This window comes from Triticum aestivum, chromosome 7A, assembly GCF_018294505.1.
Source record: "Triticum aestivum cultivar Chinese Spring chromosome 7A, IWGSC CS RefSeq v2.1, whole genome shotgun sequence".
In the NCBI taxonomy this organism is placed as follows: domain Eukaryota; kingdom Viridiplantae; phylum Streptophyta; class Magnoliopsida; order Poales; family Poaceae; genus Triticum; species Triticum aestivum.
Genome location: NC_057812.1, coordinates 21,615,396 through 21,683,525, shown reverse-complemented (window position 1 = coordinate 21,683,525; position 68,130 = coordinate 21,615,396). Strand labels below are relative to the sequence as shown.

Genomic DNA, 68,130 nt, shown 5'->3' with positions numbered 1-68,130 from the left:
AGTGTCAAGTATCTCTTCCTTCGACCATGAGATCGTGTAACTCCCGGATACCGTAAGAGTGCCTTGGGTGTATCAAACATCACAACGTAACTGGGTGACTATAAAGGTGCATTACAGGTATCTCCGAAAGTATCTGTTGGGTTGACACGGATCGAGACTGGGATTTGTCACTCCGTATGACGGAGAGGTATCTCTGGGCCCACTCGGTAATGCATCATCATAATGAGCTCAATGTGACCAAGGTGTTGGACACGGGATCATGCATTACGGTACGAGTAAAGTGACTTGCCGGTAACGAGACTGAACAAGGTATTGGGATACCGACGATCGAGTCTCGGGCAAGTAACGTACCGATTGACAAAGGGAATTGCATACAGGGTTTGATCGAATCCTCGACATCGTGGTTCATCCGATGACAACATCGAGGAGCATGTGGGATCCATCATGGGTATCCAGATCCCGCTGTTGGTTATTCACTGAGAGCGTCTCGGTCATGTCTGCATGTCTCCCGAACCCGTAGGGTCTACACACTTAAGGTTCGGTGACGCTAGGGTTATTAGGAAGACTAGTATGTGACTACCGAATGTTGTTCAGAGTCCCGGATGGGATCCTAGACGTCACGAGGAGATCCGGAAGGGTCCGGAGGTAAAGATTTATATATGGGAAGTTGTCAAACTGACACCGGGAAGTTTCGGGGTCATACCGGTATTGTACCGGGGCCACCGGAAGGGTTCCGGGGGTTCCAGCGGGAGGGGACACCCCTCCCGGGGGGCCACATGGGCTGCGTGGGGCAGGGAGCCAGCCCCTGGTGGGCTGGCCGCACCCCCTCCCTTGGGCCCATGCGCCTAGGGTTGAGGGGGGAACCCTAGAGGGGGCGCCCCCTTGGCTTGGGGGGCAAGCCACCCTCTCCCCTCTCCCCTAGGCCACCGCACCCCCCCTAGATGGGTTCTAGGGGGCCGGCCCCCTTCTCCCTTCCCCCTATAAATAGAGGGGTGAGGGGAGGGCAGCCGCACGACCCTCCAAGGCGCAGCCCTCCCCTCCCCAACACCTCTCCTCCTCCGTTGTGTGCTTGGCGAAGCCCTGTCGGAGTACTGCCTCTCCACCATCACCACGCCGTCGTGCTGCCGGTGGAGCTGTCTTCCTCAACCTCTCCTTCCCCCTTGCTGGATCAAGAAGGAGGAGACGTCTCCCGTCCCCTACGTGTGTTGAACGCGGAGGTGCTGTCCGTTCAGCACTTGGTCATTGGTGATTCGAATCACGTCGAGTACGACTACATCATCACCTTGCAAGCTTCCGCACGCGATCTACAAGTGGTATGTAGATGCAAACTCTCTCCCTTGACTCGTTGCTTAGATGAACTCATAGATGGATCTTGGTGAAACCGTAGAAAATTTTTTATTTTCTGCAACGTTCCCCAACAGGTTTCTGCATCAAAGTGGACACCACTGTTTTGGTTGGTGCTCTTCTTATCTTGGGCGATCATGTAAAATGTATTACCATTTATCTCGTACCCTTTGAAAGTCACTATATTACAAGATGGTAACTGGGACAACAAGTACAGGTCGTCTTCAATAGAGGCGTCATGCATGATACGTGTCTGCAACCAGCTGGCGAAACTCCTGGTTTGTTCACGTGTAATCCAGTCATCAGACCGCTCCGGGTGTTTGGAGCGTAGCAAATTCTTGTGTTCCTCCATATACGGAGCCACCAAGGCGGAATTCTATAGAACCGTGTAGTGTGCTTCAGTGAGAGAATGTTCGTTCATACATATTATTTGATCCCCTCCTAGCGTGCCTTTTCCATTCAGTCTGCCCTTATGCCGCAATTCAGAAACACCAATCGGCTTAAGGTCAGGAATAAAGTCAATACAAAACTCAATGACCTCCTCATTTTCATGGCCCTTGGAGATGCTTCCTTCTGGCCTAGCACGGTTATGAACATATTTCTTTAAGACCCCCATGAACCTCTCAAAGGGGAACATATTGTGTAGAAATACAGGACCCAAAACGTTAATCTCTTCGCATAGGTGAACTAGGACGTGCGTCATGATGTTGAAGAAGGATGGTGGGAACACCAACTCGAAAATGACAAGACATTGCACCAAATCATTCTCTAATCTTGGTATGATTTCTGGATCGATTACCTTCTGAGAGATTGCATTGAGGAATGCACATAGCTTCACAATGACTAATCGAACGTTTTCCGGTAGAAGCCCCTCAATGCAACCGGAAGCAGTTGCGTCATAATCACGTGGCAGTCATGAGACTTTAGGTTCTGAAACTTTTTCTCTGCCATGTTTATTATTCCCTTTATATTCGATGGGAAGCCAGACGGTACCTTAATACTGAGCAGGCATTCAAAGAAGATTTCCTTCTCTTCTTTGGTAAGAGCATAGCTTGCATGACCCTGATGTATGCCATCTTTTCGTGCATACGTTGCTGGTCCTCCCGTGCCTCAGGTGTATCTTTTGTCTTCCCATACACGCCCAAGAAGCCAAGTAGGGTCACACAAAGATTCTTCATCACGTGCATCACGTCGATTGCAGAGCGGACCTCTAGGTCTTTCCAATAAGGCAGGTCCCAAAATATAGATTTCTTCTTCCACATGGGTGCGCGTCCGTCAGCGTCATTCGGAACAGGTTGTCCACCAGGACCCTTTCCAAAGACCACCTTCAAATCCTTGACCATATCATGTACATCAGCACCAGTACAGTGGCGAGGCTTCGTCCGGTGATCCGCCTCACCTTTTAAATGCTTGCCTTTCTTTCTTACGGGATGCCTACTCGGAAGAAATCGACGATGTCCTGGGTACACATTCTTCTTACAATTAGCCAAATATATACTGTCGGTATCGTCCAAACAGTGCGTGCATGCGCGCTATCCCTTGTTTGTCTGTCCTGAAAGGTTACTGAGAGCACGCCAATCATTGACGGTCACGAACAGCAACGCCTTTAGGTCAAATTCTTCCTCCATGTGCTCATCCCACGCACGTACACCTGTTCCATTCCATAGTTGTAAGAGTTCTTCAACTAATGGCCTTAGGTACACATCAATGTCGTTGATGGGTTGCTTAGGGCCTTGGATGAGCACTGGCATCATAATGAACTTCCACTTCATGCACAACCAAGGAGGAAGGTTATACAAACATAGAGTCACAGGCCAGGTGCTATGGTTGCTGCTCTGCTCCCCAAAAGGATTAATGTCATCTGCGCTTAGACCAAACCATACGTTCCTTGCGTCATCTGCAAACTCCTTCCCGTACTTTCTTTTGATTTTTCTGCACTGCGACCCGTCAGCGGGTACTCTCAACTTTCCGTCTTTCGTACGGTCTTCTCTGTGCCATCGCATCGCCTTGGCATGCTCTTTGTTTTGGAATAAACGTTTCAACCGTGGTATTATAGGAGCATACCACATCATCTTGGCAGGAATCTTCTTCCTGGGGCGCTCGCCCTCGACATCACCAGGGTCATCGCGGCTGATCTTATAGCGCAATGCACCGCATCCCGGGAAAGCGTTCAAATCCTCGTACTCACCGCGGTAGAGGATGCAATCATTAGGGCATGCATGTATCTTCTGCACCTCTAACCCTAGAGGGCAGACGGCCTTCTTTGCTTCATACGTACTCTCGGGCAATTAGTTGTCCTTTGGAAGCATATTCTTTATCATTACTAGCAACTTTCCAAATCCCTTGTCAGATACACCATTCTCTGCCTTCCATTGCAGCAATTCCAGTGTGGTGCCTAGCTTTTTCTTGTCACCTACGCAATTCGGGCACAACAATTTTTTGTGATCCTCTCACATGCACTGCAACTTCTTCTTCTCCAAATCACTTGCGCAGTTTCTCTTTGCATCGGCAATGGCCCGACCTAGATCATCAACGGGCTCATCCGATGCCTCTTCTTCAGCTTCTTTCCGCATTGCCGGCTCAGCTTCTTCCTGCATTACCGGCTCAGCTTCTTCCCCCATTGTTGTATCATCGTATTCAGGGAACCCATGGCCAGGATAGCTTTCATCGTCCTCTTCTTCTTCATTGTCTTCCATCATAACCCCTCTTTCTCCGTGCTTGGTCCAAACATTATAGTGGGGCATGAAACCGAACTCAAACAGGTGGACGTGAATGGTTCTTGACGTAGAGTAATTGTGACCATTCTTATAGCCAGCACATGGACAAGGCATAAAACCATCTGCCCGCTTGTTTGCCTCAGCCGCAAGCAGAAAAGTATGCACGCCATTAATGAACTCGGGAGAGCATCGGTCATCGTACATCCATTGCCGGCTCATGTTCAATACACAGCACCGAAAAGACCAAATTAATACAATACATACAGTTCATACAACACTTAAATGCAACACACAAATAACTCTCTAGCTAAAGCATTTAAATGCAACAACAAATGCGATCAAGATCGCAACTAAGGTAACAATTGATCCAACAGCATAATGATACCAAGCCTCAATATCAATGGCATATTTTCTAATCTTTCTAATCTTCAAGCGCATTTTCTCCATCTTGATCTTGTGATCATCGACGACATCGGCAACATGCAACTCCAATTCTATCTTCTCCCCCTCAATTCTTTTTAATTTTTCTTTCAAATACTCGTTTTCTCTTTCAACTAAATTTAACCTCTCGACAATAGGGTCGGTTGGAATTTCCGGTTCACATACCTCCTAGAGAAAAATATCTATGTCAACTTGATGGGCATAATTTGTCATAAACACGAAATGCAACAAATAGTTTTAAAAGAGAATATACCACATCTGAATCATAACAAGGACGAGGGCCGACGGGGACGGATATCAAAACCATGGCACTATGTATAACAAACAACGTACGGATAAGATAATTATACGAGTAACTATATATCCAAATCACACAAACATCAATTTTTTATATAAAATTTCATGAACAAGAGGCTCACCACAAGGTGGTGCCGACGACGGGACGGTGCGGGCGATCGACGGTGGTTACGACGGAGATTTAGAAGGCACTAAGTAAACCACACCTACATATGCAAACTAAGTGTTATTTTGACCTTAGTTTGCATATAAATCAAATACTACCACATATAATTCCTCCCAAATTACTAAAACCCACAATTAATCACTATATAAACCAATGCAAGAGCTAATCTAGCAATGAGAGATGAAAGGACAAAGTTCCTAACCTTTTTGATCATTTGAATGGATGGGGGTCTGCAAATCTTGACAAATTTGGGGCAAATTTTGTGATGAACTCGAGAGGAAGAAGGGAAGAACAGAGGAGAGGGAGAGGGGAAAGGGGGAAGAACAAAGTGCTGGTGGACGAAGGGTTTATATAGGACGACCTTTAGTACCGCTTCGTGGCACGAACCGGTACTAAAGATCCTGGAGGGGCCCCACTCTGACAACATCCTGCCACCATTCTCATTAGTACCGGTTCGTGGCACGAACCGGTGCTAAAGGTTCTCCACGAACCGGTACTAAAGGTCTCCTCCCGCCTAGCCGTTGGAACCGGCACTAATGGACACATTAGTGTCGGTTCTGTTACAAACCGGGACTAATGTGTCTCACATTTGACCCTTTTCCTACTAGTGCTCGCTACTACTAAGTGGTGTCTACCGTGCCACCCGGGACGTGCCATAGTAGTAGCAAGGGGTATAAACCCGCGCTACTACTAAGTTGATAGTAGTAGCGCGGGTTTATACCCCGCGCTACTACTAAGTACATGGTTTTTGAAGAGCCCTGAAATCCCCATCTCCTCCCCCAAATCCTTCCTCTCCCCTGTCACTCTCCCCCCTCTCTCTCCCTAGGCTCTCACATGGCCCTCCTACCCATGTGCGCCTCCTCCTCCATGGCACCAAAAGAGGCCGCCGGTGTCCCGGAGCTCGCCGGTCTTCCCCGCATCTCCATGCCACCACGCGGGAGCACCTCACCACAGGCGACCAACCCCGTTGCTACCTCCATCTCCTTCCTCTCTCCCTCGTTTTTCTTTTTTCTCTCTCCCTCTGGTTTGACTCACCCTCCCATGTCCTTGCCCGTGCAGGTCATCGCCATGGACGACCATCGGCTCGCTGCCTTTGCTGCGAAGAGGAGCCCCACGCCGCCGCCTTGCTCGGCCATGGATCCGGCCCTCTGTAGCAGCCGTCGCTGGATCTGGTCTACCGCTGCCCTTCCACACCTCCGGTGACCCCTGCCATCGCTAGATCGAACAATTGCTCCCATTGACAGCATGCACGGGCTCGAGAATTTTTTTTGTTTTTGAAATTAATAGTAGTAGCGCTGGTGGCAACCACGCTCCTACCAACAGACATAGTAGTAGCGCGGGTGCACCCGTGCTACTACTACAAGTTAGCTGTAGCGTCGTTACTAGACTTTTCCCTAGTAGTGTCACTGCCCTCCTCCCCCTTGCTTTTCATTGACACCGCACCGGAGAGTGGTTTTTCTAGCGGTCCGGGTTTCTACCGGGTACTCGGATGCCACACGATATAGCATTGAGATTCGTGCAGTATTCGGCGGTCAACATGTATAGGGCATGTTGTGTACCATAGCGCAACACCTGTGTGCATCTGTACATGTTGCACACCATTAAATTCAATACAATATCGGTTGGTTGCGGGGCCAGAAGTTGTCTAGGTCAATAAGTATTTGAAAAATATTGAATAAGTATTTGAAAAATGTTAATCAAACATTCAGAAAAATGTTGAATCAGAATAGAAAAATTCTTGATCATGTATTAAAAAAATAATGAATATTTTTGGTCATGTATACAAAAATGTTAATCAAGCATTTTGAAAAAACAATGTTGAACAAGTATTTGAAAAATGTTAATCAAGCATTCGAAAAATGTTAAATGTGTATAGAAAAATGTTGACCATGTATTAAAAAATAATAAATATTTGATCATGTATATAAATATGTTAATCAAGCATTTAAAAACATGATGAAAAAATGTTTGAAAAATGTTAGTCAAGCATTTAGAAAATGTTAAATGTGTATAGAAAAAATGTTGATCATGTATTATAAAAATATTAATCTTTTAATTTGAAAACTGTTAATTAAGCATTAAAGAAATTTTAAAAATGTATAGAAAAAAAGTTTAGCATGTATTCAAAGAATGTTAATCATGTATTTAAAAAATATTAATGAAGCATTTGAAAAATATTTAAAAATGTGCATAGAAAAAATGTTGACCATGTGTTACAAAAATGTTTAATTTGTATTGAAAAAATGTTAGACGTGTATTAGAAAAATATTGTTGACATGTACAAAAAATGTACTCCCTCTGTAAACTAATATAAGAGCGTTTAGATCACTACTTTAGTATTCTAAACGCTCTTATATTAGTTTACGGAGGGAGTACAATACTAAAAAAAGTACAAAGAAATCTGAAAAAAGAAACAAATAAACAAAAGAAAATTTGTAAGCGGTGACTTATTTGTAAGCCCGAAATTATGTAAAATCACGTTTTCATAAGTCGGACTTATTTGTAAGCCCGGATGTGTGACTGGGGTATGATATGTTGTAGGCAGTTTCAGATTTTACGGCAGTGATGTTTTCGACCATCGATCTGCTGCTTGTTCTCTGCTCCGGTCTCAAACCTGAACCGGTTACTGGATGTGTTTATGAGAGTGTGTTTGTTTTTTTAATTTTGATTTTTGGATGTTGCAGAAGGTGTGATTATGGCCTTTCATCCGTGTGCTTTACTTTTCTTCCGAGCATTCTAATCAGGATTTTCTTTAAACTTTGCCACTCTGAAAATCTGTCTCCAAAGAATCTTTTACTGTTCAGTGGAAAATGGCACTTGGTTCATATTCAGTCTTCATGTTGATCTCTGGTACTTCTTCATCTTCTTTGTGGTCGCAGCGGCAGATGCTTCCTCTCTTATAACAGGTAACATCTGGGCCATCAAACAATCACTATGAACAGTGAGTGTACATACAAAATCCGAGTCTGAGAACATATTCTAGCATCAACAAGTAAGAGATCCCCAACAAGTAATCTCGCTCTGCGCCCTGAGGGTTTGTTCGGTTAATCCCCAGCACGAGGGGATTGGAGATGATTGGCGGGCATTGAGGTGCGTTTTGACTTGTTGGGGATATAAGCCCCTTCAACCTCCTTGATACCCTTCAGAACCGAACGAGGCCTAATACAACATCTTACCATAGCCCAGAGCTATGGGACTATCAAGGTATTATTCTCCTCCATACATACATGCTGCAGGCATGTAGAGCATACGTACATCAAAATTCTGATGCATCTAATGTTTGCATAGACCAGCTATCTATTTTGTGCAGACAACGTGTAGCGATAACATATGTACGTAAAGTCAAACTCACCGAAAGAACTTGAAGCTTGGTATCTAACATCATCAAATTCCTTTCTTTTCATGACACAAAGCGTAGCATTCAGACCATAGCATCAAGTATTTACAGACCTGGGGTACTCCTAAATGTCGTAACTTGCTCTATCGCACACACACACACAAAAAAAAAGATCGAATCTGGGCATAGATCAAGAAGCCGCTAAAATACAAGATGGGCACTTCCTGACTTAGCATCCGGTCCGGTGTCCACTTACCTTGGTTGACAGAAGCAGCAAATGGCAGGTGTGGCAGAGGACAATGTCAGTAGTGGCCTTCTCCCTCTTGATAGTAGTGGGTATCCAGGCAGAGATAGCGTGCATGCGGTGAGATCATGGGCTGCCTGTGCCGTGGTGCTGCTCACAATTAACATCTGAGCATATGAATCACAAACAAAGTCTTTTATTTAACAGCCACAGCTGAAGCAGGCGATATCGTACATAGTTCACAACCAGCGCACACGAATAGAAGGAAGTAGTTCAAACAGGTAACGCAAAGGGGAAAATAGTCTGAAAATGAAAACACGTCATACAATAAGTGGCATCTAATTATCATGCTTGACAAGAAGCACCAGAAGTAGCAGGAGCAGTGGTAAACGCAGGCAGTAGCAGCATCAGAAGTGAACAAGTCCGTACACGTCTTGAAAAAGCAGAGGAAGCGCTAGGCCGCTAGCTGAAGTTTCATCTTGTAAACTCAGAGTAGCAGCAGCAAACACAGGCAGTAGTACGTCTTGTAAACGCAGAGGAAATCCAGACCGTATTGTAGTATATATATCGGCAGCGGCACGAACTTATAACTGACTTAATCGAATCTGCATAACCAACACCCTATCTTAATTCTTAAAGTAGTAAGATTAAAGACGAGGGAGGAATCAAGTAGTGGTACTAGTTGGTAATAGCTTGCACGCGTACCTACGCATTTCACGACCAGTGTGGCAGGTCAATCTCGGAGAGTATACCACCACCGATCCCCTCCAATTGCAGAACAGCGCAGCTCCGCCAAGAAGTCAATGGTTATTTCGCGGAAGTTTAGATACTGGAGGGGCAGGAGGAACTCAATGCCAGCTGGGACCTTCGTCATGCTGCTGAGTTTGCTTAAGCATAATGCCTCCAGGCTCTCCATGGCACCTTGCTGTATCTCTAGCCGACTCAGATTAGGCAGGCCGCCGAGATAGAGAATCTTTAGCTTGGGAAACCACCCCGTGAGAAATGCCAGCTGCTCTCCGTTGTATGCTCTGGTAAACTGTAGATATGTCAAGTTTGACAACCGAGAAAGGGATTGCAGGGGGTCTTCTCTCAGTTGTGACCATAACAGACAATGAATACAAGTTCTGCCCCCCATCAGCTTGGAAGAGAGGAGACTCGTCCAACACCCCTTCCGCTAGTCGCCCCATCAAACGTAGCTTTTGCAGGTTTGGCAGGCAGACATTCAACAAGAGAACCTCACTATCGTCACTTGCATTCAGATCTAGGCTGGACAAGTACCGCATCTGACCTAGAGACTCACTGATGCGTCCACAGTAAATTCCCTTCACATTCCATAACCTCAAGCTTCTCATTTGCCTCAGCTCCCCTAAATGCCTAAGAGACTCATCTTGTGCTTCCAATGCTTGTAGCGTCTGCAGGTTTGTTAGATTTCCAAGACCATTGGGGATACGCACACCATATTTAGAAAAATTTCCTTCTCGATGAATTACTATCACAGCAAATAAGTGCCTAAGCTTCTTTAGTTTCACAATCCCACTGGGAAACTTATGTATGTCAGATTCATAAAGGTCGAGTGTCAACAAATTTGAAAGGTTCTCAATAGTCTTCGGGAGCATCTTCACCTTTGAACCCCGCAAACCCAAATGGCGGAGATTAAAAAGATCCCCAATAGCATCTGGAATCTTCTCCATGGGTAGACCACTTAATTCTAGCACTGTCATATATCTTGACTCTGTGCATAGCAGAGGTAGTAAAGTGAATGATGACTTGCTACCGCCCAGTGTAATGACAGTACGAAGTTGGTGCATATTGGAAAATGGCTCCTGAATATCCTTCTTCAGTTTGTGAAGCACCAACCGACGTCCATCCATCTCAAGAGACTCCACACACTGATCCTCATAACTAACACCAAAACAGTTTTTCTTGCACAAATCAACTGCCAGTTCACGTACGAGATCGTGCATTCTGAATTTCTTCATCCTACCAAAGTGGTTCCTCTCAATAAGTTGTAGCATGTTTCTGTCAGTCAACTCCTTTAGATATCCCTCCGCCACTTCTTCTAATGTGCATTCACCTCTCTCCTGGACGAACCCCTCTGCGATCCATAACCGCACAAGTTGTTTCCTTTTCAAAATATAGTCTTCTGGAAATAAGCTGCAGTACAGGACACAACTTTTCAAATGTGTTGGAAGATAGATAAAGCTGAGATGAAAAACATTCCTGATGTGATCGAACTCCGGATTATTAATCAGCTCCCAATTTAATTGGGAATTTATTCTTCTCCATTCTTCCACAGTTTTCTCATGCACAAGGAAGAGGCCACCAACTAGCACAATAACAAGAGGCAATCCTTTGCACTTGCTAGATATTTCATCAGACAAAGGCTTCAACTGCACTGGACATTCATAATTCGTATCTCTTGAAAAGGCTTTCTTACAAAAAAGATCCCGTGCCTTGTCTTCGGGTAAAGCTTCGAGTGTTAAGATGCACCCTTGAGAGGCAAGTGCAGCAACACGGCCTACCCTTGTTGTGATTAGCAGCCGGCTGCCCTTCTCATTATGAATACATATCCTAGATAAATCATTAAATACTTCTGGAGTCCAAATATCATCCAAAATGATCAAATACTTGTGTTGCTCCAAAAACTTCTTTAGCGTCTCTTGAAGGCATGTGATGTCCATATCCGCAGTGTTAGATAGAACACTGTCTTTATCTCTAGAAAGTTCCTTGATTATATTCCTTAAGACATCTTCTCTAGAATAAGTTTGAGAGATGGAGACCCATGCATGGCACTGAAATTTCTCCCTCACATTCCTGTAGACATTTGCAGCTAAAGCTGTCTTACCAAGCCCTCCCATTCCAAGCAGTGCTATCACGGAGCGTTCCAAATGATCACCTGCCAACCACTGCTGAAGTAATTCTCTATTCTTGTCGACCCCCACTAGATCTTCCTCCTCAAGGCGACGTGAAATGTTTGCTAGCTCTTGGGACCTCTTGACAATGTAGTCCGAGCTGCTTGTATCCTCATTGTTCACGAGAACCCAACGGGTTTTTCTCTCTGATAGGTGTGAAAGGTCTTTCTCTATTTCCTTCACCTTAAAAGCTATCTGGTTCAAAGAAAGTAGAGATCTTGGCTTTTTGAACCCATTCTTCAGGAAAAAGAAAAAACCAACATCATGTTCCTGACCAACTAGATACAAGTACTCATCCACCATGTCCTCCATCACATGTGCTACTTTCCGTACCTCCCCCAACCAGATCTCATATGCTTTTTTATTGCGGTTTCGAATGTCCATTTGACACAGAAATTCATGCATTAAACGAAGCTCCCTCACAACACGATCCATGCCACGCTGTAATTCTAGTAGTTGCGTGCCGTACTTCACAAACAGTGCACTGGCTTGGTTTGCCGCTCCATTTGCTAAGGCAATTCCAATCTTTTGAATGGCTAGAAGAATCACAGTCTCCGCCATTATTTTCTGATATGTGCTAACGTCTCACTGTTGGGTGGTGGCCTAGCTGTTTATTCTTCCTCAATATAATTAGGATGGCAACTGAAAATGAGGTAAATGATGTACTAATTAAACTTTAGCGTATCATGCTAGCATTTGCCAAAACACTTTAAAAATCTGCAACCACGGTAGAAAAGTGAAATAAGAAAAACCTTTCAAAGTAATCATCCTAAACTCTTATTTCATGATGTTAGCCTATCTAACTACTCCCTCCGTTCCTAAATATAAGTCTTTTTAGACATTTCAAATGGACTACAACATACGGATGTATGTAGACATATTTTAAAATGTAGATTACTCTTTTGCCTCCGTATGCAGTCACTTGTTGGAATCACTAGAAAGACTTATATTTGGGAACGGAGGGAGTATAACCCACGAAATCAAACAAAAGAGTACATACAACAGGCAGGTCCATGAGAATTTTAAAAAGCTCAGGACTATGCTATAATCAACTGCAGCAAACTTAATTTCATTAACTGACAAGAACAAGTGAAACTCGACCAATAACTGACCATACATGATCTGCTTTTGTATAGGGACATCTCAAGTTCCCAAATGTTGAAGTTTTAACAAAGTAAGGCAAAGAGGGACCAAGATAACATACCTGCCAGTTCGCTAATATGAACGTAGGCTAATGTGACAGTTCCAGGTAGCTTACTTCCATATTTTTCTCAACACCCATCTAATAGTATATCCATATGTATGAAGAAACAAATAGCTAGAGTTGTTGATTAAGCTGCAAGAAAGAAAGATGTAGCGAATCAAGAAAATGAATAAGTAAGCAAAGTTATAATGTCATAGGAGTCATTAGAAAAAATCAATATACTATACCGTAACTAAAACGACCTTAACTCAAAGGAGCAGTCATGCTCACTTTAGTATATCTTCGCACGACAATAATGTTTGACTTTAGGAAGCTAGATATTCACACACTAGTGTATCCACGATGCAAGTGCATAAGCCAATCAGGTGCTAAGCATATCGCCTCTAACGAGCATTATCAGGCTTGCAAATTTAGAAAAAATACATCAAGAATGGTTTTTGATTCACACAGAGGGAGATTGCTCTAAGTACAACCTAAGATGGCCAGAAAACTAGGTGTGCAGTTCTGAATGTGAAAATATCAAGATAGTCTCATTGATCCTCAAAAAGAAGAGAGAGAGAGAGAGAGAGAGAGAGAGAGAGAGAGAGAGAGAGAGAGACCTCTGTTCTTGTTGTCATTGAAGCTTAGTCATAGAGATCCTGAACTGTCGACATGACCGAGACTGTTCTAGCTTGTTGGTGAACACAAGTAGCTGGCTTTGATCTTCAGCTTGAGGTGTCCTCCTTGTTCTTCTTACCCATGAAACCGCAGAACAAACCACCTACATGGTTTGTAAAACTGATCATTTTTGCATCGACTTATAGCTATAATATTGGCAAGGGAACTAGGTAGGAACGCACCTAGACGGTAAGCGGTGTAGATCTGGAGCTCCTCCTTGTGCGCTTCAGGACTTGAAATTCTTCAAAACTGTGTCATGGCTTGGTGATAGTATGGAATAATACTAGTCTTGTTGCCGAAGCCGTCTCAAGAGAGGCAGCTACTAAACCTGCAAGTCAAGTCAGGTCAATGGTAGGTGTGGCTGAAGCTACTTAGAAATTGCTGTTTCTTGGGTGACCACGCAGTTCTAATCGAGCCAAATGGAGCCTTATCTCTGGCAATCTGTAGCAGCATCCAGATCCACTCATCTGGTCCAACTTCCATCCACGGAATTCTACACCACATCCCTTTCTCTCTCGATCGTGAAAGCAATCGCTGAAATTATTGGGTACTAGTAAGAGTGCTTGTGTCACCTACACATTCCATTGGGTGGTGTACTAAATAAAATAATTTTCTGCAAATTTTCTGGCAAATTCCATTTGGTAGTGAGTAATTATGGGTGAGCAGGTCAGGTGATAACTAATTACTACTCCCTAGCTCCATCCGACAATATAAGAGGTTTTTGCAAGCTAACATAGCTTGCAGACTAGAGAATTATGTACTGGGGCTCAGCATGCTGTCTGAATCTAGATATTTTGCAGGTCATCTTGAAGCCGTCTCAATGCTGCTCCTCTTTGTGGTTGAAGCTGTCTGCACTGAAGCTCAATTGTTTTCCGGCCCCATGTATGCATTATTTGGAAGCACATTCAATCGCCGCAACGATCACAAACCCCATGCCTTCCTTAATGGTGGTAGGTTCTGAAGACATCAAAAGAGGCAAGATCAAGTCAATGATGTCCTTCTTGTGGCTGAAATTACTTTGATCCTGCTGTCTCTCTGGTGTGGTGTCCGCGCAGTTCCAGTCGAGCCAAACAGAACCATTATATTTAGCCAAACAGAACCATTACAAATATTGTCAGAAAGTATTTGGAGTCAGCTTCTATTGCTACTCCAGTATATATCCTTCTTTCTCTGTGGCCATAGTGAAGATACAGCTGGTCTATTTTTGTTCAAAATTTTGGTACTTGAGTTGAATTTTGAAAAACCCACTTACCGGTGGTTGCCCTGACAAATGGGCGATAATAGTGGTTGCTACAACAGGACCAGCAGAATTTTATATGGGTTCAGATTTGCTCTCTGGATCTATATATTTTGCAGGCCAGTGTCCTTAACTAGCTTAAAGCTGTAGATAAATCTGTAGAAACAGCAGTTTTAGGGTTGGTTCAATCTGAAACCAATCTGAATTTTGTAACGGGATTCAGTCTTCCTGTCTGAATCTAGTTATTCTGCAGGTCGGTGTCATTATTAATTAGATTAAAGCTCTAGATAAATCTATGGGAACAGAGATTTTTCTTAATCAGTGCATTAAACAATGCTAATTAATTGCTGGTTCTTCAGGAGTAGGAGCTTGAGGAATATGCAGAGAAGTAAACAATATCTGGACGTACACAACTAGGAACAAGAGCAAAGTGGCATACTGTTGCTAATTAAATACAGTATATTTTCTGATGAAATCATTACCCAGCTAGCGCTTGAGATATAATGATACATGCATGTCCTGCGATCTAATGAAACAATAAGCACCAAGGGACAGTTTAAGGAAACCAATCTTACATAAATCGGGCTGCTGAATGCATTGTCTGTGAAGCATAACATGGTTTGGTACAGCTTCAACTGCAACCCCCCATATCATCTAGGAGTAGAAAGTAATTTGATTACATCAGCTCACCCATCGCCTCCTCCATGTGTCCACGTTTTTAAAAAGGAAAATCTTAAGGACATGTATAAACAAGCCGTGGGCTTTCCAAAACAATTTCACTGCATATTTCTCAAGAAAACAAGGAACGTAATCCAAGAAAGAAACAACATTCACAGATGTCCAAAATAAGAGATAATAAAACGGGACACAACAAGGCTAGCAATAAAACAGACAGGCAACAACCATAGTGACAACAAAAATGAATGCCTAAGCAATAACTAAGAATCACAAACTGAGTCTTTTATTTATTTAACAGACACAGCTGGAATATGTTCAGAACATGAATGCACACGAAATAGCAGTATACAGTTCAAACAAGTAATGTGAAAATTAGTCTGAATATGAAAACAGCACTCGCCTTTAGCCACAACCAGAACAAACCAATATGAAAGATTGTCACACTTGACAAGGAAAAGCACACCATGGCACGAACAGTGGCGGAGATGGAACAAGCAACAAATGGTGCGTGTTGAATAAAAGCAGAGGAAACCCAGAAAGTATGCACAATCAGCAGCAGCACGAGCGTACACTAACATTGGAATCGGATACTCCTTTTTCCTTGATCTAAACATCATAGCGAAGCATCTTCGTTTCCGCCGGTGACCTACATAGCCAACATCAGATCACATCAACACATTACAGAAGATTATAAGAGACAAGGGAGAAAGCAAATAGTGGTACACTGGTTCTAGTTGGCAAGTGAGTAGCTACTGCTTACTTATGTACATACACATTTCCAAACTAGTCTGGGCATGTCAATATCGGAGAGAATACACCGCATGGGCCCCTCGAATTGCAGAACATTCGCGTAACAATGTCAAGAAGTCATCGGTGATTTCCTGGAAAACCAGACGCTGGAGAGGCATGAGAAACTCAATGCCAGGTGGGACCTCCATCATACCGCTGAGGTTGACTAAGACTAATCTTTCCAGCCTCGCCATGGCACCTTGATGTATCTCTAGCCGATTCAGATTAGGCATGTCTCTTAGAACGAGAATCTTTAGCTTGGGAAACCACCCTGTGCAAAATGTCAGCTGCTCACCGTTGTATGCTCTAGTGAATTGTAGACGCGTCAAATTTGACAACCGAGAAAGGGATGGCAAGGGGTCTTCTCTCAATTGTGATAAAGATAGATTCAATACATGCAAGTTCTGCCCCCCAACAGCTTGGAATAGAGGAGACTCGTCGAAAGCCCCTTCCACTAGTCGTCCTCTCAAATACAGCTTTTGCAGGCTTGGCAGGCAGACATTCAACAAGAGAACCTCGTTCTCAGCACTTGCATTCACATCTAGGCGCATCCGAACTAGAGACTCACCGATGCGGCCACAGTAGTTTCCTTTCACATTCCATAACCTCAAACTTCTCAGCTGCGTCAGCTCCCATAAATGTCTGATAGACTCATCTTGTGCTTCCAATGATTGTAATGTCTGTAGGTTTGTTAGATTTCCAGGACCTTTGGGGATACACATACCACTGCAACATTGAATCTCTCTCCAATCTGGGTCAATTATTTTCTCAGCAAATAAGTGCCTAAGCTTCTTCAGTTTCCTGATCCCACTAGGCAACTCATGTATATCAGATCCATGAAGGTCCAGTGTCAACAAATTTGAAAGCTTCTCGACAGACTTCGGGAGCACCTTCACTTTTGAATCACGTAAACCCAAATGGCGGAGATTAAAAAGATCACCAATAGCATCTGGAAGCTTCTCGATAGGTAGACCACTTAATTCTAGCACTGCCATATATCTTGATTTCTTACATAGCAGAGGAAGTAGAGTGAATGATGGCATGCAGCCATCCAGTATACTGACAGTTCGAAGGTGGTGCATGCTAGAAAATGACTGCTTAATATCCTTCTTCACTCTATGCATTACCAATCGACGTCCATCCATCTGTAGAGAACCCCCACACTTATCCTCGTATATAGTACCAAAACAGTTCTTCTGGCACAAGTCAACTGCCAATTCACGTAAGATGTCATGCATTCTGAATCTTTTCATCCTACCAAAATTATTCCTTTCAACAAGTTGCAGCATGTTTCTATCAATCAACTCCTTCAGATAGCCTTCTGCCACTTCTTCTAATGTGCTATCACCCCTTCCATCGATGAACCCCTCTGCTATCCATAACCGTACAAGTTGTTTCCTTTTGAGAAGATAGTCTTCTGGAAATAAGCTGCAGTACAGGAAACAACTTTTCAAGTGTGTTGGAAGGTAGATGAAGCTCAGATGCAAAACATTCCTTATGTGATCAAACCTTGAATTGTTATTTAGCTCCCAACTCAATTGATCATTAATTCTTCTCCATTCTTCCACAGTTTTCTCGCGCACACACAAAAGGCTACCAACAAATACAATAACAAGGGGCAAGCCTTTGCATTTGTTAACCATTTGTTCGGACAAAGGCTTCAACTCCAAAGGACATTCATGATCAGTATCTCTTGGAAAGGCTTTTTTACAGAACAGATCCCATGCCTTATCTTCTAGTAAAGGTGCTAGTGTTAAGATGTGTCCTGGAGAGGCAAGTGCAGCAACATGGCCTTCCCTTGTTGTCATTATAATTCTACTACCATTATCATTATTAGTAAGCACCCTAGACAAGTCATCAGATGTTTCTGTAGTCCAAACATCATCCAATATGATCAAATATTTTTGTTGCCCCAGAAAACTCTTCATTGTCTCTTCAAGGCATGTGATGTCCATAGCTGCAGTTTTAGATTCTGTACAGATGGATGATGCGGATTCTGTACCGCGGATATCAAATAATGCATGATGTTCTCTGTCACACTGACATTATCTTTGAAAAGTTCCTTGCTTATATTCTTCAAGACATCTTCTCTAGAATAAGTTTGAGAGACGGAGATCCAGGCGTGGCACTGGAATTTCTCCCTCGCCTTCTTGTACACATTTGCAGCTAAAGCAGTTTTACCAAGACCTCCCATTCCAAGCAGGGCTATTACAGAGTGTCCAAAATCATCGCCTACCAACCACTGCTCAAGTTTTTCTCTGTTTTTATCTACCCCCACTAGATCTTCTTCGTCAAGGGAACGTGAAATTTTTGCTAGATCTTGGGACCTCTTGACAATGTAATTAGTGCTGCCACTATCCCCGTTGTTTATCATGGGAACCCAACGGGTTTTTGTCTCTGACAGGTGAGTAAGGTCTTTCTCTCTTTCTTTCACCTTGACAGCTATCTGGTTCATAGAAAGCAGAGAACTTTGTTTTCTGAACCCCCTTTTGAGGTAAAAGCAAGACCCTGTATCATGTTTCTGTCCTACTAGATACAAGTACTCGTCCACCATGTCCTCCATCACATGTGCTACTTTCCGTACCTCCTCCAACCAGCCGTCATATACTTGACTGTTGCGGTTTCGAATGTCCATGTGACAGAGAACATCATGCATTATGCGAAGCTCCCTTGCAACACGACCCATACTGCCATGTAGCTCCAATAGTTGTGTCTTGTACTTTGCAAAGTGCACGCTGACATGGTCTGCCGCTCTAGTTGCCAAGGCGATTCCGATCTTTTTAATGGCTAGAAGAATCACAATCTCCGCCATTTCTTTCTGAGAATTGCTAATGTCTCACTGTTGGATGGTGGCCTCCCCTCAATATTGTCAGAATGAGCACTGCAAAATGGAATAAGTGATGTATTAGTTAAACTGCTAGTCCACTCAGCTAGCAGTAAGCACCTACGGGAACACTTGAAAACTCTCCAACCACAATGGTAAAGTACAAAGTTGAGAACACTTGTGACTGCTATAGCCAACTGCGTCAATTAAGTGGTATTAACTGATAAGAACAAGTGGGCCTGAACCAAACTGAACATACATACTCTGCTGCTGTATAGGGGTATCAGAGGGTTGAAAAATGGCCCCAACTTTCCTAAATGTCGATCTAATTGCATCCCAGATGTATGGAGAAACAGATATAGGCAGTGTTGTCGATTAAGCTGCAAGAAGATGTATCCGCGATCAAGAAAATGAATAAGAAAACAAAGCTATAATGTGATAGGAGCCATCACAAAACATCAATATATTATTGCCGTAATTAAAAAAAAAGGCATCATATTCACTTCAGGAGATCCTCACATAACAAGAATGTTGAATCCCTACATTGTCGTAACTTCTATGCAAGAGCATATGCATTCCACTATGTGGTAAGTATGCCACATTGACAATATTACCAACAACTACACTGCAGATTAATTCCAGATATTTTGTCAAAACAATGAAGAACAGGGAATAGGGAATATCAATGTATTACTGCTGTAATAAAGGAGGAATGCATAACTAATAGTACTGTACAGTATATTACTGCAGACTAAATCACGCAAATGTCTTCTAATTTAGCTGCTAGGCACAACAGAATCTGTATAGGTAGTGCCACACTTCACATCCGTCAGTAGAACAAAACATCAGATCAAATCGGACGATTTCAAAGCCATTATCTCAAGATGGCAATGCTTAATTGAGGATTAAGCTCATGTACGCGGAGAATAAATCATACTGTACTCTGCAGGTTGGCTTACCTCGTCGTCGCCGCCGGGGGTCTACTTCGCGGCGGCCACGGCGAGCAAGGGGGAACTTGGCCGGGGCGCCGGGCAGGGAGGCACTGCCGCCTCGCTTAGCGCTGGGTGGGACTCGGGCGGGAGGGGCGGGAGGTTTGGCCGGAGACGAAGACCCTAACCCTCGCCGGCGGCCATTATCTTGTGAGTAGAAGAGGACAGAGCTTGGCCTTGGCGTCGTTGCAAGAGTGAAGTAGAGCGTTGACCCACGCCTGGCTAACAAATCTAGGCAAAAAGAAAAGAAAAAAAAAGATTTTTTACACAGTACAATCGCACCACAAACGCCTCATAATCAATGAAAACGTCTCCTAAAAAGAGAAACCTCTAAAATAATAACCCAAGTCCCAATTAAATTTAGAATTACAACCCTGATAGGTACTGAATGTTAGTCCTCTATGCACGACGGCAGAGGACTCGAATCACATCTTCTTCTCCTGCGTGTCCGCGCAATTCCTATGAAGTTGTTTTCAGAAGGTGGCCGGCGGATGTTGGTGCAACAATAACTTCCCCGACCTTTTCGCGAAAGTCCTAGCTCCCTGCTTAGGCTCTACCACATTAGGTGGATGTGTATTAGGGTTCTTGCATGGATGATTTGGACGGCCCACAATAAACTTGTGATCCAGCGGGTGCCTCTTCGACGTGCTACTGACGCGATTTTTAAAATGTGTAGATATTTGCAGCTTTGGCGGCCACTTAGCCGCCCTCAGGACCGAGACGACATCAACATCCACATCGCCGATTTTCGAGCGTTGGCTCGTCACTTGGCGCCACCGCTCCCTCCTCCACCACCCCGAGCCGGATTAGCCACTTGGTGGCATGTGCCTCTTTTTTTTTTTGCTTTTATTTAGGGTTTGTTGAGTTGTGCATGCCCTCAGTGAAACTCTTTGGTACTTGGTTGTGCTGCTTGTGTGTGTGCGCGCACGCACGGTGTGAACCTTTATTGGACCTTATGGTTGGTGGTTTGCTTTATGTATAAAGCGGGGCGTAAGCCTTTTTGGTAAATTGTTATCCAAATGTGATTGGAATTACCATCAAAAAACGTCAGGCCCGGAGTCCCACTCACCTGGCGTGACGTGTGACACTTATAATTTTGGTGAATTTATTTTCTCTACACTTTGTATATCTTTATATAGTTGGGTTTTTCTAATTTCTGTATCTCTATATATATCTATATCTATATCTATTAATAAAGCAAGGCACGTTTCTTCGATTTTTCATCCGTTCAGCGACGAAAAGATTGTTTTTACCCGAGCTGGTACTAAATTGTTGTGCGTTCATTTGCTACAGAAGAAAAACGGTTTATCCAGGATTTCGTACGTGGGCCGCGCGCCGAGGCCCAGCGAAGCCAGACTGCTTATTTTCCAGCCCACACAGCTGGCAAAACCCTATTTTCCACATGGCCCGTGAAATACCCAAAGTACGCGCAGGTCGCCCATTACTAGGCCGACCCATTTCCGTTTTATCTTGTGTTGTTTTTTCTGTTTATTTCTCTTTTTCTTTCCTATTTCTTTTTTACTTTTTCTCTTCCAAGTTTAATTTCGTTTTTTCCTTTGTAGTAAATTCGAAATTTTCAAAAACCTCAGAATTTATTTTTTTGTTTGAGCTTACGATAAATGCTTCAAATTCTAAACAAGTTTCCTTTTTGAAAAATGTTAAGAACTTTATTTTTTTTCTCAAATTTGTTCAAAATAAAACAAATGTTTCCACTTTTTTAAGAAATGTTTTTATTTTCCATAATTATTCATGATTTCCAATATTTCTTTTTGCATTTGAACAAATGTTTCAAATTTGAAAATTTTGTTGTTTTAGTGAAATGTTTATGAAACTAAAATAATTTTATGAATTGAAAAAAATATTTTCAAAATTGTTTTGATTATTCAAAATATTTTAATAGAAAATGTACAGGTTATTACAAAAGGTTAATGTTCTCATAAAATGTTTGTGAATTTCAAAAATATTCCAATTTAAAATTTTGTTAATGTTTTTTGGAAATATTCAAAATTTTCAAAAAGCTATTTGGAATTTCAAAATTGTTCATGTTTCGAAGAATATACGCAAATTCATTCTAATTTTTTATGATAAGTTCGAAAAATTTCAAAAAAAATCAAAACTGACGCAGCATTATGTTCTAAAATATTCACGCTGGTCATTGGTAATTAGGATGCGTTTCTTCGACTAGCTAGCAGCATGTCGTCGGGTCTTTGATTTATGTGTTGCAGTTAGTAATACATCCAATTACGCCATGATAGGAGACGCCGACCAACCCCATCAATATCAAGATCTCGTACGCCACACATGACCCGCGAGAAGATCGCAGCTCCTACCTCTGTCGGCCACCACTGCGGAGACGTTTTTCAGACACATCATTTCTCTTCCGTTGCTTCTCGTAATAAATATTTCTCCCATTATGACGCACGGGCATATGTGCTAGTAACTACCAAGGTGAAGTAGTCAAACATCTTTATTTTCTATCTTTTTTCGGGGAAACATTCAAATTTTTACAGGCCTAGCCCTATAAGGCTATAACTGAACACCTAGGCAGAGGCGGAACCAGGATTTCTCAAAGCCTAGGGCTAAACTTAACTGACTATCTCAAAAAAAAACTAACTGGCTAAATATAAGTCAAATACTCCCACACACACCAATGTGCGTTAGAAGTATGCCACAAATTCACATGTAAAATGAAATACAAATTTATTATTATCATGAGAGGAAATTCCTTAAAACAAATAGTTTAGCAAATTGCATTGTTGCAAACATGGTTTGGTACCTAATTAGGGAGGACTTGCTTAATCCGAGGTCATCATTTCTTCACCAGCAATACCAGAAGGACTTGGATCTGCAAACATAAAATCGCATATCTAAAATCAAGACACTTGACATAGACTAAGTCAATTGTTCGTATGAAATTTGCAAAAAATAAAAAGAGAGAACATATTATACCATTAAAACGAAGACCATGAGGTAGTAGCCCCTTGCGTTTCCTCATTTTTTGGTAGCAGTGTATAATCTTAATATCATCAACGCTTGCAAATACATCGCGTTTAATATAGCACACCAATGTAAGTTTGGCTAATATAAAGGAAATAGGGAAAACAAAATTAGAAGATAGGCTACAAATTACCTGGGCAGTGTGCGGTGGGTGGGTGCCTCTGTGCTTGTGCTGCAATTTAGAACTAGATCAAAATGGAGAAGAATAAGAGGCGGGTGGTCAGGACGCCGGACCCGGCGGCCGGCGCGGCGGGGAATCCCGTGTTAACGACGGCGGCGGCGGCGCAAGGCATGGGCGCTCCTTCGAGCGAGGCGAGGCGAGGATTTCTCTGTTGCCGATCAGGCGTGGAATTTTTTTCTTTCTTGACTTTTTTGAGCGGCTTTCTTCCTTGACTTGATTGACTAACGATCGGGCTATGGATCACAGATCGAAGCGTCAAGCGTGATCGGTTCTTGTTCTGACCGATTGATGGAGTTGGGCTAACGGGCTGAAGGCTTGTACATCTATGTGAAGACTGGGGCTGAGCTTCTGTGTATGACAATTTCTGAAAAATTTGCTGCTATGTTATACGTACTAGTTGGGCTACGCCTGGGGCTACAGCCCCAGTTGCCCCAGGCCTGATTTCGCCCCTGCACCTAGGCCTATAAGGTTGACAGCTTCTCGTTGCAACTAGTAAGCATGCACGTGCAACGCACGTCCCATTGTAATTCAAAAAAAGTTAGATGTGCAAAGCACGTCTCGGTGTCTTGAATGTTAGTTATTGCGACATACCCAGCAACAGTTATGCACAAATCATAGTTAGAAACAACATACCCCATGCCTTCATGTATTTTCCAAACAACATACTCCATTGCCTTTATGTATGATTACCATGTCAGTTTTATCTATACACATAGTTAATCAAATCCAACATCTCTAGGACTGCATGTCAGTCGCTCAGTTCTCTATCCACCTTCGTCAGCCCCTACTGCTACCACCCTATTACCCCGCCTTGTTAGAGAGCTCCCTTCCAACTTCTCGCCATATTCTCTTTGGTAGTCCTGCTCCCTTCGTTTCAGGCGACACACCATGCTCCAACATGCCAAGTGGAATCCACCTTGCAGACTGGGCAAATACTTTTTTAATATTATATAGTCAATGTGTGGTAAACTCAACATTCTTATGAAATAAAATGTTGAACCGTACCATACGTAAGTTTCAGTGTTGTTGCAACTACAAAATCTATTTTCCCCACAAGTGACATGAAATTAAATTTTCAACATTGTCGATGCAATACTTCTACACAAGAAAGAACATACATCATTCCAAATCTCCTCGTGAAGGCATACAAAGATTTAACATGGGTTCTTAAATTACATAAATATTCAGTTGCTAGTGTGGACATGCAACAAACGACACCGGAAATATAAAACATTAGAACCACATGAATGATACAACTTCAATAATTTGCCCATGCAAAATAGATCCAACAAATGCTTGACAAACGATTGACTGTACAACAATATACTGTAGAAACAAAAAAGTTGAATATAGATAGAGCCAGAGAAGGCAAGGCAACATTCACAACATAGTGTCCAATACTGGATTGAGATATAAATCATCTGACATTTCAGTCATATAAAATATGATTCATAATTCCAGGAGAGATAAATTGATACATATGATAAATTCAATTATTTCTAAAGTACCACTACACTGAGAACATTGAAGCCATAATTCAGTTGTTACAGCCTGAAGACGTTACCCTTGCTGCTAGGTTGTACCTTAGATCACGTTAGAAAGTGTGGCCACCAGATTGTTGCCTGAGTGCACTGTAGCATCCCTCTTAACCAGAATTTACTGGTCTATGACCATATGACTTTACAGGACCATCAGTTTAAGAATTCTGCAAAATGGTTCTCCACAACCTCACTATTTTGAAAACCTATACCAAAAAGGATATGCTACTACACACATTAAATGGAACTCTATGTAGTATTGGCAATGCTATTAATGATATGTTAAAACAATAAACTGTACTAACAGATCATGACCAATGGTTTCACAAAGTGAAAATCTTCATCAAATTTGATGGTTGTGTTATCAATTAAATTCTACAGCTGAATATGACATTCACAAGATGCACTTTCCAAAATTCAGTAGAGCCATACTAATAGCACTGAATATAATGTTGGGACAAACCCCGGACCAACTTGATCTCACACTCGCTCGAACATAGGTGGAAGAAGGAGAGGGACACAAGTATTTCCAGCGCACAAACGCCCCGCCGCACGAACGGCGCCTCGGCCGCACGAACGGCCTCACTTTACTGGGCACATACCTCGAGCTCGGCAAGAAACTGCAGCCTATCCAGAGGAGCTCCCGTCATCGTCGTCGCCATGGGCCTCCACTACATTTGATGCAGCCTCCATGCTCTTCTTGGGCGACACACGCTGAGCTCCTCCTCCACCGGCGACACACGCCTGATGTTCCGGTGACATACGCCGTCGATGCCATCGCGCACAAACGCGAGCCTTCTTGGACACCGCTTCATGCCGTCGCACCGCGCCGCTGCGGCCTCCGCCTCCGTGCACCACCTCCATGCCGCCACGCCACACTGCAGCGCCTCCGGGACCGCCACGCTCGCCGCGGACTAACCGCGTGCCGTCTCTGCGTCCGTCATGGCATCCACAACGCCGCGCACCTCCATAGGCCGACACATGGCCCGAAGCTTTGCACAACTGCCGACAAACACCGCCATCGCCAGCACACCTCCGATACGACGAACCACGCCCAAGCCAACCAAGCTCATGATACCAAATGTTGGGACAAACCCCGAACCAACTCGATCTCACACTCGCTCGAACGTAGGTGGAAGAAGGAGAGGGACACAAGTATTTCCGGCGCACAAACGTCCCGCCGCACGAACGGCGCCTCGGTCGCACGAACGGCCTCACTTTACTGGGCACATACCTCGGGCTCGGCAAGAAACCGCAGCCTATCCAGAGGAGCTCTCTCTCACAGCCGACCGGGCGCACACCACGGTCCGGCGGAGACTACCTCATCTCTGGCCCTAGGCTCGGCTCATACCGACGCACCTTGATCATTACATGGAGTGGGTATTTATACCCTGTGCGCACACACACCTAGCTAGCTACCATGCAGGCCACCGCGCGCACGCACGCATGACCCTGCCACCATCGGCCACTAACTCAACTAACCCACATACGCATGACCTGCTAACAACACGGCCACTAACCGCATGCATTAGCTACTTCTACATGCACGTACTGGTTGGCCAAGCTAACAAAATTTTGACTTGATCTTCTCCTAGACTCACTCCAGGATCCAACCGATCCAGCACACATGTAGCTATCTAACTTGACCGGCACACTCGCCACGACCATCAACGCAGCCACGCACCGGGGTCTGGCTCGACGCGCACACAGTCGTGGCTTATCTCTAACATATAACACTCACAAGATGCAGTTCGCGAAAACTCATTAGAGCCATACTACCACAATTGCATACAACATAAAAAGTCCGCTGGATCCTTTGACTTATGAAGTGAAATCAAGGGAGCTACAGTAATCTGACTTCACTTCTCTCTAGCTCCATGAAGGGTACTCATTTCAATTTTCAAAAGACCAATTTCAATTTTTAAATAATCAATTTCAATTCGCACATACCAATTTCAATTTCAAAAGACTCATTAAAAAAACTAATTTCACTTTTTTAAGAAGATCAATTTCAATTTCACAAGGTCTCTCACTTGCCTTATCTTTTCTATACAAGGAGAACGCTGTAGCTCCCTGACTTCCCTCGTTCAAGTCAGAGATTCCGGCTCCCAAGGAGAGAGGCAAGTTTGTATAGCCAAAACTAACTCCATAATAACATAGACCTAATTAGGTTGCAGTAAAGGAATTTGCACAACATAGGTAGCATCATGGCATAATCAAACTGTGTACCTGATACAAGGTTGCCATGTAAGGTCAACAATCCGTGACTTCTTTTCCGCCGGCAGGATCACCATACCTTGTTGTGACTGTGATTTACACCTATAATTAACAGCAGAAAGCAACCTCATTGAGCAACCGGTTACAGAAGAATGAGAGAATTAGGAGTTAAACATAATCAAATACTCCCTCCATAACAAAATATAAGACGTTTTCTATGCCCTATGCAAAACCAAAAAAGTCTTATATTTTGGTATTGAGGGAGTAGGTTGGTGAAGCTGCATAATATGCAAATCAACATTGCATCATAATTTCATTCCTTTCACAACCTAAAAAGATAGATAAGAGATGGTATCACCTCAGAATATATCTCAAGGCACCAAAAGCATCATGACAATATACAATAGATAACTTGTAAATTAGCAAGTGCCCGGGTAAATAAATGGCAAACCAAAATAGGGAAAAGGCTAGAAACATGTATATGACAGTACATTTCTATTGCTTTACGACACAAATGCTTGTTAGTTTCCATCAACACTTCAAAAGTATGGCACCAACATCTGCCATTTATCTTGGGTCTTTTATAATATGTATTCTCAAATTCGCTAAATCCTTTCAACTTTGTCTTGTCCTGTGAAAAAGGAGCATAAAAAGTCACTAATAGCTAAACTGATCGTTCCAATCCCAGTTCCCTATCCCCATGCCTCACAAAGGTTTGCCTTCCCAAGCACTATCTATTATTCAGGGATGCCTACAGCTATGGAAATCACATACTTTGTTTAACATAGATAGTTTAGTAGTAGACCATAGGTAAAAGCACATACGCATTCTGGACCATTAGATAAACGTAAGAAGCATGAACATTGTTGCTCACAATAAATAAAAAATCCTATAAAACAATTCTCAAATACAGAAGGAAGTTGGTACTATGGCTTAGCTTTATCAATAATTGGTCTTCTAAGTACTCCATCTGTAAACTAATATAAGAGCGTTTAGATCACTAAAGTAGTGATCTAAACGCTCTTATATTAGTTTACGGAGAGAGTACTGCACTGCAAGTATGAATTTGCTGATTATTTACTGACAGAACCATGCACTTGATAGAACACTGAGAAACAAAGTGTGAACTAAACTTGATGTTTGCACATCAATACTCAATAGACTACAGCCTCGGCAAATAACACTTGCGAATATTTAGCAGTACCATGGGCTGCTATGGAGCAACAATTTTTTTATTTTTTGACAGCAACCATGAAGGAACAAATATATACATACTGAAAGTGGAATGCAAGTGGCTACACTATATATAACTAATAAACAACAACATTAGTACTGGCATAATTGAGAAGGGAATTACATCGATTGATTCTGCAGGTATTGTGCGGACACAATTGTTCTTGATGCAACATAGTAGAATGGTCATGTGATGAATGTCAGGCACGAGAATGCTGCCGCTAACAAAACATCAGGAGAGATGGTGAATGAAAAGCAACCAGGTCATGTTCTAACGAATTCTAATACAAGGTATAAGCAAGGTACCTAAATTACAGTGCCAACAATTGGTGTCACAAGTAAAGGCTTATATATGCAAAAGGGCATCATAAAGGGCTGCCTCACATAAAAAGTGCAGGTCGTGTGCTTGTGGATATTGACAAATCAAATCCCATGTATTCTGAACCAAGCTGTGATCACCGCAGTCACCTACAACAACATACACCAAGTAAAATTGATGGAGCAACTGGATGCAAGAGGATTAAGCGCATATGTTTTCCCCATGAGTCTTGAATCATGAACAACATTCGCTTAGCAGATGCATGTACCGTCGCCGGTGATGGGGGCAGCCAGGAAGGATGAGCAGAGGGCGGGCGACTCTTCCTCCCAGTCTCGCTGGAGACGTGAAGCCAGCGCCGGTCCTGGGGTATCGGAGGCCTTGGGGCGAACTCAAATGAATGTCTCCAGCGTCGACATTGGGGAAAAATTGATTCCATACATCGATAGAAAAAATTCTTGCAAAGCTATAGTAAACAATGATAATTTTCGATGGTAAATAATATATCATAATAGTGTCTTACTTCAGATATAAATACAATATCATAGAATTTAGAGCATAACAAAAAAAGAAGTGACATGCTAATGAATTCAAGCCTCTGGTAGTCATGAGAAATAGCTACTTCATGCATTTTTTATGGAAAATCATTAATGATAGTGTCAAGATCAATGTTGGCCAACACATCCTTCTCAATACAACATATTGCCAGACCATTCAGTCTTTCTTGAAATAGTTAACCTCAAATAATTTTCCATTAGCTTTCAATTTTGAAAAAACATGTTCAACTATTGCTCTAATAAACTCAAATATATGATCAGCTGGCATGAGTGTATTTGATAGTGCCATCAGCAACACTTTCAATTCAGAAACAAAATCATCTAAAACATCATGTGCTGAGTGAGTAGTCATGAGAAAAAGTCTTTGCAAAATTAGGACAACATCTTCTAGATTAAGATTGGAGGGTTAAGAGAAATTCATCGAGGGATTTACCTCTGCTATTCCTTGTAAGCAGGCCCTACATGAGAGCATCCGGTAGCCGCTGCAGCAGAGTCGAAGATTCGCGGTCACCCGATCTGTACGGTACATCGGCGTGCAAAACTGCAGATTGGAAAAGGGCAGAGAGCGCAGATTCACTCGCCCCGTGCGGGCATGCCCGCTCGTCTTCTTGATTTCTCAGCCACCGCGGAGGCGGTTCCTGCCCGTACTTCAACGGGGTTGGGTGGCGGCAAAGGAGGCTCCATTTAATACTTTCGCGACTACACAGGGTTCAGGTTGGGAGCTCGAAGCCGTGGCGGAGGGAGGAGCGGCGACTTGCTCGTAGTACAGGACAGTGGCTACATCCTACATGGGAGAGGCAGTGGAGAGGAGGAGCAGCCTGCTCGGGCCGGCCGGTGGCTAGAGGGGAGGGGCAAGGGGGAGGAGGATGCGTGCGTAGGTGCTCGGGGAGGGGGTTACGGTCAGGGGCTCAGGGCGAAGGGGTACGGGATAAGGGGTCGTGGGTTAGTGGCTTCGTTAGTAGCCCCCTTCGTTAGTGCGCTCAATATGCGTGGCTTGTTAGCGTTAAACACCGGAGGATTAGAGACCATTAGATATTGTAGATGAATGGGTCTGATTGTTTGGATCTGCCCCTCTCGTGCTTTTATAGGGGTAGTAGATGGAACGGTTAAGCAAATCGTAACCTTCAAAGGCCAAGTCTTTGGCATGGGCTCTTGTGGCGTGCTCTTTGCACTGGACACCAGCAGAATTTGGAGCCATTGTCGAGGAAATCAAGACTAGAGCAACTACCTTTATTTCATGTTCGTTTACTCATGAGTATAGGACCTCCAATACGGAGGCCCATAATCTCGCAAAGCATGCGTTATCTTTAGGGTTTGGCCGACACACTTGGCTAGGACAACCCGGCGATCTTCTTTTTGTACCTATGAACATTATGATTCAGTAATAAAGCTTTGTGAGATTCTCAAAAAAAAAAAAAAAAAACCTCTGATTCACATACTGAGGATGCAGGTTCCTGAAGAAATCGGCATTCACCATCTTGCTAACATATATCTGGTAGCGTGTGGTGATATGCTTGTCTTGGTCGGGTGGGGGTTGTTTCTGGCAAGTGGGGGATACCTTTGAAGCATTTTGCCTTGACCAGTCAAGTAATCGTCCAAAGTGGGTGAAGATGAAGGAGTTGATGAATTGGGCGATCTTCATCAACAACGATAAGAGAAGCCACTCGTTATCTTTCATGAACCCGGAGAGGTGGGGAGGTAGGAGTAACTGTGTGTACCGCTATTCCCATGATTCTGAATGTTGGGCCGCATTTGAGCTGGGCAAGCCCGCTTCCAATCTAAACAACTTTGTTTTCATGAGCCGTGGATGCAGCCTATGTGGGTTGGCCCCAGCATGTTCTCTGATCTGTGTCTATGATGGCTGTGCATTTGTACACGGCTCCTATTTGCCTGAAAATGTTCTGAAATCTCTGTAGGAAAATTATCTAATCATTGACAGGGACTTATTTCTAAAACCGGATGTGTGATTTGATTGGAGTATGGCATTTTGTACTCAGTTTCGGATTTTACAGATTAGGGATCTGCTGTTTGTCCTCTGTTTGTGTGGCCGCAACCTGGATTGATTACAGATTACTAAAGCTGTTAATTCCAGTGTCTTCTGATTTTTTGTCTTGGGTGTTGAAGCAGACATGATTTTTGGCGTTACATTAGTGTGCTTTTGTTTTGTGAATATATTTTCAGGAGTTAGACCGCCTGTTTATGAATTTGAAATCTCGCTATCTTTTGCATAGGATTCTTCAGCTAGTTCCTGGACAGTACACACTTGCATGCAGTGGTCGAGTAAAATTGCATGTAACATTTCCAGCCTTTGGATCTAGAATTGGATGGTAAATAGGAGTGGCAAGTCAGCCCCCTGACTTCGGCTCAAGCAAGTTAAGAATCTGCGGCCCCTCACCAGGGTGCTAAATGACACAATCAAGATGTACGCTTGCAGAATGCTTCCTGCCGATAACAAAAACAACAAATTGTAGAGCTAGACTGCTAGAGCTAGACCAACAAATTGACAAAAGCAGCACTAGTTGGCAGATCAAAAGCCTATGCATCCGGAAACAGGCAGTTTCAGCACTTGCAGAGGTAGCGTCGTATGGTAAACATCCTGCATCAAGAATTTCCAGTCAATGCTACATGACAATCCCATATCATGTCAACATGTCAAACTAGTACGATTAACTACAGAGGGGGAAGCACGCAAGTAAAGGTACACTTGTTAATTGGCGATAGCTTACACGTTTCCTGACCAGAGTAGCAGGTCAATCTCGGAGGGAACACCCCACCCGTGACATTATGCCTTGAATTGCAGAACACTGGCGCAGGGATGGCAAGAAGTCCCTGCTGATCTGGTGAAAGCCTAGATACTTGATGGAAGTGAGGAACTCAATGCCAGCTGGCACCTCCGTCATGCTGCTGAGGTTGGTTAAGAATAAATTTTCCAGGCTAGCCATGGCGCAATACTGTATCTCTAGCCGATTCAGATTAGGCAGGTCTCTTAGGGAGAGAATCTTTAGCTTGGGAAACCACCCCGTGAGAAATGCCAGCTGCTCTCCCCTGTATGCTCTGGTGAATTGTAGATAAGTCAAGTTTGACAACCGGGAAAGGGATGGCAGGGGGTCCTCTCTCAGCTGTGACCAGAATAGAGACAATTCATACAAGTTCTGGCCGCCAACAGCTTGGAACAAAGGAGACTCGTCCAACGCCCCTTCGGCTAGTCGTCCTCTCAAAGTTAGCTTTTGCAGGTTTGGCAGGAGAACATTCAACTGGAGAACCTCATTCTCATCACTTGCATTTACATCTAGGAAGGACAAATACTGCATCCGAGCTAGAGACTCACTGATGCATCCACAGTAGATTCCCTTCACATTCAATAACCTCAAGCTTCTTAGTTGCCTCAACTCCCCTAAAAGTCTAAGAGAATCATCATGTGCTTCCAATGCTTGTAGTGTCTGCAGGTTTATTAGATTTCCAAGACCTTTGGGGATATGCACCCCACTGCAATATGCAAGCTGTCTAAAACCTTTTATATGTCTCTCTGCAAATAAGTGCCTAAGCTTCTTCAGTTTCACAATCCCACTAGGCAACCCATGTATATCAGATCCTGAAAGGTCCAGTGTCAACAAATTTGAAAGCTTCTCGACAGACCGCGGGAGCATCTTCACTTTTGAATCACGCAAACCCAAATGGCGGAGATTAAAAAGATCTCCAATAGCATCTGGAACCTTCTCGATGGGTAAACCACTTAATTCTAACACCGTCAGATATCTTGACTCCTTACATAGCAGAGGTAGTAGAGTGAATGATGGCATGCTATTGTCTAGTGTAATGAAAGTACGAAGTTGGTGTATACCATAAACTGGCTCAGGATTATCCGTCATTAGTTTGTGGAGTACTAATCGGCGTCCATCCATCTCAAGAGTGCCCTCGCGTTCACCACCATAAGCAACACCAAAACAGTTCTTCTGGCACAACTCCACTGCCAACTCACGCAAGATATCGTGCATTTTGAATTTCTTCATCCTACCAAATGAGTTCCTCTCAACAAGTTGTAGCATATTTCTGTCGATCAACTCCTTTAAATAGCCTTCTGCAACTTCCTCCAATGTGTTTCTACCCCTCTCCTTGACGAACCCCTCTGCTGTCAATAACCGTACAAGCTTTTTCCTTGTAAAAACATAGTCTTCTGGAAATAAGCTGCAGTATAGGAAACAACTCTTCAAGTGTGTTGGAAGGTAGATGAAGCTCAGATACAAAACATTCCTTATGTGGCCAAGCCTCGAATTATTATTTATCTCCCAACTCAATTGGTTATTTACTCTTCTCCATTCTTCCATGGTTTTCTCACACACACACAAGAGGCTACCAACGGACACAACAGCAAGAGGCAAGCCTTTGCACTTGCTAACTATTTCTTCAGACAAAGGCTTCAACTCTGCATGACATTCATGATTTGTTTCTCTTGGAAAGGCTTTCTTACAAAATAGATCCCATGCCTTGTCTTCTGGTAAAGCTTCCAGTGTTATGGTATGTCCTCGAGAGGCATGTGCAGCAACAGCGCCTTCTCTTGTTGTGATGATCAACCTACTGCCCTTATCATTATGAGTAAGCATCCTGGACAAATCATCAAATGCTTCTGGAGTCCAAATATCATCCAATATGATCAAATACTTTCATTGCTCCAAAAATTTTGTCAGTGTCTCTTCAAGGCACACAATGTCCATAGCCACAGTGCTAGATAAAATAGTAGCATTATCTTTAAAAACTTCCTTGATTATAATCCTCAAGACATGTTCTCTAGAATAAGTTTGAGAGATGGAGACCCAGGCGTGACATTGGAATTTATCCCTCTCTTTCTTGTAAACATTTGCAGCTAAAGCAGTTTTACCAAGACCTCCCATTCCGAGCAGAGCTATCACAGAGCATTCCAAATCATCACCTGCCAACCACTGCTCGAGTTTTCGTCTGTTTTCATCCACCCCCACTAGATCTTCTTCATCTAGGGAGCGTGAAATATTTGCTAGATCTTGGGATCTCTTGACAATGTAATTTGAGCTATTAGTATCCCCGTTATTTATCAGGGTAACCCATCGGTTTTTTATCTCTGACAGGTGGGTGAGGTGTTTCTCTGTTTCCTTCACCTTGAGAGCTAACCGGTTGAAGGAAAGCAGAGATCTTGGCTTTTTAACCCCTTTCTTCAGGAAAAAGCAACAACCTATATCATGTTCTTGACCAACTAGATACAAGTACTCATCCACCATGTCCTCCATTACATGTGCTACTTTCTGTATCTCTTCCAACCAACCCTCATATACTTGATTGTTGCGGTTTCGAATATCCATTTGACAAAGAACATCATGAATTACGCGAAGCTCACTAGCAACACGGCCCATGGTGCTCTGTAGCTCTAGTAGTTGTGTGCCATACTTCGCAAACTGCACGCTAGCCTGGTCTGCCGCTCCCTTTGCCAAGGCAAATCTGATCTTTTTAATGGCTAGAAAAATCACAATCTCCGCCATTACTTTGAGAATCTTACTGTTGGGTGGTGGTGCAGTTCTATATTCTCCTCAGTTTTATCAGAATGACCACTGCAAAATGAAGTGATGCATTAATTAAACATCTAGTGCATTCTGCTAGTAGCAAACACTTCAAACTCTACAACCACAATTGAAAAGTGAAATAAGCAAAACAAAACAAATCAAAATAGTAATACTCCTAGACTCTTATTTCGCATTGTTAACTTCCCAACTCTAAACCACATAATCAAAGAAAACAGTACTTATGACAAGCAGGTCCACGAGAATTTTAAATCACTTGGGACTGTCGTCGTATAGTCAGCTGCAGCAAACTTAATGTTGTTAAGTGACACGAACAAGTGACACTCGACCAAATAATTGACCATGCATGCTCAGCTTCTGTATAAGAAGATCTCAGGTTAAAATGCATCAAATGTTGACATTTGAACCAAGTATGACAGAGAAGGACTAATCTGACATAGCTGCCAGCTCATTGATATGAATATTTTACTTTAAGAGAGATGGCTAATATGACAGTTCCAGGTTACTTGGTTCCATATTTTTCTAAACCTCTATCTAACAGTATCTCCAGATGCATGGAGAAACAAATAGGTAGAGTTGTTGAGTTAACTGCAAGACAGATTCATTCCAATCAAGAAAATGGATGATAAAACAAAGCTGTAATGCATAGAGGTCATTAGGAGAAACCGATAAATTATTGCTGTTACTAAAAGAAAAAAGTCCATTTTACTACCCTGAACAAAGTTGGTGGTTCACATCACCCACTGATCTATTTTTCTGCCCCTTTCACCCCCTGATCAAACCCATACCAGACAAAAAAAAACCTTGGTGGTTTGTCTCGACCTGGAGCTGACGTGGCGGTGGATAAGGGTGGTTTTTACCGGCTGGTGTGGTAGAGATGCCCCGCACCCGTTCGTTCTGTTTTTCCACAAATTCCCCAATCCCCTCCCTCTTTGTCGCCGGCGATGGAATGGTCGCGGCGACGCTGAGCCGAAACCATCGAAGGTGCTCGGACTGGCGGCGGCGGCAGTGTGCCACGGTGAATCAACCCCAATCCCTCTTGTCCGCGCCACCGCGCCACCTCTCTTGTCCCCATCCTCAAAACCCTAGCGTGATGGCGCATTCGATGCGGCGGCGGGACTGGTAGGGGTGGACCGAGTGTTGCAAATTGAGGTTAGTCTCATCTCCTTCCCCTACTACACATGGCTGTAGTTGATTGCATGATCTGTTAATGGTCTAGGTCGAGTAGAATGAAGGAGAAGTTCCTGATTTTAGAGATTTAAGTGTTGCTCTAGTTGATTGCTTGATTTAAGAGTTGCTTGGCTGTTTTTTAGGGATCAACAATGGACAATCTTGATTGGTTAGGCCTTCGTGTCTATTACAATGGTCAATTTGAACATTCAGAGAAGTGTTGCTCTTACGTTGGTGGTTCTGTCGAGGTCACTTTTATTCAGAGGGACAATGTGTCCTTAGCATCTGTCAGGGAGCAGATTGCAGACATAAAGATGGGGCATACCATGGTGAGTCTTTGACAGACAACCATAGGCTCTACTGGCTGTTTCCTGGAATGAATGTTAGAGATGGGCTGAGAAGGTTAGAGACTGATGCAAATGTGTATTTTATGGAGAGATGCATTACAGATGGTGGTGTTGTGGACATATATGTGAACTTGGAAATTGAAGGTGGAGAAGAACAAAATGAAGGAAATGAAGAAGAGCAACAAGAGAACACTTAAAATCCTGGAACTGAAAGTCAAGAAGAGCACACTGACAGTGATTGGCAAGCAGAGCATGAAGGGGACCTAGATGATTGCTCTGATGAGGCTGTGGATGAGCATGAGCATGAGGATGCTGCTGGAACTACAACAAATGTGAAACCTGAAGGTGGAGAAGAGATCAATACAGAAAATAAAGAAGAGGTTGCTGCTGATGAATGTGAAGACCTGGATTGGTGTCCTGGAGAAGCAGATAGTTCAGGGGAAGATGATGAAGCAGAGGAGCTGAGAAAGCATGCTAAGGAAGTGCTTAGAAAGATAAGGATGAACTTGCCACTTGATGAAGAGAAGGAGATCAAGGAAAATACAGCACAGATAGTCTTTGTAGATGAAATGGATGAGGGAAATGACACTCCTTACATGGATTCCAGTGAGGAGTACAGTTATGATGAGGATGAGTTTGGAAATTCCATTAGAGGGAAACAAGATTTCCAAGATTTGATAGCAAGGCTGCAATTCCTGTCTTTTGCCTTGGCATGACATTTAGGGGGAGAAAACAGTTCAAGAAGGCTATTGTGAAATATGGTCTAGCAGTGAAGAGACAAATCACCTTCATAAAGGACGAGGCTAATAGGATTAGAGCAAAATGCTCTTTGCCTGAGTGTCCATGGTTGATATATGCTGGACATAGGAGCTCTAATGACTGGTTTCAAGTGATCACATTTGTAGACAACCACATATGCCCCCAGAGGAGAGGCAACAGATTGGTTACTGCAGCTAGAATAGCAGATAAGTATGAGAGAATTATGAAGGCCAATCCTGGATGGAAAATCAAATCTATCAAGGCAACTGTCAGGTTGGAGATGTTTGCGGATGTGCATGTCCCCAAGATAAAGAAAGCAAAGGCAATTGTGAGAAGAAGAGTTAGAGAAGCAATGCATGAAGAATATGCTAGGGTTTTTGATTATCAACTAGAAATATTGAGGAGCAATCCAGGTAGCACTGTTGCAGTAGTGCTAAATCCAAAGGAAAGTGCCCCTGTTTTTCAGAGATTATATGTGTGTTTCCATGCCTGCAAAAGAGGTTTCATAGAAGGTTGCAGGAAAGTTGTAGGATTGGATGATTGCTTCTTTAAAGGAGCCCAGAGTGGAGAACTGTTGTGTGCTCTTGGGAGAGATGCCAATGGGCAAATGTATCCAATAGCCTGGGCTGCTGTAGAGGTTGAGAACAAAGACTCTTGGTTCTGGTTTATGGCCCTGCTAAACAAAGACTTGGAAATTGAAAATCAAGGAGAAGGGTGGGTCTTTATATCAGATCAACAAAAAGGCCTCATCAATGCTGTGTCCAAGGTTGTTCCAAATGCTGAGCATAGGAATTGTGCTAGGCATATCTATGCTAATTGGAAGAAAAAGCATAGAGATCAAGCATATCAGAAAAGATTTTGGGCTTGTGCAAAATCTTCAAACAGGATACACTTCAACTTGAACAGGGCCAAACTTGCTCAACTCACACCAGATGGAGCAAGAGACATGATGCAATCAGGCCCAGAACATTGGTAGGCTGGTCAAGAAGGTCATGTTGATTATGGATAAACATGTGTGGGAGTTTTAACAACTGGATAGTAGAGTATAGAGGGTTGCCTATTATCAGCATGTTTGAAGCAATTAGAGCAAAGGTCACTGTAAGAATTCAAGTAAACAGAGCAATGCCTGCAAAATGGAATGGAACTATTTGTCCTAAAATTATGAAAAAGGTCAACAAGCTGATACAACTTACTGAGAAGTGTGAGACAGTATGGAATGGAAAAGATGGATATGAGGTGAAACTAGGGCAGCATGGTTTCAAAGTTGACATGGAAGCTAAAATATGTTCATGTAGATATTGGCAACTGTCTGGAATTCTATGTGTTCATGCTCTTGCAGCATCTCAATGTGGTCCTGATGACATTGTTTCACTCATTGCAAGCTGGTACACAATTGAAGCTTACAACAGGACTTATGAGCATTGCTTGATGTCAATGGAAGGCATGCCTAGCTGGCCTGTGTCTGACAGACCAAGGCCAGCTGTTCCAGGCTATGTGCAAATGCCTGGGAGACCTAGGATTGAGAGAAGAAGAGGTGCAGATGAGCCTCCAAAACATCCACACATGCTTTCAAAAATTGGAACAAAAGGTAAGTGCAGTCTGTGTGGACAACCTGGGCACAACATGAGAAAGTGCACAACTAATCCCAACAGGGGGAAATACAAGAATAAGAAGAGAAAGAAAGAGACAAAGGTGTGTACTGTCATACTGTCATATAGGTAATTCTTTTCTTGTCTTTCTTTTATTCTGATGTAACTAACAATTATTTTCTCTTTATTCTGTTGTAGCAAAATGAACCAAGAACATCACAAAGAGTCACTAAGGGAACATCTACAAGGGACAGGGCACAATCTTCACAACAGGGCACCCAACAACAATCTTCACATCAAGGCACACAACACCAATCTTCACAGCAGGGCACCCAAACCAAACCTACAAGTGGAAGGGCCCCTAAACAAGTCAACAAAACTGCACCTACAGCTAAAGTGTGCAAAAGACTAGGAGCAACTTCTAGGCAGAGGAGGACCGTTAGCATGTTTGATGAACTTAGGAGTTAGATACCTGGAACTGTTTACTTTACAAACCTGGTGGCTGTAGCTGCTTAGTTTGTTGGTTCTTTGCTGGATTATGAAGTAGTGTGTTGGTTGGAGAACATGAAGTACTTATGTTTGTGTGTTTTGTGCTTGCTGGCTAAAGATTATGAAGTAGTGTGTTGCCTGGAGAACATGAAGTACTTATGTTTGTGTGTTTTGTGCTTGCTGGCTAAAGATTATGAAGTACTGTTCACAAGTCTGTTTGCATTCACAACAGCTAAATCCAATTGTTTCCGTGTTCTTTGAAGTGAAAATGAATTTCAAATGATTGCAATAATTAAAGTGCTATAAGAAGAAACAACATCAAACTGCTAGTACATAATTAACTGTTGACAGGTTCATTACACATCATCTGGCACACATTTGGCACACACCAAGTCCACTGGATTAAGACATTTGCCACACACTAACTCCACTAGTACATAATTAATAGAAGTTAACACAAGATCAAACTGCTTCTGACTCTCCAGTCCCATCTATCTTCCCAGCTCGGTCTTGAATATGTGCTTGCGACTGAGGTCTTCACCTTCAACTGGTAGCCACTCAGCAGGCAAGTCCTCAGCTAGCAGAGGACCACGATCAATCACCTCTTTCATAAGGCACAAAACAGGATACAACAGTGTCCTCTTCTTCTTTGGCGACGACGGCTCATAGTCACCCAAATCAAACTGCATTGCTTCGTACTCATCCATCGACTCAGGTTGCTTGTTAAAAAAAGTTGGCTCAGGTATCTCAACTGTCACCAACTTGCCAACATAGAACGGGTCACGAAGCCAAGCCATTACCTCGAGCTCGCGGCGGTTTGTCGGCGGCAGGATCTCGATGAGTTCGCCACCGAGGTCTTTCAGAACTGCTTTCACCGATTCCGTTGTGTCCAGGACTGGTTGGGGAGGCCTTCGAAGCTGAGCTTGCTCCTGTACTCGAAAGCACCCAGCTTAGCACGAATGAATCTGCTCCAGCGTGTAAACTGGATCCAGCGGCGGCAGCACTTGAACTTCATCGACGAAAAGAGCACATCGGTGCACTTCTCCTCCGTTGAGAAGGTGAGCCACAGGTCGTGAGGGGGGCACGCGACCTCGATGACCACCTCCGACGCCACCACGCCGCAACGCTCCTCCAAGGCCGCCAGAAGGGCTGTCGGCGTCACGCTCTCCTCGCCATCACCAACCGCCGTGGCCAGCAGCACGTACCGGTGGTAGCGGAGCTCAAGCGCATTCATGGACGGAGTGCGGGGGATGAGAACATGGCTCATCTCCAGTTGGCGAGAAGGCTCTCCTCGCCGCCAAACCTCCTGCGGGAACGACCTACCCAGCAAGCTACGTGTAGGTTGGACGGCGGCGACGACCGGGGCTGCGCCACCACCGCTGTCAGTGCTCGCGCCATCGACGGACACGGTGGTGGAGGTAACGCTGCCGCCGCCCATGGAAGCTAGGGTTAGGGATTTCGTTGCGGGAGAGAAAGAGAGAATGGGGAATTTTTCACACGGTGGGGGGCATCTCTACCACACCAGCCGGTAAAAACCACCCTTATCCACCGCCACGTCAGCTCCAGGTCGAGACAAACCACTAAGGAGTTTTTTTTGTCCGGTATGGATTTGATCAGGGGGTGAAAGGGGCAGAAAAATAGATCAGGGGGTGATGTGAACCACCAACTTTGTTCAGGGTAGTAGAATGGACTTTTTTCATACTAAAAGAAAACGACTTTAATTAGGTGGAACTTGGTTCAGAAAACTGCGCCTTTTTTTAACCAGGCTTTGCTCGCGAGAGTAATCCTTTCTGCTTGGAATTCAGTTAACGGATGCGTCAGTGCAGAGGAAGTCGAGGCTCTGGCATGTCTAGAATAGGTGCATAAATATAATCTGTAATACCCCTGTGGTTGTGCAGAGTGACTGCAGTTTGGTAGTCAATGCCTTGGTTTTTTTTCTTTTTTCGAAAAGGAAGAGAAGAATCTTTTTGTGATCGGCTTCATTATAAAGCAAACAAGGCTGTTATGGTAGGAGTTGCAGGGCTCGGTTGCAGCCTGTGTGTTGTCTGAACTTTTGTGTGATTGTAATCCAAACTATAGTTCATAATGAACACACAGCACCAGGTTCAGAAAAAAAAACAAGAATGTTGATTTTGCAAGAGCATATGCCCATCACGTGCCAGCTGCTAAGTATGTCACCAGTAATGAGCACTGTGGACAACTATGCTACAGATTAATTCCAGATTATTTGTGCATCCAAGGGAAATGATGGACGAGAACTAAAACCTGAAAATATCTTCCCACTCTCAAAGACCTTGGCATCTTCAAAAAATAAGAAGCCCGTCCTTCCGGGAGAGATCTTTATTGTGCTTACAAAGCTGGAAGAAATGACAACGTATTAGTCACAAAGTATACTAGGCTTGCTAACTTTCAAAAGATAGAGGAGTGTTTTTTGTTTGCACCAAGGAAGATATATTGTTCTTAATACAAACTAAGATAGCCAGAAAATTAGAAAGGACAACACACCTGCCTAAATGGCTTAGATCTGATCGATGTTGGTGACCTCCTTGTGCATTTCTGAATCTGAAACCGTCAGAATGTTGGCTTATCATGGACCCTCACCAGAAAACTAGACCTCATAGCTTGGCTGCTGAGGTTGTCATTGAAGGTTAACCATGGACATCCTGAACCCTCATGGAGTCATGGCTGTGTCTGAGAGTGTGTAAGCTTGTTGCTGATGACAAGTAGCCGGATCTGATCTTTAACTTGACGTGTCTTCCTTGTTCCCTTTTACCAGTTATTATCAGAGAACAACAACCATACCTGGCTTGTAATGAAGGAAACAACTCATTTCTGCATTGACGTAGCCATCTAGAGAGTACTCCCTCCGTTCCAAAATAGATGATCCAACTTTGTATTAACTTTGTACTAAAGTTAGTACAAAGTTGAGTCATCTATTTTGGAACGGAGGGAGTAGGAAGCAAACCAAATTAAGGGCAGCAAACCTGTCTCGTAATCGATGGAGATCCTGCTAGATTTGGACCTGTAGTGACTTCCTGGTTGTGAGCTTTAGTATCTGAAATCATCAAAACAGCGTCATGGCTTGGTGAGAGTGGGGAATGCTAATCTTGTTGCTGATGAGGCCATCTCAAGAGCCAGCCAGTGAACCTACAAGTCAAGTCAGTGTGTGCTCTTGTGGGTACAACTTAAGCAAGAAAACTAGAGAAGGACCACTCACCTGGATCGTAATATCTTAGACCACCGTGTGCACTTCTGAATCTGAGGCCACTACAGCAATCTCGAAATAAAGAGACCTCATTGATCGGTTGGATGGCCTGATGGTAATTGAAGCTTAACAGTGGAGATCCTGAACCCTCATGGAGCCATGGGTAATTTGGTATGACTGAGAGTGTGCTGGCAAGTTGTTGATGACGGATTTGATCTTCAACTTGAATTGGCCCGTCAAAAGTAGAGAACCACCATCATACCTGGGGTTGTAATGGCAATGGGAACTGCTTATTTTCGCATTGAGCTAGCTACCTAGGATATTGGCATGAGAAGTGAGAAAAGTGAAATAAGCAGAATCTTTCCAAGCAATCCTTCTCAAGTCTTATTTCATATTGTTAACCTATCTAATTTAAACACACATGACCAAACAAAGCAGTTCTTTCGAGAAGCACCTCAAAACACTTGGGACTCTGCTATAGTCTTTTTTTTTTGAGAATAGGGACTCTGCTACAGTCAATGCAGCAAACTTGGTGTTATTAACTAACAAGAGCAGTGACACTTAACCAGATAACTGTGCATACATGTTCCTCTGCCATATAGGGATATATCAGGTTAAATGCCTCAAATGTTCAAATCTGAACCAAGTCAAAGAGGAAACCAATCTGACATTACATACCTGTCAGCTTGCCAATCTGCCTATTCTACTTCCAGGAAACAAATAGCAAAAGTTGTTGTTTATCTTTTCTAGAAAGGAGGTTAAACCCCCGGCATCTGCATCATTTGATGCACAGAACCATCTTTTCAAAAGTGGCGTAGAAAAAGTTCGAAATGTTTTACAAGGTGACGACAAGGCCCAAAAACAACCGGGTGATAACAGGATTGGATGACGCGTACACATAACCTATTAAATAGCTAAAGTTGTTAAGTCAGATACAAGATAAAAAATATAACGCAATCAAGAAATGAATGTGAAAGCAAAACTGTAGTGTCATAGGAATCATTATAGCACAAATCAATATATTCTACCATGATTACAACAACTTCAATTAAAAGCAGACATCATGTTCACTTTAGGAGATCCTAACACAGCAAGAATATTGGCTCTAGGAGGGTAGAAATTCACATATTAATGTGTCATCAATGCAAGAGCATATGCCCAATTGCCCATGCTGTGGTAAGTATGTCACCAGTAACAAGTATTATCAACAACAACGCTACAGATTAGGTCCAGATATTTTGTGAATCCAAGGAAAACAATGGATGGCAACTACAACCTGAACATACATACATGCCAGCTTGCCAGACATTGGTGCCATCACAAATTAAGAAGATCATCCCTCTTCCACAAGAAATCTTTATTGTGATTATGTTGCTGGAAGAAATCACAATGCATTACTCACACAGTATACGGGTCTGGCCAACTTCAACAGATACAACATAAGTGGATTATTTTGATTGCACAGAGGAAGATTGTTCTGAGTGCTACCTAAGATAGCCGAAAACTAGGGAAGGAGGACACACCTGCAGCCTTGTAATAGCTTAGATCTGATTTATCTTGGTAACCTCCTTGTGCAGTTCTGAATCTGAAAGCACCAGCAGAGTCTTCTCCAAAAATAAGAGACTTCATGGTCTTGTTGTCATTGAAGATTAATCATTGAGATCCTGAATCCTCATGTAACCGATGACAAGTAGCTGGATTTGATCTTCAAGTTCTCCTTGTTTCTTTTACCCGTCAAAACCAGAGAACCACCACATACCTGGCTTGTAATGGCCAGGGAAACTTCTTAGTTTTGCATCGACCTATCTACGTACCTAGGATATTGACAAGAGAACTGGGAACACAACCAAATTAAGGGGAGCGCACCTGGCTTGAAGTCGATGTAGATCCGGAAGGATTTGGTGAGAGATCCTCCTTGTGCGCTTGCTTCAAGATCTGAAATCACCAAAACAGTGTCATGGCTTGCAGGGTTAGAGTGGGGAATGCAAGCAAGTTCAAGAGTCAAGGAGTTAACCTGACCTGTGATCGATGTAGACCTGGCCTGATCTGGACCTGCAGTGACCTACTTCTTGTGGGCTTGCATCAGTATCTGGAATCACCAAAGCAGAGACATGGCTAGGTGAGAGCAGAGAATGCAAGCAAGTCTTGTTGTTGAAGCCATCTCAAGAGGCAGCAAGTGTACCTGCAGGTCAAGTCAATGCCAGTCTTCCCGTGGCTCAAGCTCAATTATTTCCCCACATGCTGCATTATTGAAAGCACTGTACCTGTATCGTGCACATCCAACATTTCATGGACCCGATGCATTAAAGGTGCTTTGGCACTTCGAAGGTACTGGCAGTTCGTACCGTGGCATGCACACAATGACAAATAGCAATGACTTCAACAGCCTACCATGTGCAACAGCCATATAACCATTGGACGTTCCTTACCGTGTCTCTTTTTCCTTGTTTTTATCAAGGTATTCTATAGGAGGAGATTTAGAAATTCTGACGGTCTGGAAATGACATGAATAGCAACACTTTTAGAATAGCATTTTGAGAAATGACGGTTTGGAAATGACACATGCACATACAGTAGATTTATTTTGAGAACGAGGAGCAGTAGCAATGGGAACTTACAAGAGTTTGGGAAACACCCACTGTTAGCATTACAGTAGCTAACACACTAGCAACAAACTAAGCTTTCCCTCCAAAAAACAAAAAAACTAAGCTATACACGCACAGAGACCTAACAGGAAATTAATTTGACAGAGCATCCATCAATCCAAAGGAACAGCTATATTACCAGCGCAAATTCTTGTCCGTCTCTTTTCGATCATTCCAGCAGCCAAGCACCTGCAATAGCAAGTATTGTGGAAATCGCAGTTTATTATGTACTCACACTTTTGTGCCCTTCAGGATATGAGATGGTCAAAATAGTTTAATGTCTTGGAGAGAGAGCAGGGAATGCAAGCCATCTCAAAAGCCAGCCAGTGGACAATCCAAGCAAGCGGGTGAATTGCAAAAAACCACCATATTTGGGGCATCGTTTGCGGAAAACCACCAGGTCACAAATTTTTTGCAAAAATCACCGCGGATTCGGTAAACATTTTGCAAATAGCACTGATCAGGTGATTTGGCTCATTTTATCACTTTCTGACAAGTGGGACCAGATTGTAAGGAGCTGACTTGGCAAAGTTTTGACAGACACACCCCTGAATTGTAAAATGAAAAAGCAATCAGACCCTCCTCCCCCCTGCCTCGATCCCGTCTGGATCGGCAGAGGCCCCGAGCTGCCCAACCCCCGCGCCACTCCGGCGACCTCGCCGCAGCGCCACGCGACCCCGCCACCGTGCTGGCCGGCCCCAAGCCGCTACGACCGCGGCCCCACCCCTCGCGCCGACCGACGCCAAGCGGCTACGACCTGGCCCCTGCCCCGCGCGGGCCCGCCCCAAGCTGCTACGACCCCGGCCCCGCTGCTCTCCTGGGTAGCAAGCACGGCGGCCCCAAGTCGCACGGCGATGCACCCACGCCTCCCTTTCTCCTTCCTCCCTCCTCTCTCTTTCCCCAGCCGGCGGCGCGCAGCCCCGGAGCAAGCAGCGGCGGCAGCGCAGAACACCAGAGCAAGCAACGGAGCACAAGCAGCAGCAGCAGCGGCGCGGCGGCGTGCAGCACGGACGCATCACCAGAGCAAGCAGTGACCAACGACTGTGAGCTCCTCCGCTGCCTGTGCGTGGCGTGGACAGCAGCGCATGAGCGCGAGGCCATGGCCGAGCAACGCAACCGCCCGGCTCCAACCGCGCGGTGGCGCAAGGGCCCGACCCGGCCGGAACCGTCGAGGAGCTCTCCGCAGAGACCTCCTCCACTGCGCGGCCCTCTGCGCCGACGAGGTCGGCCTCGTCGGGGAGCGCCTACTCCTCTCCTCTCTCTGGCAGTTGTGCAAAAGAGGTGTTGATTGCTTTTTCTTTTTAGATGTGTATGTAAATGTTATGCCAAGTCAGCTCCTTACAATCTGGTCCCACTTGTCAGAAAGTGATCAAATGAGCCAAATCACCTGATTAGTGTGATTTGCAAAATGTTTACCGAATCCGCGGTGATTTTTGCAAAAAAAAATTAGTGACCTGGTGGTTTCCAGAGATGAAGCCCCAAATGTGGTGGTTTTTTGCAATTCACTCAAGTCAAGCCAATGCTAGTCTTCTTGTGTCTGAAGCTCAATTATTTTTCCGGCATGCAAAATCCAATCACTTGACGTTCATGGACCTGTGCATTAAAAGCGATGCGTTAAAGGTGCTTCATTCATAGCTTCAATCCTTGGACAGCCTACCCATGTGTAAGTCTGGGCAACCAAGTACTACTGCTTCAGTTTTCTGGACTAATGTGGCTCTCCTTTCGTTTTGTTTTTACATATGTATTCTACAGGAGAAGATTTTAGAGATTCTAAAGGTTTGGAAATGATATGGATGACAAGTATGCACATATAGTGGATAAGGTATATTGATCATGAGGAGCAGTAGAAATGGAAGCTTACAGGTGTTTCTGAAACACCCACTGTTAAGTAATAACAAGGCTATATTAGAAAGGTATGAATGAGCAACAGACTAAGCTATATACATACAGAATCCAAAAGCAAATGACTTTGATAAGAAATGGTGGAAATCTGAGTTTAGCCCACTTCTGACCAAATTCGGTTAGAAAATAAAGACAGGAGCACGGCGGTCTACGCGTGTTGAATTTATCCTTTGTGAGAGGTCAGTTATTGACATGGGGCGGCAGAAGAACATGTATTCAGGGCTGGGATTCCAAATTTGTCAAATGCACATCTGAAATCTGTCACAGGTAGCTACCATCAGTAATACTAATAACAAGATGCAGGGACCATTAATCTGTCAAGGGTGTAGGTACACAACATGGAAGGGCATCAATCGCATCAGTCAAAAGCCTCTGAGCAGCAATCACACAAATCTCGTATTGTCAGTGGAAGCAGCATAAACTCGAAACAAGTAGCTTCCCTTGGCCCGCCGACTCTGGCTGGCAATCGAAGCCAACAGCTCAGGGCGGCAACCGGCAAGGATGTTTAATCAAGGTCGAGCTCATGGGTAAAGAGAATAAATCAAGCTTAAGAAACTAGGTTCAGATTTACTGCGTGCAAACTCTCGATCGGATTCATCAGTAATTAAGTTGGAGCTCATGGATATGGAGAATAAATAATGGTTGGGTGGCTGGCTGGCTTACCTCGTCGTCGCCGCCGGGCCAGGGGTTCCACTTGGCGGCGGCCGCGGCGAGCGAGGGAGGGACTTGGCCGGGCCGCCCAGTCGTTGTAGCGGTCGGAGGAGGTGGGGATCTTGGCCGGATACGAAGCATTCTCCTGCCCCTAACCCTCGCCGGCGGCGAGGTCGTCTGCTCGCCCCCTCCCTCTGCTCTCTTGCCCAGACCCATGGTTTTCACTTTCAGTGAGATTTCGGTGAAATTCACTGAATTTCAGTAATTTCAGCAGACAATGAAATATTACGTTTCGGTCAAAATATTTCAGCAATTTCAGTATAGCACAACAATTCCAATATTTTTCAAAATATTTTTTAAATTTTTCAAAATTTTAATTGAATTCAAGTGAATATTTCGGTCATTTGGCTGAAATGAAAACTGAAATCACTGAATTTCAGTGATTTCGGTTGGTGTTGAAATTTGTCTGAAACTGAAATTGAAAACCATGCCCAGACCTCGTTTTTCATTTCAGTTCTTCCGGTCTAGTTGGAGTTCCTGGGGAACAGTTGTAACTCACTAGAGTTTTTGACGCTTACTTTTTTTTTTAATTTTAGGAAATTTTGACGCTAAAGGCATCTCCAATGCTTAACCGTAGATTCTCTCCCGCGTCTGTCCACGGACCAGGAAAGACCAGTCTGCAAACACGAATGTGGGAGACGGGCATTCAACGCTATCCGCATACATTTTAAGCCGTGTTTCAACTAAGCGGACGAAATTCATGCAAACCGTCTGATTTTCATATAACTAGGACGAAATTCATTACATTTTGGACAAATTTATACTAAACTTACTCTAAACCTAATCTAAATGACCGCCGATGCTCGTTCCCCATGTCCAGCTGTGAGCCCCACAAAGTGAAGCTCCGACTCTTGCCTTCCCCTTCTCCACTTTCGCCTCGGCAGTCTCCAGCTTTGCCTTCACAGCCCGAGCAGCTAATCAGCCGACCATGATCACGCTGTCAAGCTTAGCATCAACGGGAGGGAAGAAGCGGTGGCCTTCTTGGAACCCGAGCGGCGGCGACCTACCATGCACTACACTTCCTCGCTGCAGGCAGCCCCCGCGGACGTGTCGGCTTCATGGTCGTGGCGCGGGGCGCGGCCAAGACGGAACCGGCGATGTCCTCCTCGTCATCGCTCTTGCCGAACACCTCATCGGCCGCCTCGTCCATCTCCTTGCAGGTGGCATGTAATTCCGCCTGATGGAGGCGGTATCCCGAGCGGGCGAGGGCAGAGCGTTAGGAGTCGAGCAGCGCCTCTTGCTCTGCCACGTCCACGTCCGGCACGATGGCCATGCCGACGGCGAGTTGCTCCACGCGCTGGTGCTCGCCGAGGTAGGCCGAGGTTGTAGGCATGGTCAGCCTGTGCCTGCGAGAACTTGGCTTCCTGGTCCTACCGCACCATGTCCGTGTAGTGGGCATGGGCCTCGCCGATGGTGATGCCGGCATGCACCGGCGAGGAGGGTGGTGCTAGCTCATCCTCAGCCGCGTCCTCCATTGGGACATCGACGGCCTCTGGGCTGCCAACATGCCAGCTGGAAGCAATGGAGGCCATCTCCTTCTTCTGCTTGGACGAGAGGGGCTTTTGAGCACCAGGAAGCCATGGCGTGCGTGGTGCGGAGAGAAGAAAAGGACCGAAGGAGGATGACTGCGACTATGTCCGGGGCTAGAGCTTACATAGCGGGTGGATGGCAATGGGCCGTCGTGGTGAGGTTAATAGTGGGCAGCAGACGGACGGATGGGTGACGTTGGAGTAGGTTCCTCGGCAACTGCATATCATTAATGTAGGGCGACGAATTGACGGGGGTGTCATTTGGCCACGGAGCAATCACGTGCACCAGGAAGCAGCGCGGGCGGCACTCTCTCAGTCCGCATGCCGCTTCAATGCCAACAGTAGTGAGAGGTCACGTCCGGTCTGGCCGGGCATGAATGCGGCACTAGCAGTCTGGAGCGGTGCTAGCTGTTTCAGGCGGGAAGCGCGCGCGGGTGAGGGAGGGGTTTAATGGTGGGCCGGGCAGCCAGAAGCGGACGTGGCAGCGGTTCGGACGGTCGTAAAGCCCCCTAATTTGTCTCCGGTTTGTGGAAGAAAGTGCGTCCGGACCGCCGAGCGGACCGATACAGGAACATGTTGGATGGCAAAATGCGTATGGACCAGTCGGTCCAGACGATTGCGGGTGGTTTGAGGGTCAGCGTTGGAGACACCCTTACTAGTTAGAGCATCTCTAGCATATCCGGCAAAGGCACGTGGGGCTGAAATTTCTGACCGTTTTGCAGGATCCCACTTTTTTTGGCCCGAACAAATCTGATAAACAAAGCCCGGTACAAAAAATTTATATAGGCGGTTTATATATCCCTCCCTATTTGTCTCAAAAAAATATATCCCTCCCTATTCCCTCCGCGCAATCTGCCTGCCCCATAGCTAGCCCCCTCGGCAATCCGGTGACAAATCCCAACACTTCTTCTTCATTTCTTCTTCACTTTGATGTCTGATGGTGCTCATGGTTGTGGCGGGTCGCCGCCACGCAAGCTCGCATGGCATGGCGCGGAGGTTGTGATAAACTATTTCTCGCAAGAAGATATTTTTAAATTTGCAGTACAAGATATACAGGTTCTGTTTTGCCCGAGTCTTCGCGTTCCCGCAAAATCATTTTCACAAAAGAGGTGGCATGTGTAAGACTCCCTAGACACCTCTTGTTTGCTAAACATGTTTTATTTTCGCGAATACGCAAAGCTTGTGTATCATTTCATTGATAGAAGGAGTTAGAATGAGTACAGAAGATGGTACAACACATGACACGAACGCAAGAGGCGTGAACATGGTGCATGAAACAGAGAAACATGAGAAACTCGACCCCAACATAAAAACATAGCTAAACTCTTCGACCAAAGAAGTAATCCAACCAACAACTAGACGACCGACATCTCCAAAGACAGCACCGAGGACGCCGCGAGCAAACAAGACAACGCCTTCACGAAGGAGAACGACACCAAGACACCGTCGTCATCCGGTCCAGAAAACCGGACCTAGGGTTTCCCCTGATGCTCGAAGAGGGGCACAGATAATGGCCATAACAGCGCCTCCAAGAAGGGAACGACACCCGCGAGTGTCGCTGCTGCCAGCACAAGATGCGGGGATTTCTCCCTGGTCAAATTCTGAGCAATACCAAGCCGTCGGAGCACAAGTCGGGGAAGAGGAAGTCAAGCATAGGCCAGAACTGCGACTGCGGGAAGGAGAGTCACGCCCAATGCCAAAGAAGACACCGGTCGTTGCCGGACGTGCGAGCTTTGGAGGAGGACAAGGTTGCGTGGCTGAGCGGAATGGGGTGCAATGCGGATGCGACGGTGGCCGGAGCCCCAGACAAGTCGGGATCTGGAAGGGAGCGTAGATCCAAGCCACTAGGACCGGAGCAGCAGGGGCACCAACGGGCCAAAGGAGCTGGAAGGGGACGCAACTCCCAGAGCGCGTCGGACCCAAGGATGCACCGGGATGGACGGCCAACCAAGGGCACCGCAGGGTGTTGGGTGCGGAGATGCCAAGGTCAGCGAGCCATAGGAGCCAGAAATAGCGCAGCTCCTGGGCTACGCCGGATCCGAAGCCACGCCGGCCGGCCATGGACGCAGGAAGGGGATGCAAGTCCTTGGCCGTCGGGTCGAAGCCGCCCCTACGGGGTGAGTGGATAATGAAGAAGCACTACAAGAAATATGTCAACTTATGACCTTCTGTCAGTGACCCTCGAAGAATTGGTCATAAATTTATGACCATTTTAGACAAATTGGTCAAAAGCTGTCTGGGAGGCTCTAAACCCTAAACCATAACGACCATTTTGGTCAGAAAGGTCATAATTTCATTAGAGGAAATGGTCATAAAGCAAACAGCGCTAGTCCGCTGCCTTATTTCTAGTTGTTAACGACCAATATAGATGGTCATAGCCTTGTAAATTGTGGTGGGTTGCTATGACTAGGCGCCACCTCATCAGTTTTGCCTATGTGTCATGTCCATGTGGCAGTTTTTGCCCTAGGTTGTGAAGCGACCTATATTTCTGTCATTCCCAAAATTCCCAAAAAAATCTCATAAATTCTTTGGGTCATATTCATCAAATATGTAAAAACCTTCCTTGCCTAGTTCAAAAATAATTCAACAATATTCATTTTCCTATTCTGTTCACAACAACAGTTTGTGAAGGAAGTACCACTTTGACATGTCCAAATAGTATCCATTTTCTACAGTGCTTTCCTATGCCCAAATAACCATCCTCCACCAAATGCCAGCTCAATCCATTCATTATTTTGAGCCGAGCTTCAACATTCGTATTTATGTCCAGTGTGGTAGTTTGCAAAGCAAGTACCACCTAGGCTCCTCCTTTTGAGCTGAAAATTTGTGAAGACGGTCTTCTTAGTAAATGATCATACTCAGCTAAAACACACGCCCATTAGCCATGTACATTTCATGTACCGCTAATCAAACACTTGGCTGCTAATTCATGTTTGAGCATCGATCGGTCTCCTCGTGAGAATCTTATATTGTAATTTTCTTCCTAGCACCTACCTGGGGAGTGCCCAACCCACTAGACATGCCTAGGCCACCCAGAACACATGGCAACGCCACGGTCACGCGGTGACCACGCGGCGGGCATGCGAGTTTACGCGCTCTAGAGTTGGAGCCCTCGGCCACCGTCCAAACCTCGACGTATCGCCACCAAACCATGTATTTATGATTAAATAGGTGCTTATGTAACTATAAATGATTTTTGGAAAAAATAAATAGCAAACTATGAGGCAGCTGCAGTTCAAATTTGACCCGCTTCCAACTGAATCGGCGGAAATTTGTCTTTTTCATGAGAGGTGGATCAAAACTTTTTACACCCAACCATTTTATCAATTGTGCATTAAGTATGTCCTAGTATTTTAGAAAAATGATTTGGTCCAATTTTGCAACAATTATTTTGGAGGTCCTTCACAAAAAAACTCCTTTTGGGCACTCGAAAAATGGAAAATGGTTTTTTTGTCCAAAGAAAATGAAAACTTCCTTAGGCAACATTGTTTGCCATTCCAATATGCACCCTTGTGCATAATATGAGATCATTTGAACAAACTATGCCATGAATGTGGCCATAAGATTGATCATTTGGCTTGAAAGCCATTGATCTCCACACATGATAGCTCGTTTCTGAGAACACTTTTTAAAAATAATTGCCGTATTACAAGTTTGTTATTTTTCCTGGGAACTTGGCCACATATAATGACACAATGCGAAGGTTTCCCAATTTTTTTAATTTTTTTGAATTTTTTATGCCCGTTTCAAAATGCGGTCAAAACGACGGGAATGACCGTTCCTAGCTAGTGGTTGAATCTTGGAATTTTTTTGGTGTTTATATGATTAAATAGATACTTATGTACCTAGAAATGTTTTCTGGAAAAAATAAATAGCAAACTATGAGGCAGATGCAGTTCAAATTTGACCCGCTTCCTCCTGAATTGACGGAAATTTGTCTTTTTCACCAGAGGTGCATCAAAACTTTTTACACCCAACCATTTGGTCAATTGTGCATTAAATATGGCCTAGTATTTTAGAAAAATGATTTGGTCCAATTTTGCAAGAATTATTTGGTAGGTCCTTCACAAAAAACCCTCATTTGGGGCACTTGGAAAATGGAAAATGAATTTTCCGTGCACAGAAAATGAAAACTTCCTTAGGTAACATTATTTGCCATTCCAAGATGCACCCTTTTGCACAATATGAGATCATTTGAACAAACTATGCCACAAATGTGGCCATAAGATTGATCATTTGGCTTGAAAGCCATGAATCTTCACGCATGATAGCTCATTTGTGAGAACACTTTTTTAAAATAATTTTCGTATTACAAGTTTATTATTTTTCCTGGAAACTTGGTCACATATAATGACACAATGCGAAGGTTTTCCAATTTTTTGATTTTTTTTGAATTTTTTATGCCCGTTTCAAAATGCAGTCAAAACGGTAGGCTCGACCATTCCTAGCTAGTGGTTGAATCTTGGAAAACTTTCGATATTTCTCTGATTAAATAGATACTTATGTACCTAGAAATGATTTTTGGAAAAAATAAAGAGGAAACAATGAGGCAGCTGCAGTTCAAATTTGACCCGCTTCCAACTGAATCGGTGGGAATTTGTCTTTTTCACCAGAGATGGATAAAAACTTTTTACACCCAACTATTTGGTCAATTGTGCATTAAATATGGTATAGTATTTTATAAAAATGATTTGGTCCAATTTTGCAATAATTATTTGGTAGGTCCTTCACAAAAAAACCTCATTTCGGGCACTCGAAAAATGGAAAATGATTTTTTCATCCAAAGAAAATGAAAGTTTCCTTAGGCAACATTGTTTTCCATTCCAGTATGCACCTTGTGCACAATATGAGATCATCTGAACAAACTATGCCATGAATGTGGCTATAAGATTGATCATTTGGCTTGAAAGCCATTGATCTCCACACATGATAGCTCATTTCTGAAAATACTTTTTTAAAAAGAATTGCCGTATTATAAGTTTATTATTTTTCCTCGTAACTTGGTCACGTATAATGACACAATGCGAAGGTTTTATAATTTTTTGATTTTTTTGGAATTTTTATGCCCGTTTCAAAATGCGGTCAAAACGGCGGGCTTGACCGTTCCTAGCTAGTGGTTGAATCTTGGAAAAAAAATTATGTTTCTCTTATTAAATAGATACTTATGTATCTAGAAATGATTTTTGGAAAAAATAAAAAACAAACTATGAGGCAGCCGCAGTTCAAATTTGACCCGCTTCCAACTGAATCGACGGAAATTTATCCTTTTCACCAGAGGTGGATCGAATCTTTTGACACCCAACCATTTGGTCAATTGTGCATTCAATATGTCCTAGTATTTTAGAAAAATGATTTGGTCCAATTTTGCAACAAATATATTATAGGTCCTTCACAAAAAAACTCATTTTGGACACTCGAAAAATGAAAAAATGATTTAAGAGAACTCATTTCTCATAACTCTTTAAAAAAATATTTGTCTTATTTCAATTTGTGATTATTCTTGAAAACTATAGTCAAATTTGCTGACACAATGAGAAGTTTTTTTTTCATATTTCCAGGTCATAATAAAATAGCTAACATGATTTAGCACCTTACTTTTAGTCAATTATGACCAATTTAAATGGTCAAAATATCATACCTGTATACCACGTTTTGATTGGTCCAAAGACCTCTCACGCGGATCATGGATAAACCACCGTCGGATCCTCCTGGATCCAACGGCCCTCACCTCACCCACCGCGAGCTACCCCTAAAAAAACCCATCGCACACCACTCCACTCTCTCCCCACGCACCGAACCCTAGCGCTCTCACCCTCTCCCTCTCTCTGGATCCGCCGCCGCCGCACACCACTCCTTCTAGATCCCCCGCCGCCGCCCCCAACCTCACTCCCTCCCTCTGGATCTCGACGCGCCGCCGGCTCCGCCCCACTCCTCCGGCGTTCCCCCACATGGTCACCGCTCGGCCCTCCCCATCGCGCTCCTGATCCAGATCCCTCCCCTCCCCACTCTCAGATCCAACTGGCCCGAGAAAGAGGCCGTCGTGGACATGGTCACCACCACCGACCACGAGTGGGGGTCCTGGTCCTCTCCCTCGTCGTCCTCGGCAGCGGCATCTGGTTGAGCCACCGGACACGACGTCGGCTCGTCTTCATCGTCTTCTCCTTCGCCGTCACCAACCGCGACACCGGCTCTGTCGTCTCTGGCCGCGGGTACTCCAGCTAGAGCAGCCACCAGCGATGGTGACGGCGCGGCTAGAAGCTGCCGGATCCGGGATCAGGGCGGCGCATAGCCCCTCCTCCCGTGAGATCCGGGACACAAACACCCATCTGGATCGAGTAGCTCCTCTCCCCATCCGGATTGAGCAGTTCCACCGGGCTCTCCTCTGGCCGCTGCACCGTCTCCATCGAGATTTGGTGCTCCTCACCCGACCCACCCAGCTCGTCCCCGCGCTCTTCGTCATCGGCGACTCCACGTTCGACGTCGGCACCAACAAGTACCTCGGCACGCTCGCCCGCGCCGACCGCGAGCCCTACGGGCGGGACTTCGACACCCACCGCCCCACCGGACGCTTCTCCAACGGCCGCATCCCCGTCGACTACCTCGGTGCGTCGCTCACGACCTCGTCTCTGCTCCGTGTAATCTTCTGTCACTGCTGTGGTCTGAATCCGCAGGAATATGGCAGCCCTATGTGATGTTCCTAGTTTCCCTTCTCTTGATTTCTGATCCCTTTTGTTGTTGTACCACAGTGGAGAAGCTGGGCCTTCCCTTCGTGCCTACGTACCTGGAGCAGAGCATGCGCATGGGCGGCGGTGGTGTTGGCCTCAAGAGAAGGGAGCTGGCGGGGAGGCCCGGGACGTGGGGCGGGCTCTGGCTGCGGCTTGTCCAGGCCGCGCTCGCCGCCGCCTCCATCGCCGTCATTGTAACCTTCCTGTCTTGTTTGGGAGGTTTTTTCCTGGGCGGAGTACCGTCTACTAGTCTGTTAATCTGTGAGCGATGGATAGTTTAATCACGAGGGGCTTTGTTAATCCGTGAGTAGTCAACCAGATTATTGAGATATTTGGTTAGAGAATCTAAGTTAACCATCACTGTCCTGTGAGACATGTGCTACTAGCATTTCAGTTTTGTAATGAGCTCTTTGTCTCTTTCGAGTTTCAGCTATCTGATTGCGTCGATGGGATTGCAAGCGCTGTGGATCTTGGGACTTGCATGTCTTGATGGATACGTCCTTAAAGTCAAAAGAGATCTCAACAATGCTGTTTGAGTGAGCTTATTTGTCGTCGGAGACTGGGTAATGATGAAAGACTGCCACGATTAAGTTCAGAAATGATAGTATGTGCTACATTTGATCCTGGGTTGTATAACATATTTGTTACTGCAGGTCACCCATCCACGAGGAGCAGAAGGAGGGACGCATCTAGTTGGCCATCAAGGACCTGCTCTGCTCCTCTTCCTTGACCATCTGTACCACCACGTTCCCACCACGTTCCCGGGCTTCCAAGGCGCTCCAGCACACCGCCACCATGCCTTCTTTGCTCTCCGGGCTTGGACCAATCGCTCGCCCCTTCAGGTACACACGTCTCCTGCTATTATCTCAACCCTGTGAGTGCCAACTTGCCTCTTTCCTGCGGAGAGTGTTGATTGAATTGCTTCTGATACATGTATGTGTGTGTGTGTGCAGCCCAAGCCCTGCAGCAGCCGACGTGGGTTCAGGTGTCCCCCTCCCCTGATGGCTATAAATCTGCCATGCTCTGCTAATTCTATGTGAGCACTGTTAGGCGTCCATTTGTATTTGCAAATTAGCAACAGCTTGCAGAATATGTGCCGTCCAAAGCATTGCCTTAATATGATATGCGTATCATTAGCTGATATCCATATGGAGATAGTTTAGCAGAGGAAGAAATAAACACCTATGTTTCTTGGTTCGTGAAATTGCATTGGAGAGATGGGTCTATTATATATAGGCGATACATTACACTAGTTGAATTTGACCATGCACCAACTCCAACAAGTCATACATGCATGCCAATTGTTATTAGCTTCAAAACCTAGTCGATGCCTTCTTGCACTAGGTACACCCCTGAATTTTTGTCATTTACAACCTGATCGATGTACAACCTATTTGCTTGAAAGTAATTTTAGTTGTTTCTTTGTTGGAGCTCTAAGACTATGCGTGGAACATTAGTTTTTATTATCTCAAACTACCGCCGTGTGATTATGCAGGTGCCTAGTTTGTTTTTATTATGTAAAACTACCTCCCTGGTATGCTTCCCTGTTACTACTATATCATCATGGCAAAGCTAACATCTCATTGTGCTCTTTTTCATTTCAGAAGTCAGCCTTCGGCCATGGCGGATCTGCAGACGCCGCTGGTGCAACCAAAGAGGAAGAAGGTTCTGGTGGACTACCTGCTACGGTTTGCTTCAGCTCGTGCGGATAGGAGGTGGATGCCCGCACGGATCCGGCGTCTCCGACCATGGCATCCACAAGGAGGAGCGGCGACAATTACATACCCAACCATGGGGCAGCAGCAATTCATGGTTGAGCCTCCCTCTACCTCTCTCACGTTCCCTGATTTTGCTACTGCTCTAAATTCACTTTCACTTGACTGAATCTAGTGTTACTGCTGTCAGTCCCTAGCCCCTAGTGCTACTGCTCTAAATTCACTTACATGTTTGACTAAATTCACTTGGTATTGCACTGCTTGCCAAATTGAGTTGCTTTCTCGCTGCCAGAAAAAGTCAATACTCCCTAGTGTTGAATCGGTATTTACATGCTTGCAAATATTGGTCAGAATTTGCGCTGCTCCCTAAAGTTGACTAAATCTCATGGATTAGATTTCATTTTACCAATTGGCCTGAATCTATTTATACGCTTTATTGAATTTTGCTTGGTGCTGTCGCCGTCGGACTCTCATGCTGAATCAGTTGGACAGTGCATTCTTTGCCAGTTCATTTTACCAATTCATGCTGAATTGTTGTTTAGTTGTAATTCCTTTTACTGTCCCATGCACAAGTGATATTCATGTCCAGCCAAATGATATCTTCTGCTTTCCAAAGTGATATGTACCCAACTGCTTATATACGTATTTTGTTCTTAACTGTAGATTTCCTCTCACAGTAGCTCCATGCAAAAGAAGGTTGAAAGGATAAGGAGAAGGACTGAAGGAGGTCCATGTTGAAGAAGGTCGACAGAAGCAGCAGAGCTTGTAATACTGTCATTGCCATTGTATTTGTGTTGTATGATGTATCCGCGTTTACCCACAAAAAATGTATTCACGTTGTAATACTATGATTGCCATTCTGGCTACTATTTCAAGCAGTGTATTTTGCCAGTGCTGATTTAGATATTTATTACTTATTTACTATGAAATGAAATCTAAAGAACTTGACCCTGACAACCGGGTCCTATTACTAGAAACTGACAATTGGGACCAATCTTCTGAGAAAAAGAAAAACTGAAACTCTTGGGACAAATGTAAAACAGTGGAAAATAAAATGGCAAAAATAAAAGATCATACGCTGTAAAAGGCTGCATCTAGAAATAAAAAGGCTGAATTGCTGGGGCAGCCCATGTAGCTAGCAAAAATTAATAGGAAAAATAAATATTAAAAAGGCCGAATTAATGGGCTCGGCCCATATAAACACCGAATTGGACCGGGCTGAATCTTGTGCCATGTCAGATTGCCACGCTGGATGCCTATGTGACCTGGGGAGGTTGCTAGTGACCAAAACAAAACAGTAGACATATTTTGGTCGTAAACGTCTTCGACCATTCCAGAAGAAAGGTCGCTATAGTCAGTTTATGACCGCCAGCTTTTGACCTTCTGTTTTTGGTCACAAAAAGGTCGCAAATGAAAAACCATGACCTTTCAGTGACCAATAGTGGTGGTCACAAGTTGACATATTTCTTGTAGTGAAGGTTCGAACGCAGCCACATTCCCGGCCGGCGCGCTACAGCAAGTAGTGGCCGTCAGGCAGAACCGTGAGCCTCCAGGCCACCTCCGAAGAGGGGCCGACCCGAAGCTGGCAAGAGTGGAGGGGGTCGGGGTGGGGAGGGGGCGCAGCAAGGAGGGCGCGCCTGGTCGCCACGTCGGGACGGCCGGGGAACACCACAACCAGCTGGGGGAGGCCCCAGATCCAACCGGGGCGGAATTGCACAACGTGCCAAGAGCCGGGGCGAGGCCACCCGCTACAGCAGCAGGTCGGGGAAGAGGTCGCAGGGGGGGCGCTAGGGGAGGCCGCCTCCGCCGCCAGTGTGGGCCGCCGGCGCCGCCAGGAACAGATCTGGGAGCATGGCAGGTCAGAGGGCAGGTGGGCAAGGGAGGGGGGAGGGGGAAACAGCCCCCCCCCCCCCGCCCCCGCCGCCATCCCAGGGCCCGTCGCGGCTTCGCCGGCCGGCCCTCCGGCGACGGCGACGCCGGGTGGGGGCGAGGAGGGTGGCGAGCCGACGGCGGCTGGGTTCCCTCGAGTCGCCCGGGTCGGGCGACGCGAGGGTTAGGCTTCGTCGATCCTGGTCGCTTCCTCGGTTGCGCTCAGATTGTCCCTAAACTTGTTTTATGATGAAATCATTAATTAACACTTAAAATTCATTAACATTCCCTATGGATTTCTTTGTGTTTAATCTCCTTCAATCTCCAAGGAAACTAAGTGAGATTTATCTTACAGATCTTCCCACATTTGAGGAGACTAATTTTAAATACATGTTGCTCTTATACTTCTTTCCCCGCAATGCAATGCCTTGCCGAATCTCGCTTTCTTACTGTCAATTTATCGCACCTAACTGCTCCGACCTCATCTCTCAGACCGGCATGGATTTTTCAGCACGAAGGAGAGAACCAAATTGGATGCTTGAAAAGAGAGTTTCATTATAAGCCACAACAATAAGAAACACTATGGCACGAACAGTACGAGCAGTGGCAAACACAGGCACAAGCAGCAAAAATGGTGCGGTAATACATCCTGAAAGATCAGAGGAATCCAGACACAATGCACAATCAGCAGAAACACGAGCGCTCAAGGACATCCTATCGAAAATGACACCAAGGGCCCAAGGACATCCTATCGAAAATGACACCAAGGCCCTAGCAAATTTGTCGGACACCGAGGCTTTAACAGAGTGCCCTGACCCGCGATCATGAGTTTTTAACCTTTGTAAGAAACAGTTTTGGCAGACATGCTGATAGCTACTAGCAACCGAAACGACAAAGAAGCATCCACATTTGTACTGTATAAACATGGATCCCTGGAAAAACCGCATGTTGTGTGACATGACCTCATCAATCGCCTTTTTATGTACAGAAAATTAAAATTGACCGCCTTTCCTTCTAGTATTTCTACTGTAGCACCATCTCAGCATTTCCGAAGTGTGTCCCCTCATTGCACCAATGCATCGTTGCTCAACGAAACATAAGGAAATACTCCCTCCGTTACTAAATATTTGTCTTTCTATATATTTCAAGAAGTGACTGCATATGGAGCAAAATGAGTGAATCTACACTTTAAAATATGTCTATATACATCCGTATGTGGTAGTCCATTTGAGATCTCTAAAAAGACAAATACTCCCTCTGTAAACTAATATAGGAACGGAGGGAGTAGCATGCACACACATGTCCAAAATAAGAGATACAGAAACAGAGCAAGCCTATCTACAAAACAGACAGGCAAGTTACAACAGCAACAACTAAAGGCAGCAACCGTATCACAATGAAAGTGAATACCCGAGCATTATGAATCACAAACCAAGTCTTTTATTTAATCGGGTTCACAACATGCACATATGAATTATAACAGCAGTACATAACTGAAACAAATCACACCAAAATTAGTCTGAATATGTAAACACAGGTCGCACGCAGCCTTACAGTAAATGTCATCTAATTTGAAAGCCACAACCGGAAATCATCAACAAGCAATGTAATCACACTTCATATGTACACGGACAACAGCAGCAGTAGTACATCTTGTAAAAGCGGAGGAGATATAGACGGTATTGTAGTATATCGGCACCAGCACGAATGCAATACTAATACCGCATAATGCACCTTCAGATGCATTGACGCCTGTACTCACTGCATGCGGCCCAAATAATGAACCATTTCCCTTCTGGCTGTCGACCTGCATAACCAACACCATATCACATCAAAAATGTTAAATTAGTAAGATTAGAGTACAGGGAGAAAACAAATAATGCTTATAGCTAGTTGGCAGGTTAGTGCCTAGCTTACATACCTACACATTTCCGGACCAGTGTGGCAAGTCAACGTCGGAGAGTATGCTGCCACTGTGTCCCTTCAATTGCAGAACATCCGCGCAGCACCGACAAGAAGTCATTGGTAATTTCACGGAAGGTTAGATACTGGAGGGACAGGAGGAACTCAATGCCCGGTGGAACCTCAGTCATGCTGTTGAGGTTGGTTAAGTATAATTTTTCCAGGCTCGCCATGGCACCTTGCTGTATCTCTAGCCGATTCAGATTAGGCAAGTCTCTTAGAAAGAGAATCTTTAGCTTGGGAAACCAACCCGAGAGAAATGTCAGCTGCTCTCCATTGTATGCTCTTGTGAACTGTAGACACGTCAAATTTGACAACCGGGAAAGGGATGGCAGGGGGTCTTCTCTCAATTGTGACCAATATAGAGACAATTCATACAAGTTCTGCCCGCCTACACCTTGGAAGAGAGGAGACTCATCCAATGACCATTCTGCTAACCGTCCTCTCAGACGTAGCTTTTGCAGGCTTGGCAGGAGGACATTCAATAGGAGAACCTCATTCCCATCACTTGCATTCACAGATAGCAAGGACAAATGCCGCATTTGAACTAGAGATTCACTGATACGTCCACAATAGCTTCCTTTCACATTTAATAACCTCAAGCTCCTTAGTTGCCTCAGCTCCCCTAGTAGTCTAAGAGACTCATCTTGTGCTTCCAACGCGTATAGCGTCTGCAGGTTTGTTAGATTTCCGAGATCATTGGGGATACACACACCATGGCAACATGCAATTCCTCTCCAATCCGGATCAATAGTTTTCTCAGCAAATAAGTGTCTGAGCTTCTTCAGTTTCACAATCCCACTAGGCAACTCATGTATGTCAGATCTATAAAGGTCCAGTGTCAACAAATTCGAAAGCTTCGTAACAGACTTCGGGAGTAACTTCACTTTTGTATTACGCAAACCCAAATGGCGAAGATTAAAAAGATCACCAATAGCATTTGGAATCCTATCGAAGGGTAGACCACTTAATTCTAGCACTGTCATATATCTCGACTTATCACATAGCCGAGGTAGTAGATCCAATGTCGACTTGCTACCGCCCAATGTAATGACAGTTCGAAGTTGGTGCATATTGGAAAATGGTTGTTGCATGTCATTTTTTAGTTTATGCAGCACCAATCGACGCCCATCATCCTTCTGAAGAGACTCCCCACATTTATTGTCATTTTTAACACAAAAGCAGTTCTTCTGGCACAAGTCCATTGCCAATTCACGTAAGATATCGTGCATTCTGAATTTCTTCATCCTACCAAAACTGTTCCTTTTAACAAGTCGTAGCATGTTTCTATCAATCAACTCCTTCAGATAGCCTTCTGCCACTTCTTCTAATGTGCTTTCACCCCTCTCCTCGATGAACCCCTCGGCTGTCCATAATCGTACAAGTTCTTTCCTTTTGAAAAGATAGTCTTCAGGAAACAAGCTGCAGTACAAGAAACAACTTTTCAAGTGTGTTGGAAGGTATATGAAGCTCAGATGCAAAACATTCCTTATATCACTAAGACTAGAATTATTAATTAGCTCCCAACTCAATTGGTTATTTATTCTTCTCCATTCTTCCATACTTTTCTCACGCACACGCAATAGGCTACCAACTGACACAATAGCAAGAGGCAAGCCTTTGCACTTGCTAACTATTTCCTCAGATAAAGGCTTCAACTCCACATTGCATTCATGATTTGTATCTCTTGGAAAGGCTTTCTTACAAAAGAGGTCCCATGCCTTGTCTTCTGGTAAAGCTTCCATTGTTAAGATATGCCCTCGAGAGGCAAGCGCAGCAACACTGCCTTCCCTTGTTGTGATAATCAATCTACTGCCCTTATCATTTTGAGCAAGTGCCCTAGACAAGTCATCAAATGCTTCTGGAGTCCAAACATCATCCAACACAATCAAATACTTATGTTGCTCCAGAAACTTCTTCACCGTCTCTTCAAGGCACGTGATGTCCATAGCCACAGTGCTACATAGAACACTGACATTATGTTCAAAAAGTTTCTTGACTATATTCCTCAAGACATCTTCTTTAGAATAATTTTGAGAGATGGAGACCCAAACATGACACTGGAATTTCTCTCTCACCTTCTTGTAGACACTTGCAGCTAACGTTGTTTTACCAAGCCCTCCCATTCTGAGCAATGCTACCACAGAGCGTTCTAGATCATCACCTGCCAACCACATCACAAGTTTTTCTTTGTTTTCATCCACCCCCACTAGATCTTCATCATCAAGCGAGCGTGAGATGTTTGCTAGATCTTGGGACCTCTCGACGATATAATTTGAGCTGCCAGTATCCCCACCGTTCACAGGAACCCAACGGTTTTTTGTCTCATACAGGTGTGAAAGGTCTTTCTCTATTTCCTTCACGTTGAAAGCTATCATGTTCAAAGAAAGCAGAGATCTTGGTTTTTTGAACCCTTTATTCAAGTAAAAGCAACACCCTATATCATGTTCCCGACCAACTTGATACAAATACTCATCCACCGTGTCCTCCATCAAATGTGCTACTTTTCGTACTTCCCCCAACCAGCTCTCTTGCACTTGTAAGTTGCGGTTTCGAATGTCCATTTGACAAAGAAAATCATGCATTACGCGAAGCTCCCTCATGACACGATCCATGCTGCGCTGTAACTCCTGCAGTTGTGTCTTGTACTTTCCAACCAACGCGCTGGCTTGGTGTGCCGCTCCATTTGCCAAGGCAATTCCAATCTTTTTAATGGCTAGAAGAATCACAATCTCCGCCATTAGCTTCTGATATATGCCAATGTCTCACTGTTGGCTAGGGGCCCAGCTGTATACTATTCCGCAATATAATTAGAGTCGCCACTGCAAAATGAAGTAACAGATGTATTAATTAAATTTTCAGTCCATTCTGCTAGCATTTACCAAAACATTTAAACAAAAACCTTTCAAAGTAATCCTCCTAAACTCCATTTCTAACCCACACAAATACATACTCAAACAAAACTGTACTTACAACAGGCTGATGCATAAGAATTTTAAAACACTCAGGACTATGCTATAGTCAACTGCAACAAACTTAACTTCATTAAATGACAAGAACTAGTGAAAGTCGACCAAAAAACTGATCTTGCATGCTCTGTTTTTATATAGGGACATCTCAAGTTAAAACTCCCCAAATGATATAATTTTATAACCAAATAAGGCAAAGAGGGGGCAAAGCTACAACACCTACCAGTTCGCCAACTGTTGAAAGTTGGCTAATGTGACAATTGCACGTAACTTACCTCCATATTTTTCTCAACGCCTATCTAATAGTATCTCCAGATGTATGGAGAAATAAATAGCTAGAGTTATATATTTAGCTACAAGAAATAAAGATGTATTGAATCAAGAATGTTAATAATAAAGTAAAGCTATAATGTTTCGATGGAACCTCGTCGGAGGGCGGGGAGCTCCCGCCTTGCATCGTTAAATAGAGAGTTGGTCCAGCTTATGAGGAAAAGCATGCCGAAACCCAAGCATCACCGCAAGACTACCTAGCTAGACTAGGTATGGGGTGGTGCTGAACAAACCGGACATGCAACAGTAGGCAGCATAGCCGTCGGGACCCTGCCACCGGAGAGAGAAGACAGAACATCAAGGGAAGTTAATCCGGGCTTAACTGACCACACGAAGAACAGTGAACCACACCACCAAGCCAGTGATGCTCGACCATCGAACCCACTCGAAATCACCAGCATCCCACCGGAGAAAGTCACTGCTGGCAACGCTCCCCGATCCTCATTTTCCAGTAAATGATGCCTCCATGGAGGAAAAATGACATGAAGAAAACGCCGCCACCATACAATCTAGTTATTGTTCAAGGATTTCACCTGGAAGACAAACCCCGTGGTTGGAGGCGGTTTGAGACTCCATAGAAACACCATCAAGATGGAATGTACTAGAAGAGTGTTGCCATCACCGAGCGCCGACAAAGTCAAGTTAAACTTTCGTCTGGATCACCACAAAAAACCACCATCACTAAACTCTTGAGAGTATAGTGCACTGCGCCGCTAGCTCTCGACGCCTCCAAGGAGCCAATGTTCTCACCGGAATTGCCGCTGACCAATCCACTTCTGTCCACGAAACCAACAGCACAGCACCACCGACCCAAAGCCGCCACTCCGGCATCCACCCGCAGACCAAAGCAACTTCTTGCCCACACCTAAAATTGAGGGATGAGGGGGCACCACCACCAGGGCCACTGCATCCGGCCGCTCCATCACCTTCCCATTACCCGGGCGCATTAAACTAGCCCTCACGGGCCCAGATCTAGCTCCTTGGGTCACACACACAGCGCACCACCACAAGGCACCCCTTGTGTAGCCACACCTTCTGCTCCACCATAACATGGTCACCAGCGCAGACTGCCCCAACCACCGTGCTCCTCTACTCCTTCCATAGTGCCGCTCACACAAAAGAGAGAGCCCCATGTTGCCGTCCGCTGGTGAGGGCATTCCAACCAGCATCCTCTGAAGGTACCTAGGGGTCGAATGGGATGGCTGGGGACTTAGGTGATGGGTAGGTTTTTGCCACCCGAGTTGCCCCTAGTTGCATGTAAGCCCTTAAGTGTGTAGTGTTGGTACCATATGATTAGTGCGACTAACACTTTTAATTAAGTGATTCTCGGCTACTTAGTCTCATATGACGAAAAGGATGGAGGTGAGATACCCCCACTAATTAAAAAGGGAAAATGTGACTGTAAGTTCAAACCCCCCGAAAGATTTCAGTTTATCAAGTGGTTGGAAAGCCGCACTATTAAGAGTATTGAGGTAATTAATAGGTGTGGGGATCATAATACACGTTCTTCATCTAAACCCCCACAAAAAATCCATACACAAATCCTCTCTCAAAAATAAACCTTGGTACCTCACTTGATATCCCGAATCTCTGGGTCTAGTTGGCATCGCCTCTGGACACCTAAAAATATTGCCCTCTGACCCCTAGATCTCGGGGGTAACAAATGGCTCCAAGCGTCACATATGTTTTGGTTTCGGATAGACCAGATTTCTATGGCTCCGAACCACGGGATCTTCGGGGTGCACCACATGTGAGGATAATGGTTGGTTTTGAGGGGAGTTATATAAGCCCACCCCTCTTCTTTCTCTAGACCTAGTCCTCCAAATTTGAGCTGCCCACCATTGTTGACACCTTCAAAGCTCATTTCCCATTGATTCCTCCAACCAAACTCCATCAAACTTAGATGATTCAAAGAAGAACCCTAGACCTAAACTTCCACCAAATCAAATCGTGACCCCCTTGCTTGCGCAAAACCAAACTTGTTACTCTGGTAGTTGCGCCTAGGAGTCCATCCTAGAACCTTCCTTGCTTGTGGTGTGTTATGGTGAAGTTTTCTTCAAGACCAACAACGATGGATTTGAGGCCCACTCGTTGGGGGGGGGGGGGCTCAAAGGACATTAGGGTGAACCTTTAGGGGCGTTTGAATGCCTTGGCACTCACACCTTGATATGTCTCCAACATATCATAATTTTGGAAGTATTCATGTTATATTCACATATACATTTTTTTTGGCATGCTTTCCTATGATCTTTATCGGATATTAATCCAGTGCCAAGGCCATTTGTTGTTTTCTAGTGTTTTTATATGTTGTAGAAAATGATATTTTCAGATCTAGAAAAAATCAAATAAAAATATGTCAGCAAGGTTCGTAACCGAGAGGTCCCAATGGGCCTAGGCCCACTTGAGGGGCCCCAAGGCCTCCGCGTATCCCACCACGCGGCTAGAAGCCAGGCCGCATAGCGAGGTTTCCTTGTGGTGTCCTATTGCTATAGCTTCGTCCGGAAGGTTGTAAGCAACCCTATTTTTCTGTACGTTTTTGGATTCACGGAACTCCCGTGGAAAATAAAATAGTGACGGAACTAAGACTTCATCATCTAGAAAAATACTGCCCGAGAGATCCAGTCTTGGAGGAGAGCTCTCGCCCTCCAGGGGCCATGAACACCAAGAACTAGAGGGGGAAACCTCCTCCCAACTAGGTAGAAGGCCAAGGAAGAAGAATAAGGAGGAGGGGTCTCTCTCCCTCTCTTTCGGTGGCGTAGGAGTGTTGCCGGTGGAATTATTATCACCGTCATTGTCTCCATAAATTTCACCACTATCTCTATCGCCATCTTCACCCTCTCTACAGTGGTCCATACATCCTTAAACCTTAGTGATCCCCTACTTGAACATGGTTTTTGATGCTATAATACCTCCCACAATAGGAGTACATATGAAGTATCATGCATGCCAACTAAGAAGTTAAGATGAGGTGGCATACAATTAAATGAAGGATGAGAGAGGATTGAGTATCATTATATGCTATTGTATCATATTAAATGGTGTGCTACTGTGTGTCATGCATGGCAATAAATGAGGTCGTCTATGATACTATTCACTATGGAGTATCATTTGCATGATACTAGCATATGATACTTCCCCCTGTGGGAGGTCTAAATTATTACTCCCTCCGTCCCATAATGTAAGACTTTTTTTGACACTACACTAGTGTAAAAAACATCTTAGTGTAGTTCAAAAAACGTCTTACATTATGGGACGGAGGGAGTATCAAATTATTTGTTGCATCATTATTAATGTTGGGTAGTTTTATTTTGTCTTTTGGCATTGGCGATCTATTATGATTGATATGAGTTGCGTGTTATGATATCGTAGATGAGTATAGGAGTTCATGCATATGGGATAAAGATGGCTCATAGTTCTTACTGCTATGGTTGGGTTTACCTTCATAAATTCTTAGAATTTAGGGATTCTTGCTAAGGTTTCAATCATAATAATTTTGTCAGTACAAATACGAACAGTACATTAGCATAGCCTCTTCCACATATAAAACTGCAATGCATGATTATCGATCTAGTATCATGGTCATTGCCTAGGGACAATTCCGCAACAGCTACCACCACTACTCCACACATGCTTTCTTTTATTGTATTTCATATTTAAATTTCAGTACCTAACTTGAATTTAGTTGTACTCAAAATGTTGCACATCAGATCTTTTATACCTCCAACCCATATTTAGTTATTGCATCTACGTAAGGCAGACGTTCGGTGTACTAAAGGTTGTATCATTGGCAGAT

General features: G+C 44.4%; 3 protein-coding genes, 1 long non-coding RNA gene and 2 pseudogenes across 16 annotated transcripts; 1 reads left to right on the top strand and 5 right to left on the bottom strand.

Moving 5' to 3' along the window:
* Positions 1-8,722: 8,722 nt before the first annotated feature.
* Positions 8,723-14,024, bottom strand: LOC123151781 (disease resistance protein RPM1-like; annotated as a pseudogene). The gene is made up of 5 exons (XR_006475834.1): positions 13,502-14,024; positions 13,262-13,422; positions 12,663-12,794; positions 9,252-12,100; positions 8,723-9,151 (listed from the first exon to the last, which is right to left on the bottom strand). The product of XR_006475834.1 is annotated as a disease resistance protein RPM1-like (transcript).
* On the top strand, positions 13,725-14,543 carry LOC123151782 (uncharacterized). Of its 2 annotated transcripts, none has more exons than XR_006475835.1 (2): positions 13,725-13,985; positions 14,120-14,543. It is a non-coding gene; the product is annotated as an uncharacterized lncRNA (long non-coding RNA). The 2 variants fall into 2 exon arrangements; XR_006475836.1 differs by having other exon boundaries at positions 13,725-13,990.
* A 1,179-nt stretch (positions 14,544-15,722) lies between these two features.
* LOC123154100 (disease resistance protein RPM1) lies at positions 15,723-20,022 on the bottom strand. The gene is made up of 5 exons (XM_044572892.1): positions 19,807-20,022; positions 19,111-19,227; positions 18,060-18,904; positions 15,995-17,997; positions 15,723-15,880 (listed from the first exon to the last, which is right to left on the bottom strand). The coding sequence occupies exons 3-4, from the start codon at positions 18,833-18,835 to the stop codon at positions 16,032-16,034; spliced, it is 2,742 nt and encodes a 913-aa protein (XP_044428827.1). The 5' UTR covers positions 18,836-18,904; positions 19,111-19,227; positions 19,807-20,022; the 3' UTR covers positions 15,723-15,880; positions 15,995-16,031.
* A 4,401-nt stretch (positions 20,023-24,423) lies between these two features.
* On the bottom strand, positions 24,424-29,232 carry LOC123150577 (uncharacterized). 11 transcript variants are annotated; one of them, XM_044570417.1, is made up of 6 exons: positions 28,590-29,232; positions 28,387-28,470; positions 28,127-28,223; positions 27,261-27,400; positions 26,782-26,871; positions 24,424-24,719 (listed from the first exon to the last, which is right to left on the bottom strand). In XM_044570417.1, exons 2-6 carry the CDS (start codon positions 28,434-28,436, stop codon positions 24,695-24,697), a joined length of 402 nt encoding a protein of 133 aa, XP_044426352.1. In that variant the 5' UTR covers positions 28,437-28,470; positions 28,590-29,232; the 3' UTR covers positions 24,424-24,694. The 11 variants fall into 11 exon arrangements, 5 of the variants coding, with proteins under 5 accessions (XP_044426352.1, XP_044426348.1, XP_044426350.1 ...); XM_044570413.1 differs by lacking the exon at positions 24,424-24,719 and adding an exon at positions 26,138-26,692; XM_044570415.1 differs by lacking the exon at positions 24,424-24,719 and adding an exon at positions 26,138-26,692 and having other exon boundaries at positions 28,127-28,217.
* Positions 29,233-31,153: 1,921 nt separating this feature from the next.
* Positions 31,154-45,903, bottom strand: LOC123149571 (disease resistance protein RPM1-like; annotated as a pseudogene).
* A 15,114-nt stretch (positions 45,904-61,017) lies between these two features.
* On the bottom strand, positions 61,018-63,800 carry LOC123154770 (disease resistance protein RPM1-like). Its single transcript, XM_044573408.1, has 2 exons — positions 62,638-63,800; positions 61,018-62,460 (listed from the first exon to the last, which is right to left on the bottom strand). The coding sequence occupies exons 1-2, from the start codon at positions 63,777-63,779 to the stop codon at positions 61,026-61,028; spliced, it is 2,577 nt and encodes an 858-aa protein (XP_044429343.1). The 5' UTR covers positions 63,780-63,800; the 3' UTR covers positions 61,018-61,025.
* Positions 63,801-68,130: the final 4,330 nt, after the last annotated feature.

Excerpts from the sequence above, each read along its gene's own strand:
- LOC123154770 (XM_044573408.1), bottom strand. The coding sequence starts at position 63,779 with ATGGCGGAGATTGTGATTCTTCTAGCCATTAAAAAGATTGGAATTGCC. Across the intron at positions 62,461-62,637 it reads GGCTTGCCTCTTGCTATTGT|CTTGTTTCCTGAAGACTATC; the intron begins GTCAGTTGGTAG and ends CTTGTACTGCAG.
- LOC123154100 (XM_044572892.1), bottom strand. The coding sequence starts at position 18,835 with ATGGCGGAGATTGTGATTCTTCTAGCCATTAAAAAGATCGGAATCGCC. Across the intron at positions 17,998-18,059 it reads TTCAAAGATAATGTCAGTGT|AGAATCTAAAACTGCAGCTA; the intron begins GACAGAGAACAT and ends ATCCATCTGTAC.
- LOC123150577 (XM_044570413.1), bottom strand. The coding sequence starts at position 28,436 with ATGGGATTTGATTTGTCAATATCCACAAGCACACGACCTGCACTTTTT. Across the intron at positions 28,224-28,386 it reads ACACGACCTGCACTTTTTAT|CGGCAGCATTCTCGTGCCTG; the intron begins GTGAGGCAGCCC and ends ATGTTTTGTTAG. Across the intron at positions 26,872-27,260 it reads TGTCGTAAAGCAATAGAAAT|GTGTAAATCACAGTCACAAC; the intron begins GTACTGTCATAT and ends TGTTAATTATAG.